General features: G+C 42.1%; 8 protein-coding genes and 1 non-coding gene across 20 annotated transcripts in view; 4 read left to right on the plus strand and 5 right to left on the minus strand.

The window, feature by feature from the left end:
• polr3e (polymerase (RNA) III (DNA directed) polypeptide E) overlaps window positions 1–2,808 on the minus strand; it is a gene marked incomplete at its 3' end in the record, with an annotated part of 13,960 nt that extends 11,152 nt beyond the window's left edge. The window contains exons 1-7 of the mRNA XM_042704756.1: window positions 2,618–2,808; window positions 1,505–1,592; window positions 1,252–1,302; window positions 1,081–1,158; window positions 854–969; window positions 576–658; window positions 218–325 (exon numbers count right to left, since the gene is read on the minus strand). Coding sequence (XP_042560690.1) covers window positions 218–325; window positions 576–658; window positions 854–969; window positions 1,081–1,158; window positions 1,252–1,302; window positions 1,505–1,543 — 475 coding nt within the window. The remainder of the gene's footprint in view (window positions 1–217; window positions 326–575; window positions 659–853; window positions 970–1,080; window positions 1,159–1,251; window positions 1,303–1,504; window positions 1,593–2,617) is intronic.
• Window positions 2,809–5,289: 2,481 nt separating this feature from the next.
• eef2k (eukaryotic elongation factor 2 kinase) lies at window positions 5,290–29,367 on the minus strand. 9 transcript variants are annotated; one of them, XM_042704758.1, is made up of 21 exons: window positions 29,193–29,367; window positions 18,170–18,450; window positions 17,322–17,387; window positions 14,199–14,273; window positions 14,006–14,106; window positions 13,230–13,290; window positions 13,081–13,118; window positions 12,348–12,519; window positions 11,802–11,951; window positions 11,431–11,563; window positions 11,102–11,229; window positions 9,961–10,159; window positions 9,558–9,598; window positions 9,374–9,451; window positions 8,866–8,922; window positions 8,582–8,641; window positions 7,190–7,324; window positions 6,794–6,982; window positions 6,494–6,618; window positions 6,122–6,300; window positions 5,290–5,831 (listed from the first exon to the last, which is right to left on the minus strand). In XM_042704758.1, the coding sequence occupies exons 2-21, from the start codon at window positions 18,410–18,412 to the stop codon at window positions 5,722–5,724; spliced, it is 2,340 nt and encodes a 779-aa protein (XP_042560692.1). In that variant the 5' UTR covers window positions 18,413–18,450; window positions 29,193–29,367; the 3' UTR covers window positions 5,290–5,721. The 9 variants fall into 9 exon arrangements, with proteins under 9 accessions (XP_042560692.1, XP_042560691.1, XP_042560695.1 ...); XM_042704757.1 differs by lacking the exon at window positions 29,193–29,367 and adding an exon at window positions 19,459–19,700; XM_042704761.1 differs by lacking the exons at window positions 17,322–17,387; window positions 29,193–29,367 and adding an exon at window positions 19,459–19,700.
• trnal-uag lies at window positions 29,207–29,288 on the plus strand. Its single transcript has one exon. It is a non-coding gene; the product is annotated as a tRNA-Leu (tRNA).
• Window positions 29,368–30,217: 850 nt separating the features above from the next.
• On the minus strand, window positions 30,218–36,568 carry mosmob (modulator of smoothened b). 2 transcript variants are annotated; one of them, XM_042704769.1, is made up of 3 exons: window positions 35,551–36,568; window positions 32,338–32,538; window positions 30,218–31,346 (listed from the first exon to the last, which is right to left on the minus strand). In XM_042704769.1, exons 1-3 carry the CDS (start codon window positions 35,654–35,656, stop codon window positions 31,162–31,164), a joined length of 492 nt encoding a protein of 163 aa, XP_042560703.1. In that variant the 5' UTR covers window positions 35,657–36,568; the 3' UTR covers window positions 30,218–31,161. The 2 variants fall into 2 exon arrangements, with proteins under 2 accessions (XP_042560703.1, XP_042560702.1); XM_042704768.1 differs by having other exon boundaries at window positions 32,338–32,550.
• A 137-nt stretch (window positions 36,569–36,705) lies between these two features.
• LOC122130085 (cytochrome b-c1 complex subunit 2, mitochondrial) lies at window positions 36,706–44,946 on the minus strand. 2 transcript variants are annotated; one of them, XM_042704766.1, is made up of 14 exons: window positions 44,814–44,946; window positions 42,913–43,011; window positions 42,325–42,474; window positions 42,161–42,225; window positions 41,817–41,873; window positions 41,581–41,705; window positions 41,385–41,482; window positions 41,238–41,295; window positions 40,757–40,852; window positions 40,151–40,350; window positions 39,720–39,800; window positions 39,217–39,293; window positions 37,217–37,370; window positions 36,706–37,066 (listed from the first exon to the last, which is right to left on the minus strand). In XM_042704766.1, exons 1-14 carry the CDS (start codon window positions 44,844–44,846, stop codon window positions 36,983–36,985), a joined length of 1,377 nt encoding a protein of 458 aa, XP_042560700.1. In that variant the 5' UTR covers window positions 44,847–44,946; the 3' UTR covers window positions 36,706–36,982. The 2 variants fall into 2 exon arrangements, with proteins under 2 accessions (XP_042560700.1, XP_042560701.1); XM_042704767.1 differs by lacking the exon at window positions 42,913–43,011 and adding an exon at window positions 43,046–43,132 and having other exon boundaries at window positions 44,814–44,936.
• A 255-nt stretch (window positions 44,947–45,201) lies between these two features.
• On the plus strand, window positions 45,202–46,500 carry LOC122130087 (NHP2-like protein 1). The gene is made up of 3 exons (XM_042704770.1): window positions 45,202–45,446; window positions 45,824–45,944; window positions 46,059–46,500. The coding sequence occupies exons 1-3, from the start codon at window positions 45,444–45,446 to the stop codon at window positions 46,319–46,321; spliced, it is 387 nt and encodes a 128-aa protein (XP_042560704.1). The 5' UTR covers window positions 45,202–45,443; the 3' UTR covers window positions 46,322–46,500.
• A 717-nt stretch (window positions 46,501–47,217) lies between these two features.
• On the plus strand, window positions 47,218–50,745 carry crym (crystallin, mu). 2 transcript variants are annotated; one of them, XM_042704772.1, is made up of 8 exons: window positions 47,218–47,446; window positions 47,573–47,678; window positions 48,066–48,128; window positions 48,234–48,335; window positions 48,968–49,151; window positions 49,313–49,434; window positions 49,809–49,893; window positions 50,363–50,745. In XM_042704772.1, exons 1-8 carry the CDS (start codon window positions 47,274–47,276, stop codon window positions 50,422–50,424), a joined length of 897 nt encoding a protein of 298 aa, XP_042560706.1. In that variant the 5' UTR covers window positions 47,218–47,273; the 3' UTR covers window positions 50,425–50,745. The 2 variants fall into 2 exon arrangements, with proteins under 2 accessions (XP_042560706.1, XP_042560705.1); XM_042704771.1 differs by having other exon boundaries at window positions 47,219–47,446; window positions 47,573–47,723.
• Window position 50,746: 1 nt separating this feature from the next.
• Window positions 50,747–57,089, minus strand: rac1a (Rac family small GTPase 1a). The gene is made up of 6 exons (XM_042704773.1): window positions 56,743–57,089; window positions 55,034–55,105; window positions 54,823–54,940; window positions 54,077–54,139; window positions 53,424–53,583; window positions 50,747–53,177 (listed from the first exon to the last, which is right to left on the minus strand). Exons 1-6 carry the CDS (start codon window positions 56,775–56,777, stop codon window positions 53,047–53,049), a joined length of 579 nt encoding a protein of 192 aa, XP_042560707.1. The 5' UTR covers window positions 56,778–57,089; the 3' UTR covers window positions 50,747–53,046.
• A 5,822-nt stretch (window positions 57,090–62,911) lies between these two features.
• Window positions 62,912–69,333, plus strand: part of LOC122130090 (cytohesin-3-like) — a gene marked incomplete at its 3' end in the record, with an annotated part of 10,546 nt that continues 4,124 nt past the window's right edge. The window contains exon 1 of the mRNA XM_042704774.1: window positions 62,912–63,253. Within this exon, the coding sequence (XP_042560708.1) occupies window positions 63,217–63,253 (37 nt within the window). The remainder of the gene's footprint in view (window positions 63,254–69,333) is intronic.

The raw sequence follows: 69,333 nt of genomic DNA on the forward strand, positions 1-69,333 counted from the left end.
TGACAACCACTTTTTTCTAGTTTTTCTTATTTTGTTTGTATGTTTTTCAGCAATCATTATTAGTTTCTTCAGGCAAATTATTTCATTTCAGCTTATGAAAATGTCTTCGTCTTAGTTTATGATAATAACCCTGGCGCTGACTATGCATACAAACTCAATCCCAAATCCAGCACACCCCTGACTATAATGAATGAACCAAGCCAGTGATCCGTCCTACCTTCATTCGCCGCCTCCCTCTCGCGATGTTTTGTGTCTGCTTTGTCCAGGTAGGAGAAGCTGGGCCTCATCTGGAGGATCCCCTGTAGTGGCGTGAGGTGGAACTCACCTGGTAGCAGTCAACAAAGGCAGGTTGTCAGGGTGTGGTTGCCTTAATGCTTAAGCATGTTTGTTTGGCAGACAAGAAACACCACACTAAGTGGCCACTGTCTTAACACATGATAGTATAGAAACGGACTGATGTTAAAGTCTCATAATAACTTCTGGTAGAGCCAACACACTGCAAGAGGTTGATTAAAAGCCCATTGCAAAATAATGCAGATAATCCCACTGACTTCAGTATGACAACATAAACTTACCTTTGCGAAAAATGGCAGCTGCATAGCGAGATGTGTCAGTGGTTGCCTGAATAGATTGTAAGGTTTGTTTGTCCATCATTTTTCTATTTGAAAAGCAGAAAAGTTGCATGTCACTTTTGGAAAATACTAAATAAAAACAAATTAACAGCTGATGATTTTGTTTGAAAAGCATAGACCAATGATGTATCAATGCTGTACAGTGATAAAGCATCCAAACATCATTGGTCTTGATAGCAGCAGCACTGCAAAGCACCTATGGTAACATCCATCTCACTCACACAGAATACAGGTTAGACTCTTCACAAGAAGTGCCATCAACATTGAGAGCAATCTGTTCCCCTTTACTGCGGCAGTAGTTTGCGCCCATAGTGTCCATGGCCACCTCAAGCTCTACCTGTGCACAGAAATGCAAGAAGTCACTACTGTGCTTAAATGGGTTGCCATATGATTTGCAGATGAAAGCATTTGTATTACGACACATGACAGCTTTTGATTGTCACCTCACCTTCTGTTGCTTAGGCTTAATTTTGGCAGATAAATGATGTGCATCATCATACGTCATAGTAGAGGGGCGCACAGGATACTAAAAGGGGTGGAAAAAAAAGGTCATATGCACAAGCTCGACATTAAATAGGTCCAATTGACAAGGGGCATTGACGACACATCCAGTGTTTACCTGAAACAGATACAGCTTCTCCGAAAGACTTTTGGCCAAGTAGACGTCAAACTAGAGCACAAAAACAAAGTCAAACAAACAAAACGATTATTTGACCTGATTAACATGTTTATGATACACTAAGACATACTTAACCTCAACAGCTCATACTGAGACCCAACATTCTGGATAGTTGCTGAGTTGTACTAATAGACAGTGTTTATCTATTCTGTTGTAAAGTTCGAAGGAAACCTTAACGGCAAAATCCGCATACCTCTTGTATGATGGGGTCATCGTCATCCCCGCTGGCCATGATGAGAGGACAGGGAGGAACCTTTGCAACAGAGCTCTGAAGTCCAAACCTAGGATTCACGAAATAACGTGGCACTCACTTTGTGATGGATACTGAATGAAACATTTCCACGTAATACACAAACACAAGCTGGCCTCATCTTCACGGTTTATTGCGAGTACACCATGATTTTCTGTTTTAAATGACTAGCGACAGCAGCCTATCGTTTTGCATCAACAAAACTGACACATCCAAATCCTTTGTATAGTCGGACCTTTCATTATGAACACATGGAAGAAAACTATATGGTCAGACTAGCTCACAAGGTTGGCTCTTTTAACGTACAAAATATCAAGTTCAACCAGCAAACGCATTAGCTACAGAGCAATACGTGAGAGTGCTGTCTGCTATAACGTTAAGTACTCGGCTGTTGGAAACTGAAAAATCAGTTAAATTGTTATACATTCGTGACTAATAGAATGGTATGTCTACACAGAAAGTTTACTAAAGAAATGATAAGTACGATCATTAAGAACAGACTGTAACGCTAAATATGTGGTTTCAAATGCTGAGCTAGCTGCTTATTGCTAACATACGCTAGTCAACCAGCGTTAGCATTAGTAATTGATCTTCAGTGAAATGATGTAAGAACGTGTCATTTCAGACTATATGTTATTCGGACATTCTGACAATATTATATTGCTTGTTTCGTTTACACCGTAACATTATTTGAATATGCTGGTGAGATATAAAAAACTAAAATTAGTTGATTTCAGCAGCATAGCAGCTGGTTTTACTTGCAAGATGACTAGAAAGCTAACGTTAGTAGAGTTGGTTGAAAATGCCATGCATCTGTACAGGTAACGTCAGCTTATGTTCACTTTAACTAACCTCTGCTGTCTAACTGATCCGACAACCTATAGCCATCCGTTAACGTATGTGGTTATGGTCATTCTTCCAGAAAGACACCTAACAGTGGATAACTTTTAAAACGATAAGTTAGCTAGTTAGCTTGCTAGCTGCCAAATAAGTATTTTCCCAAGGCCTGGTTAACTGTGGTACCTACATTTACACAAGCAATTAATCCAGTCTCACCTGTAACACAGAGACCAAGCTCTCCTCAGAGTCCTCTACTCTACGTGTTTTGACCGCTTCAGCAAAGCACAAGCCTGTCTGTGCTGAATATGTCAATGTGAGAAATCTGGGTCTAATGCTGCCATGATGCTGATACCAGTAATGTTACTGCACAGACACGTGGGGAGGAGCTGCTGTTTTACCTTTCCCATAATCCCGTGCTAAAATACACACTACGTTTAAACTCAGGGAGGCGCCAAAGAGCTGTGGTGATATGTACAAAATCGATGTTTGGCAAAGTTATTGTGCATGACTGGTCCTGAATCCTGTCTTGCCACCCATCAGTACAGGCGTTGTAATCAAGACAGGTATGGAATCCAGTCTACTTAAAAAACGGATCATCTGATTAATGATGTGACAACATGCAACATGACACATAACCTCACCATGACACATAGAACTCTGACAGGCTAAAACAGACTTTTGTTATTCATGTAAACAGATCTGGGTAGTAAAATAATAACCCAGACTAAACATATAACCATACATATAATTTAATTTCATTGTAATTGTCATTGTAATACACATCATTGTGTCAGTGGGAAAAATACTGTACACTGCTTTAAAAAAAAAAAAAAAACATCTCAATCAGACATAAGGTGCTTAAGAGGCCCCCATTCATTGGTTATTTATCAAATATGCCAGCCAAACAGAATCAGTAGATGAACACAGTAACTACTATTCAGATGTAACTTTTGTTTTGTCTTTTTTTTCTTTTGTAAATGAAACTAGGAACAGTATCCTGAACAACAAATCTTCCCTCAGCCAGGTGATAGGCTGACTACATACGTATACACACCAGACTTCTGTCACATTTATATTTGTAAAACAGATCAATCAATATCCTGACAAACAACAAGCAATATTTACATGCCTCAATAGACTTGCAGGTAAAAGTAGACCCAAACATTGTTAGAATTTGCAAGGCCACTTTCATAACTGTGGGGAGCTGATTCTTATTCACATGGCAAGACCAAAGGTCTTCCGAATCCGCAGACTGCAAGTGGTGTTTCAAAGCAAAGGAAGACTGCAAATTAATCACTTCCATCTGAAACATGCTCTCATCAACACAACATTCCTCTTTAGCTTTTGCACACAGCTCTGCATCAGGTGTAATAGAAAACGGGTCACGAGCAAACAGCAGTAGCTCATGGGGGATGCTGAAATACTGGAATCTCTTTGTAAAGTTCCCAGTCAGTTTTGTCATGAAGTCGGTCATGACGTGTGTGATATGTGGTCCAGGTGATGTGATCATGAATGCACGGAGTTGTGGAAAGTGCATCAATTTTCAAACACACTGCGCTCCTCTATCGTTCTGGGGTCAGATGGCTTTCACGTGGAGCTGTGCTGTCACGTGTGTTCGAGTTACGTGCGTCTCTCCGAGAGTTTTTAGTGTCCCACAACTCCGCAGAGCTGGCCAAACATTTTAGTGACAATGCCTGGCTTACCAAGCTTGCATATCTTACAGACCTTGAACTGAACAGACTGAACAGTTCTATGCAAGGTGGTAATACACACGTCATCCAGCTGTATGACAGGATGGAGGGCTTTCTGAAGAAAATTAGAAGATGGAGGGATCGAGGCAGAGAGGGCACTTTTTCCATGTTTCCATCTGTGGAAGAGTTAAGTGAATCTGCAGTGCTGACTCCTCACTTAACACACATAATTGTTGCACATTTGGAGGCACTTGATGATGAGTTTGTGAAATACTTCTCTGAGTTGTGGCGCAAAGACAAGACATGGATACAGTTCCCATTCAAAGATAGTGCAGCAGATGACTCGAACTTAACAGTGACAGAGGAAGATCAGCTCATTGAACTATCCACTGACAGCACATACAGGAATACATACGACACAAGACCACTCATCCAATTCTGGATTTTTTTGCCAGAGTCTTCCCTCAATTGACAGCAAAAGCAATGAGGAGCCTTTTACTACATATTTTTGTGAAAGTGGATTTTCCTCTCTTGCCTACCTGAAGAGCAAATACAGGTCAAGACTGCAGCCTAAGGCTGAAATGGCACTCTGCCTCACAATCTCCATCTGCCCCAGAATAGACTAGCTCTGTGCCACTCACCAGGGTCAGGCCTCTCACTAGATATTTCATCCATGCTGAAGCTTCTCAATTCTTTGTCCCTCCCTAATTGAATACAGAGTGATGGCTAACTGTAAGGGAGAAACAAAAATCAATAATAAACATGTGTAGGGGAGTGTGTGTGTGTGTGTGTGTGTGACTTACACTTCCAAATAAAATATATGAATATCAGGCCTAAATTTGGGGTGGTGGAGGTGGGGGTCCCTGCTCAGTGTCTCTCTCAGCCAAGTGGTCTTTGGGCTGAAAAAGGTTGAAGACCCCTGCTCTACACTCTTACAGAAACAGTCAAGGTACTGTTGATTGCAATCAACGCTGACGCTAACCTGCAGGAGGTATTGATGTAGGATACTTTCCCCAACATCTGTCCTATCTCGAAAATCGACGTTTGTCGGGTGATAGCAATGGCACATTGACCATGCTACCACAAACCCCACTGTAGCAGAGTTTTGTGATGTTATGAAGAGTTTTCCCTCTTCTAATTTTGGACTTTATAAACTGTTGTGGTGTTCAAATCCACGAAATCATATACACAACAGTCTAGGGTTACAAATATTTATTTTATTTCCATGTTGGCAGAGACAACAAATTCCTAGCATTCTCTTTCCTTTCACATCAAAGAAGCATTCATGCAGCCATAGCAAAATCTCCCATGTTCTCACACAACAACGCACTCTATACATACAAACTATACAAAATTAGGAAAAGTTAAAGTAAACATTTGACCCTGAAAAACTCCTCAGGTAAACCACCTTTCCCCAACAGAACTATTCATTTTTTGGGGAATAAAGGCTCCTGAAAAAAGTTGGATATGACAGACAGAGAGAGAGAGAGAGAGAGAGATAAAAAACACAAGACAAGGACATTATCCAGACATCAGATTTTTGTTCTGTAAAGCACCAGAAAGTCATCAAAGGCTGCTTGTAAACATTTCTTTTTTTTTTGGAGGCACATAATGGGAACAATGGCTTTCTCATTCTTCCATCAATGCCCACGCCTCTTCAGCCTTCATGTAGTACTGATTGGCCAGACGTCCCTTCATCGCCTCCATGGCTGCGTCCGCTGCTTCTGTGAAGAGGTCACCTGGACAACACGGCAGGAGTTTTTCAGGATGTTTTATTTATTCATAAAACAATATGCAGACCCCCAAAGGATCAGTAAAGCATAGTTTATTCAACAGATATGTTTTTCAGGATGTTTTATTTATTCATAAAACAATATGCAGACTTACAAGGGATCAGTAAAGCATAGATTATTCAACAGATATGTTTTTCAGGATATTTTATTTATTCATAAAATAATATGCAGACTTTCAAGGGATCAGTAAAGCATAGTTTATTCTATGGCGTCATGTTACCATGTTAGGCTCTCACCTGCTTTTTGGGGATCTGAGTCCAAGCTGAAGCCCCCTTCCTGAAACATCTCTGCCTCTCTGGCCAGCAGGAGGTGACGTGGTTCATCCTGCATGCCGTCAAACTCACCACCCTCGTCATGGTCGGTCATGTTAAGGACACGGTCATACCAATGAACCGCCTCCTGCCAGTCCTGTTTCCTGCACAGGCCCACAGGACAGTCAACCAAGTCATGTTAGTCAGCCTAAAATACACCACATGCAAACAGGGGAATGGGGTAAACTTCCCAAAAATAGTTTAAATACTATGATTCAGTTAGTTCAAGTAATCAACAGAAGCTCAAGCAGACAAACTTCTTTGATCATAACAATGTATTTCAATGCATCTTCCTACCTATCGGAAGAGAGGGTGAGACCCGTGTCATAAGCCCTGGCAACCACAATCATACTGGGTCGGTCACCAGCCTCAGCAGCCTGCAGGAGGTAGCGGAATCCCTTCTTCTTGTTCTCCTCACTATCCTGTGAGGAGCAAAAGACAAACACACATCAGAAAGACCAAAAACACAACCCTTAAATCATCCAAATTACAGACTACACCGTCAAAGTAAAATATTGCCCAAAGCAAACATTTTCAGTAGTGATAAACTACCACTGGTGTGAAAGACCTTGAAACCAAAGGGAAAAAAATACGTGCCTCCAGTATAGTCTCAGATAGAATATGGTGGGGCAACTGGAGGTAGCACTGGCCCAAGGCCACAATGGCCTGCAGCTCTCCACACATGGCCGCCCGCTCCAGGTGATACACAGCAGAGTCCTGGTCCCACGCCTCATTCTTCTCACAGAATCTTTCGCCCTCATGGTACTGCGCCACCGCAAGATGGACCTAACAGGGTGATGGCCAACAGTAAAAGAGTAAGTTGAACCGACACGTGGGTCAACAAACAATGCTAGCTCTGCTTTAGCATCTGTCTTTTCACTGAACCTCATACTAAAACACAGATGCCGCAAGAAAACTACCTTCAAAACACACCACAGGGTTTTGAGGTCTACATGTATCATGTTGTTCTCAAATAACGATTGGTGGGTTTACCTGGCCCAGTATGGATTTGCCAATCTTCCTTTCCAGTAAAAGAGCGTTGAGCCTCTCCACCTCCACAGAGACACAGGAGGGTCTGTGGATGTGTGAGCGAGATGCGTGGTAGAAACTCCACTTATCTTCTGTGAGCTGTGAAAGGCAGACATACTAACTCACAAGGGGAAACTAATGAACAGGACCACGTTGCCTGGAGGCTTCTTGGCGCTGCATCATTCGTAAGATATACCTTAAGATATTCCTTCATTTTTTTTAGGTGTTTCCCAGAGCATACTTTTTAAGGATGGCCTGAGCCACTCTAAATGTACTCTAATCTGAAGCCACTGCTCACCCCACTTATGAGCTGTATGGCTCCAAAATCATCAATTGATATTCAACAATTATTGCATTTAGTTTGCTTACACAGTTGAAAGTGCTTGTTGTATGCCACTCAGTTTAATCTAAAGATAGGCCTAAATGATAATTTAATCAGTCTTGCCGTCTTTACCAACTATCAATGATGACCAATAATCGATGATTATTCATTCACATGTGTGTAGCCTTGCGTTTTTTTCTGCCGGGTTTTACCATTTGGCATCCAAGCTCTCTAACCACAGCACAGTTTTCAGCTGAAACTATACTTTTTAATGCCTGGCAAAAGTTGTTTCAGTGTATAAAATATATAATGACTAGCCAAGGGACCTAGGAAGCTTTCCCTGAGAGAACCTCTGAAGAGTGTCTGTAGGAGTGTAGAGATTGGGAAACCCTCATAGAACAAGAAGCATCTTTGTTAAGGCATACCTTTCGAACCTTAATAGAATTAAAAATATTATATTCTTCTTTTAAAGAATATAGTTCAAAATACACTGAAATTGAGAAACGCAGCCCAGGTGTTTTAAAAACAATATGTCCACATGTTCTAGTCTTCATACAATTAGCATTACGGCCATGCACTTTTCATACATGCAAAGAGGACAGACATTATGTAGTTTCAACAGGCAGGCAGAATGCATGAGATAAGGTTTGTAGATAGGTGAGCAAGCAAGCCACTCCAAAGTGCAAGACAACCACGATGCCTTTCGGGAATTTCAACAGGCAGTAGGAAACAAAAAAGAAAACATTCAATGTTCATCAAAAATCCCATCTATATGGTCACAAATTTGGAACTTAATCAAAAATGCAAACGCCAATCAAGATCTAATGAACACGAAAAAATAAGTGGATTATGTATTTATACTAGCATTGGTGACTACAATGCTATCACTAAATAATTCCATTCTGTGTGAATGCTAGGGCTAACAAAGAGCTTAAAAACATTCCACAGCAGCAACAGTCGGAAATGAAATGGCACATTTAAGCCCAAGTGCCAAACTCTAGGGATCTTAAAAGAAACAGGCCGTCTGTAATCACCGATTGGATCTGAGGACTATCTGCAGCTTGGAAGTGCTTGCTGGCATTAACCACCATTTTCTGGTGAGAGAAGGGATGGGGATGATCAGTTAGAGTGTAGTGGGTTGGATTAGGGAAGGAGACAGATACAGAGTGAGAGAGGGTGGAAGAAACACAGGCTTGACCCCCACAACCCAATCAACAGACATGTAGTAAGTAAGTCCAAAATGTAGGTTGAAATGACAACTACATAGCTGGGTTACTGATTGGTGATTAATGAGGATTGGGGGCTAAGTAGTATTTACCCGTCGAACACTGTCCTCATCCGACTCTGAGTAATGCCTGGTGTAATTGGGGCGAATCTACATTGTGATGCATATGAAAGCCAACATTAAATACACATCCAGTGTTTGTGAAACAAGACTGTTGAATGAATCATATATGACAAAATGAAGAGCTACAGGTACTGCATCACCTCCATTTCCTTGATGCAGCTCCATATGTGCAGAAAGCAATAAAACTAAACTAAACTTACTAGTTCATCTGATTATATTATAAACCCATTTTCTTGTATGTTTGTACAGAACTGTAACATTGTACATTAAAATGTTTGGACTATCAATTTTTAACAAAATGTACAGGTCAGGCACATTCAGCTTACTTTAATCTTATGGGTTCCCTACGGGACATTCATGGTTATGAGGGGCTTGTTTGAGGAGATGTCAGAAATAAGCGTGAAGTAGGCCCTGTGGCTAGAGCTCAAAAGGTGCTTGATAGAGTGTGTGAAGTCTGGAACAGGGAACGGGTTCTTACCCTTTCAGCATGGTCTGCGGGGTCCCCTTCACTCCGCCTCTCACTGGGGTAACCACTGTCTCCTCCATTTTCTGAATCCTATCAAAACAAAACAAGCGCTGTAGACATTGACGGGTGTAGGTGCTACAATATACTGTCGCCTCCAGGTCAAGTCAACAGTGCAATGCATGATGGTCTTGTGTACCTTCTGCTCTGCTTCGTTGGCCTCGTTTGTAATTGACCAGCCTGGGGTGGGAGAAAGTGTTTTCAGTGTCAGTAATAATGATAAACATTTTATGACATTTTAGCCATTAACATAAGTGAGAGGTTTTGACGATCATGTGAAGCGTCATCAGACGTCATTTGGGGTTTTACAGTGTTTGCACTGAAACAAGTGAATATATCTTCTACTAAAAGAGATATTCACAAGATAACTCCTACAAAAGTGAAATATTGACTTTAGTATATGAACAAAGACCTTTCCGTATATATAAAGTTGTTTTTATGATAACATCCCTCAGGGAATCCACCATATGCCTTTCTATCACCCACCACAGGGTGGCATTGAGGAGACTGAGGAACATGGCTGGCATCCCATAGTTCCTTACCCAGAGGTGACCTGGTGTCGACAGTGCCAATACCCAAAGGGGAGCAGGGCATGGAGTCTGCGTCACTCATGTTGTCGTCTGCCGATGAGGTCTCCGAGAGCCGGGAGAGCAGAGGGGGCGCCCGGTTAAAAGAGCTGGTCCTGACGCGGGGGGAGCCACAAATCTCCTCACAGCCTCGCGGGACGGTCTGTGCTGACATCTGCTCAGGAGGGGTCGGAGAACAGACATTTGTAAATAGACTACCATTATCTGATGGGTTGTGCTGCAGAGGACACCTTTTCCTAGAACAACACTTCACCGTAGGCCAGTGGTTCTCAACTGGTCTGGCTTTGGGACCCACTATTTCCCATGGTCATTAATTTGCGACGCAAATTTTTATCAAATTCAAAACATAAAATTAACATAGAAATATAAACATAGGGCCTACTTTTATCACTGCATTCATAGCACATTCGCCTAAATCTGACATCAGATAGTTTGTAAATAGATTTATTTTTTTCATACTGTTGAATTGTCTAGGGACTATTTGCTTTACCTTTTGCCCTACTTAATGATACAAACTTCACGTTATATTCTTCATTAAATTAGCTCGTTATACAAACATACATGTTGATTTCTTTACCCACACACATACTCACTGGAAATGACAACAAATACGTTACCCAACAATATAACTACAGTAATTAGCTATATGTTTTACTTGAATTAATTAATTCTAACACAAAGATTCAACTAGCCCCCAGTGGCATCCCTGTAGACAGTCACGTCACGCTACGTCACTGCACTACTCCGACTCTTTGGACGCTCATACAGTAGTAGGCTATGCATGTGGACCGTGAAAGACTCAGCTTTTTTTTGTATTCAAAATAAAAGCTACTGTTCATATATTTTCTACAAAAGTCATTAAAGTTCTAAAGGAACACAAACACTGTGACTCATTCAGAATGATTCACTGGTACACTGACCTATGCTACACAAGCATTTATGTCTGTTGCTGTGATTTGTTGGATCTCATAAACCTTGTATCCACAGAGACAGAACTGCATGGCCAGAGATGGTCCTCTGTTCCTCTGTCATAACTGTGATTTAATGTTTTATTAGTCAGGGCCTGGTGGTTGGGCCCATGTCATTAAGGACTCACCAGCAGTTTGTGGTTGGAGTCCAGCTGTGTTTTCTCTGCGGGGGCCAGGTCAAAGGCTGAGAGATCCATACTTTTGCAAATGGAATTGCATAAATGAGAGTGGAAAAATAAGGCCATACCACGGACACCTATAACATACACAAACAAACACAAATGCATACACACACACACACACACACACACACACACACAGTATTTAGCAATATTTATTTAGCCAAGAATGTCATGCCTTTATCGTAAGAGCCGTTAATACAGTTGCAAAACAATGAACAAGAACGATGACTGGCTACATTCAACTGAAATGTTAAGGGAAGGAAGTTGTTCCTTACCCAAGTTCCCATCCCCAAAGTCTGTGCCTAGTAACGTGTGAATCTGGGGGTCAGTGTAGAGGTCACCCACGCCTTGGATGTCCACCACAATCAGCTGGTGAGCAGAGCGCTCAAACGTGAAATGGCTGAATGCCTTTAAAAAGAAGCAGAAGCCACAGAGAGGAACAACTGTGAGTTTAAAAAAAGATCTCTGACACAAGGTTTCTCTCTGCGGTGCAGTTCTCTGCGGACGATCACGTCTTTCAGTAAACTAAGGGCTTCTGGACTACTATGATTTTCATTCCTTTGATTCAATTGAACTCAGCTACACGTCTTTGGTCTCTGTCTTTGGTCTGTGTATGGGGCAGTCAGTGCCTGCTCGGAAAACACACCTGAGGAGTGAGGCGAATGTTGTCGTCTCGCACAAAGCCCGAGTTGGAGTTGTACTTGATGTACTTGCCCTCGATGTAGTGTTCCAGATGAAACAGTGGTTTACCAGGTCGCTCTGTCATCTCTAACGCACACATCTGCATGATGTCCACCTGTGGAAAACACACACACAAAGACACACACAAAGAAACATAAGTCAACCATGCAGTTGAGCCCGGTGATCATTGTAACTGAAAATGAGGAAATTACTAGGATGCATTCACATTTGACACAAGGACTATGAACAAGGCAATGAGGCTAAGGCTAAGACAGTAAAGCCAGATATAGATCATCTAAAATACAATTTATTTTTTAGCTCAAGTATATACAGGCTATAAAAACCTTTTAAATGATTCTTCTGAAAAGTATGATGCTACAGATTCCATTTACTGATAGTGGAACTATACCTGAACTACAAGTCATGTTAACCAAGAAAGACCAGTTCTTTAAATGGGCAACTCTGCTAGCCAAGGATAGATATGCTTCTTCAGCTTCTAGCGGAGCTGTACCTGTTTAGGCGGCCGGTGGCGGTTGTACTCCTCGCCCCACAACTTGGCCTCCATCTGTAACCGCACGTCCTCAAAGTAAACATCACGATCCACTGGCTCCATGTAACGCTTTGCCACGTAGTTGGACGCGGCTGTCCACTTGCTGCTATGGGAAAAGTTTGAGAGTTTCTTCCTGCCGAAAAAAAGAAAGAAACCACAGTCTGGTCAGACATGATAATTTGTATAAGCAGACATAAGAGTTAAGTTGGTGAAAGTGCAACTTTGGGAAAAAGAATGTGGAAGTATTTCATAATCATGACAGATCCCAAGCACATGCAAAACCATACTGAGTGTCTGGTATTGAAAACAAGATTTCTCTCAAAAATATTTCAGAAAAGGAGTTTGTGGGGATTTTTGACTAGTACTTGCTGCTATTCCTTTTATAAACCATGGATTATAACCTTTAAAAAAACCTTTCACGACTGTCATGCCATGGTGCACAAACTAAAAGGGTACATTGCAGTCTTAGGGATGTCTACATCCTATTCTTAGATTCCTTGGTTTGGACGTCAGCCATAGGACCCTGAGAGAGGGCTGAAAAATGTCAACACAAGTCCAGGCCTGTACAAGTCCACATCATTTTTCACAGACTGGTGAATGTCTGTTTAAGATAACATGGACAGACATGTGCACCCACAAATCTACACACGTGCAGTTCTTTACGTATCACTTACGTTCTTTACGTATTACTTACGTTCTGAAACACTCCCTCATGGCTCCTCTTCCGAAGGGCTGCACCAACAAACAAAATTCAACTTAATCGTCTTAAGCATCACTTAAGGTGTGAGTTTAATAATATGGTAGGTATGAATATGAATATATGCATGAGTAAGTTTAAATTACCTGTCCAGACATCTTGATGAACACTGGGTCCTGTGCCCACTCACCGGTAACAGCATTGTACCTAGAGAGCAGAAATGAACATGTGACTTGTAAGTGTCAATATTTGACCCAACTTGCTGCAAACATAACACTGTTACCATTAAAAAACACCGTCAACATGCTTCTGCAACTTTTTTTGTAACCTGTTTTTTTATACTGTTTTACGATCTTGGATGGACCATCAGTAGTTGTAATAGCATTGTGGGGGAAAAACACCAGACAAGTCCATAATAATCTCCTTACATTATGTCTGAATGAAAGAAATAAAAGTGGTGGAAGGTTTGTTTTCCTATTGCTATTCCTATCTCATTGCTTTCTATGAATAATAATCACACAAGAACCCTACAACCCCCTTCATGTTTGTTTTTATGTCTCTGCTCCTGTTTACAGTACAGTATGTTTACAAACACTTCAGTGCCATTCCCTAAAAGTCCACAATTTACGCACAAGCGGCAAGCATGCTCCCCACATGGTTATTTTAGAACGCTCTGTTCCATGAGTACCATTCCACAGAGCCCAGACCATGACAGCGGAATGTGGGGGAGTGAAGTTACGAGCCATTTAAAAATAGCCCCTGTTTACAGGCGAGAGAGGCCTGAGATTGCCCATCACCTCTCGATTATGTATATTATATCAGTAGGGAGATATATAAAACCCATTTGAAGTATGCTGGGCCAAACAGTAGGAGAGGCTGTAGAGGGGGGTGACTGGGGACAGGGTGCTGGTCAGACACTGACCTGTATCGGATGCAGGGTTCCGTCTGCACCTCTTCCAGGTGGAACTCAGCCCAGGGGTCTGGCATGGCCCGAGCTTTCTCGATCGCATTCTTCCACTTAGTCTGCGCCAGAGGGGTGGAGGAAGAACAATGAGACGTCCGGCCAAACACACACTAATACACACTCATTCAGACAAAAACCCACACACACTCACTCCTTTGTGCCTTGCTTGCTGATAGATGACTGGCTTCCCATTCCTGTGGGAGCGGCATGCAGATAAAGAGTATGGCTGAAAGAAGGAAAGACACACTAGAGCGACTGAGAGGACGGGAGACACACAGGATCAGTGGCTGAAAGAGCAGCTTGTAGGCAAGGAAAGCAAGCAGAATATTGGGCTCCAAACACAACAGCAAAATAATGAATGAATGAATGAATGAATGAATGAATGAATTAATTAATTAATTAATTAATTAATGAGGGGAAAAAATGAAGCACCACTAAAAGGAATAAATGAATAGACACAAAGGGGAACTGGGAATAACCCAGATGTGTTTTACCACACAGGGTTATTTGTATTACTCGTAAACTCGTTGCAAGTTCACCTGATTGGGTGGCATGCACCCTGCCCTTCTGCACAAGGAAATGAATCATTAACTGTGTCATAAGGAAGATGAGATATTAAGTTACCCTCGTATGAATCGTTCTGAGAATGAGCAATGATACACAGCATGTTTGCCAGATAGGTTTCCAGCATAGGCGTACATCATGAAATGGCAGATATGCCTGAGGTACGGTGCCAGTGTATATTTAACTCTGAGGTATTTACTTTCTCATTGGTGAGAAGGTCACTGATGGACAGTGACATGTTGACATGGACATCCCACCACTGTCCCCCAAAGAGGAGATGCCCCCTTCTCTCGTAGAATGGCCTTACTATATGAAATTCAACCCACTCATCACAAGATTAAAGCGGCAACTGATATACCCTGGACATACAGGGGAGCAGCCATGGTTCTATTCCAATAAAAATACTGAGTACAGTTTGACCCAGTTTCTGTGGTCTAGTTAATTATTGACATTGACTTTGTAAGACGGTGATTTCCTAGACTAATGAGGGAATAGGCGTCTGGAAGGTTTGGGTGGAAGGTTTGCTGAAAAAGTAACATTTATTAAAACACCTTTCTTAGTACGACCATACTTAATCTGACTCCATTTTCTGTGTCTGACTCCACTCTTTTGGGAACCCAGTCTAAGCTCCTCGCTTTTACTGTAGATTTCTACCAGGGTTGTAGGCTGATCTCCAACTCAATGCACCTATCGTCTGTATTTGAATTTCCTCCCTTACTCTTTAGTAACCTTGTTCTTCACAATGGAATAGTGTCATTGAAGGATCTTGCCACGGCCGGCCGATTCCATTTTGACAAATCCACAGACAGAACCTGCATCTAGTTCTGGACTAACCCAGAGGTCCTACAGTGCTGTTAAAGGGACGTTGCAGCTTGTTCGATCTAGGTGGCTCAGTGACAGAGCGCCAGACTGCTTGTCCGCTCTGTCACTTCCATGTCCATTCGATCCAGTGCAGAGGCTGGTCAGCAATCCTATCGCTATATTATACCATTAACAGTTCAACTGCAGCATCTAGCCCAGTTGATTTTAGCCAGGAACCTCGTCTTACGCTTTTGGCCGCTATATATGTCTGTAACCAAATCCTAGTCAGTATTACCGGAACACCGGAATTTCAGCAGAGGTCATAGTGAGTCAGAATTACCAATTTATTACGTCACGTACACGTATTCTCAAAATACCTAAATCACACCATCACTGTTCAGTCCTCCATAAGTACAGACTTTTAAGTTGGGACAACCTGATCACATTTAAGTTGTTAACTGTTCAAAATCCGGTTTAACCTGGCCCCCCCACCACTATGCAGCCTAGTCAAATTTAGAACAGCAGCAACCAGTGCTACTCAAGGGGCAGCAAGAGGAGACTGTGAAATTCCTTTAAAAGTGCATGAAAGTGTATTTGGGCAGTTGGTCTTCTCAGTTAGGTCAGCCCGGGAATGGAACCATCTCCCACAGAACATTAGAGAATCAACCTTTTTCAACTGCTTTAAAAGAATTCTCAAAACATGGTTGATAAATAACCAAAAATTTGATCATTAGTGGGTAAGCAGTGGAATTGTTTTTGTTTACCACTTTGTTCTTTCCCTTCTACCCATGGTTAAGTGGAGCTTGTATATTGGGATTTCATTTGATTTTATTTTTGATATATTGTCAATGTTATGTTTGATATATACAATAATGCCTTTTTTTTTGGTTGTAAAGTCTTTTTTCACTCTGGCAGGGGGACTGCCAGTGGAAACTAGCCTTTTGGCTATAATTGGGTGCATTTACATTTTGAATTACCCCATAGATAAGAGGTTTCTCAAGATGAGAATCACACATTAACAACCAAAATGGAGGGAGTTCTCACCCAAATTTGGGGTGGACCCCCTCCAAAGAGACATACCTTTGCACTCTCACAGAGACCAGAATGATCAGGTCTCTGATATCCATGTTTTAATTAATATATACAGCTGTAGAACTGAGACCATTTTCCCACTCAGATTGAGACCATTGAAATGAATTCAAACATTATACAGAAATCATCTTCCAATATAACATTTCAGTTCAACACACATTTCTCTGTCCCTAGTTTCACCTCAGCACGGAAAAATACGGAGAGAGAACCAGAGACAGAGGTCTGAAATAAGAGTCTCTGCAGGGGGGTGAGGATTTCAACAATTGCGACAGCCTCTGGGCAATGTTTGTTGGGGGCACAATAATTACTAGCACCTAACCCCCGACAACCCCCGACTAATGAGATAGTCCTCTGTGTTTTTTCCGTTCCAAAAGGTCCATTCCTGATATCTGTGTTTTTCCATCAGAAATCCATTCCTGCCTTACAACTTGGTCTGAATTATACCTTACCAGACAGAACAGAAGAATATGCAATGGAGGGCTTATTAAGGATTTTTTATAAGAAGACATGAGATTTCATATTTTTAAGATGGATTGCTTTGATTTACTGCGTTGTGTTTTTCTGTAATAACAGTCCAAACCAATCTGATGACACATTTAAAGAGTCTGATCGATTAACCCAAATAAAAAACTATGAGGAAGATTATGGTGGGCAACAGTTTTGCAGGAACTCCCACGCTAACCAAGCAAAGGGGAAATGAAGTCAGGAGAGACGAATGAATCATGAATTAATGGGAGGGAGACTAAAGAGGAAAGAGGTTTCACTGATGCAGAAGAGAAGGGTCGTAGAGAGAACAGCTGTGAACTTTTGAACCTACCCGACCTTTCTCGGTTAACGACCCAAACCTGACGGCCCTCTTCTCTGGCTCTAATTGCTTTGTAGTCTATAATGGGAGGTACAAAAAAGTTTTTTTTATCCTCAAGAAAACACACATAGGACAAATGGATCCCTCTGTGACCTAAGAAGGAGTCAGCTGGATAGGTTAGAGTTATTACATTACATCAACATGTTTACATTGAGCTTAGGAGCTCTGACATCACTTCCTGCTTTTCAGAAGTGACCAAGGTGGGAAAGCTGTTGGTCCCCCTTGTGCTATATGGCAGGCACAGAAGGTTCCAACTCCAAATATGGGAGAGAGTCCCTCCCCTGCCTTTTTGCTATCAGAATGCAACACTTTGCAGAGCCATCACTATGGACATACATATTTTTTAATATTTTATGCAAAACAGTGGCATTCAATGGAATTATCTCTCTGAGAGCCATCACTGGCACACAAACATCAAATCCTCTAGCACTGTCCTGGTTATCCGTGGTCAACAAAGAGACAACACAACTTGAGCAAACGGACAGCCAGTCATGCGAGGCATATGTTGAATTTAGATGAGTCAAACCTCCTCAGAACTGACAGCGTCAACGCTGAGGATGTAATTCTGTGGTCAGTGAAGCTATGGTGTTTCACCACAGATAATGCTAAGCATTTTCACATTTATGCAGGAAGTACAGTGAGCAACCAAACTGCTCTGAACTTTCTATTCCATTGTGATAGTTTAAGGATGTACACAAAAGTATGCTGTACTGTACTAATACTACTGTGTAACTGCATCAGTGTAAAACAGTCTGCAGAGAAGTGAGATATGAAAGAGATATGAATGGATGCTAGCTTACTCTGTAGGCAAAAGCATTTTTGGGCAGGGAGCTGGACAGCTGTTTGTTGTGTACGAGGTTCTTCATATAGTGGCAAATGTCTTTGGTGGGGCTGATAGGGTCGTCCGTGATGGAGCAGATGTAGTAATCATCATCTTCATCGTCACTGGCGTTGGCGTCACCGAAAGAAATGCTCCTCTGCCTGCCACCCTTTTGGACGCTGCCCACCTCCTCCATGGTAAACATAAGCTCTTCTTCAGCCATTCTGACTGAGGTGTGTTGCACAGGGGAGAGGAACGGAGCTGGGGTAAACACAGACACAGGCATGGGCGCAAGTCAACAACCATATGCAAACTTAAAGCAGCAGTAAAGAGTTATGTTCCAAAACTAGCACGCTAGCGTAGCTATGTCAGTTTTCGGACAGTGTCAAACATCGGCCATTCTGTTAAACAATCAAAATGCTAAATGTAATAATGGATTAACAATCGATATGATCAGTTTAATAATGGATTAACATGACAACGCGAACGTTTTCCGATAACACACGCTGTGCGATAATTAACACTGTTACGATAACTACCTAAAAGCCATGCAAAAACCTTGCAAACACCACCGACCACCCAGTTGACACTGATAGAAGCTTGCCAACACACTAAATGCTGTCTTTTGGCAGTATAGCTGGCAATGTCATGCTGTGAAAGCTTTTCTTCCATTTTTGCAAGATGGAAACACAGAACTACATAGTGCATATCCTGGTTGGCTAGTGGGAAAGACACAGGTGTTTTATCTGTCCTTCACATGACCATATGCTATCAAAATACATTTGAGGATGATACCAAAACTAGTTGCCTATAAAACCATACCTCACACCACAGCAGAGTACGCAGGCTGATGTTAAAACTACGAACCATAAAACCCACAACACTTATTGATTAAAATAAGGTAGAACAATGGGACGCTTGATTATGGTTGGTAGTTATTTATGTTTACACAGATTAAGAGCCTCGTTATACAATCCTAGCAACCTCCGACGATAGACGTACTGACGTTCAGCCACAAACAGCCTCGTGGAATTCAGTCAAAAAACATGCATTCCGTGAACATATTGGACGGTGTGTGTCCACAGTTCATCACTAAAAAGCTTTATTTTACTACGACTAAAACGATTATTTTAACGGCAAAACACCACAAACCTTTGTTGTTACACAATTGAGTAAAATTAAAAGAAAGTATTCATGCTGCGCATGAGGATTCGTTACAGTTCCGTTTCGATTTTGGAACCTGTTTTCGTGGATTAGACATATCGTTACCCCTTGGTTTGTTGGGTTGCAGCTGAGCTGTCACTCCAACGGTCGAACCTGGTGGTGCTGGAGACCAAGTGCTGTGCTGGAGACCAAGTGCAGTGCCAGTCCTGCGCGGGCTGCTTTAATATCCCTCCCCTAACTCCTCGAGTGTTCTGTTCTCGTCCTCCACGACAGCATGTGCAGACTGCACGTAATACGCATATCCACCCACCACAGCCAGAAACTGCTGTGCGGATGTACGTCCAATACTTCCAGATCTTAAGCAGGATTTATGGTTATGCGTTTTCAGAGACAAAGCATTGCTCAACAGTATTCTGCGTAGTGCTACCTCCAGTGCTGTGATATTCACAGTGGACACATAATGGCTTTATCTAGGCCTATCTCCTCCTTACGTATGTGTTTGAGCTATGTGAGTAGGGTCGACAAGCGCAGGGGGGTTGCAGGAGGAATTGGACTGCTGTGTGCCCGGCAACTCTGAGTCTCCCTGGAGGTTCAATCCTCCTGATTGTGCCTCTCTCTCTCCTGGGCTGCACCCCTGTCCCTTGTCCTCCCCTCCACTACACCTCCCCCACCAAACAGCACATCCTTCCTTCCCCTTCCCTTTCTCCTCAGGCCAAGTCACCCATCCCCCTCTGTGTGCACACACACACAAGTGTAAGCACACACGCATGCACCTAAACCAACACATTCATTAACACTTGTGCACTCACACACATAGACATATATGTCTATGCTCACACATGCATCTACCCACACACACACACACACACACAAACAAACATAGTCACACCCTTGCCAGCTTCTCCCCCCTCTTTTGGGAGTGTCTCTCTCCTGCACTCTGGCAACACAATCACCACATCAGCATAGCACGGGGGTGGGGAGCTACAGTTTGATTGACAGCTGGTCTCATCCCCACATAGGCAGCACTAAACAGTGATTGTGATTACAAATCTCTTCTTAGAAACACAGTTGGTGCTGGCTTTATAGCATTCCTGTTAGCGCTGTATGTCCTTGATGCAATGTCTTCCAAATGGAAGAGTAAGACAGGAAACCCACGTTGGTTCCACCACACATATAGAGACAGACATGCCCTTACTTAGAAAAATACACAGTGACCTATATACTGTGTCAACAGCGAAAAACAATATGTCCCTTATCAGCCTCCTCCCGGAAACAATACAGTTGAGACAACAAAGTAGCTACAAGTGTCCTTGGTGTAGGATAGGCATGCAAGCACACTCTTACATGATCAGACAGTGCTAGTTACAAGTTACAAGTCTTTTATTTGTCAGATGCACAAAATGACACAGGGTCAGACTGGGCACTGAAATTCTTACGACAAGACGCCGCCCCAACCTACCATAACATAACAACACATAATATACATAACATAACCATGACGTACACTCTGCACAAGTACTATGAACATAATTTACACATAATAAACATATAAATAACCTTACTAAATATACAAGATAAATATACAATACGGTGTACTAAACATATAACAACCTATACATATAATACTAAATATACATATAGCAGCCTATACATATAAAACTAACATATATACATATAACATATAATACACATATAATAAACTATGCTACCCTATTGACCTATACTAACCTACATACAACCCAGTGAGGGAGTTACAGGTAATGCAAATTTTCCTGATAAGGTATTACTGCTAGTGCAAGCAGTAGGTTGGAAGTGACAGTATATGTAAGTGTAGTGCAAACAGTAATATGAAAGTGACAGTGCATGTAAGTGACGAGTGCAGTGCAGCACCCAGTCAGGATGCTCTCTATTGTGCACCTGTAGAAGTTGGTAAGGATGACTGGGTTCATGCCAAACTTCTTCAGTCTCCTCAGGAAGCAGAGAGCTCTGTGATTGAGCTTTGTGCTCTGTCAGTGTGTTTACATGATGGTATAATTCGAATCTTGCTTTAGTCGGACTATGCTATCTTTTGGGGCAACTGCTATTATCCCAATATACATGGCAGTGAATAAATCGAATCATTGGCCGAAAGCATGTCATATGCGATACGATAGGTGGCGCTGTTTTCATTACAACTAGTGGTGATACAGCCGTTTCCGCTTGACCTCTTCACCACTACCAACCATAGACATTTATATGTCTATGCTACCAACAGCAACAACAGTTGATTGAGCATGAATCGCGTCTGTTCATCGGTCCAGAAATGAGTGTTGCCTCTTGGGTTGTCCATCACGTTGTTTGTTTGTTTCTGCCGGCCGATGTGTTTATAAGTTACATTATTTAAAGATGAAAGATAAAAGGCGAGAGAATCGCCAGGTGTTCCTTCTCTGACAGATCTATTTTCGCACTATGATTCCAGGTCACATTTTCATCCCGGTCCCCCATCTAATGTTAATATAATGGTCTTGCTCCTATAATGTATAAACACGTAGGTTACAGGGTGGGTGTGGCAGAGATAGAGCGAGAGCGAGAACGGTGATGCACACGGATATATCAGATTTAGCGACCGGAGCAAACGTTGAACTCTGTGCAATTAATACAAGACAATACAATACTTAATAGGCTAATTGATACAATATCTCCTCGTTTGAGTGTGGTTGTTTGAGTGCAATGGGAGTGTATGATCGTTATTGTCTATAAAGCACTGTTTCTCAAACGTTTTCAGACCAAGGACCACTTAGCCAATATAAAAAAATTTGCGGACCATTTAACTAAATATCCCCGGAACAACATGCCTCCTACCCAAGACCTGGCGCACACATGATTTTCGCCGGTGGGCTCTCCTTTTTTACGTACCAGTAGGCTAGTTATAGATATGACAATGCGCAAGGCAAAGCATCTGGAACCCTGCTCCATGTGTGACTTGGTTATGTTACAAACTATTGTTCGCTCACAGCCTCATACTCCCATCACACACTCAGACAGGCCAATGTATCACAAAACACAACGATGCGCATACCGACCGCAGTATTTCACTACCAACAGTAGGCTTGCCCACTGGCATTAATACAGCCATCCTAGTAGTCAACTTTTCATAATTAAGAGCTGTCATTATCCAACGTCACACAACACAGAATATAGTTATCATCTTGCTGTCTCAGCGGGAGAAAAACACGCTGTTTTGAATGCAACTCCGCCGCGAGATAATGCCCAATGAGGCTGAACCATCTCGCCGCTGCACTTTCTCCTTGTCAGTCAGAGGCTTTCTCATTTAATTTTCTTTTCATAGTTCCTGTCTTAAGCCACCAATCCATGACCTTGTTAATAGATTAGGCAACTCTTTATTAGATTAGGCTACTACTGGCTGTGTTCTCTTCGTTCTGAGTTGTATGTTAGAAATGTCGCAATAATTTACTTTTGGCCGTCGCGGACCATTACGGGCCACTGGCAGACCACACTTCATCATATTTGATAGAATGAAGAACAAATTAGTTGTGAATACTATCACAGAGTTTGAAAGGTATTGGTCAGGTAATAGCCGATTGACAGCTGATTTGCTTTCTGATTTGACAGTACTGCTGTGTGTTTTAAGCAAATAAAATGTGGACTGTTTACAAGCGGGCACCTGCTATCGTTGATTATACAGTAAATACGTTGTGAAATGAAATAAAAACACATCACAGTTAAAGTTGTATTAGTATTGATTGATTCACATAGTTATGAATGGATGACATGACTAACAAGTGGTGGGAAATTAATATGAAAGTATTTGTTCAGTGAATTAGCGCGTTCTGTCCAAAACAGTCGCAGTCAACGTTTTTGTCAACACAGTGGCAGCACATAAGTATCGTCATTTGAACGTCCTTATACGTTTTTAAGGAGGGGTTGTAAAGGTGCTCATATCTTCGGACCTCTTCTGTTATGTTTGTTCATAATCAACAAGAATAAGCTTGTGAGACAGTCTGCAGGATATTAATAAATAAACGTGTCATTAGTACGAACAGTCGAGACAACTTATCGTCTCTTTCGACTTTCGGGTCACGACATGGGAAGGAGGGAGGGAGGAGGGCGGCGGGATCTCAAGCATGCGCAAAGACGCAAAGTCCAGTTCCTAACCCAATTTACCGTTACATGCCGCGATAGTCGAATTATCAACCGGATCGGATGGAGTTATCCAGGGGTGTTAATCGGATCGTAGTCGGACCGCACATAGTCGAACAAAGGTGTTTACATGAAACGGATAATTCGATTTCAGTCCGACTAAGCCAGTTATTCGAATGCATGTAACCACGGTCACTGATTGAGCTTTTCATTGTGCTCTGAATGAAAGAATGATAGGATTTGCTGTTGGTTAATTAATCACTGAAGATGTCATTAAGTCATTAACATCCTGCTTTCTTCTGTATTTGAGACATGACACTCTATTTTGAATTAGAATAATCTTGTCCTTCAGCAATCAACACTGGTTGTCTGGAGAGTTATGTGGTTGCCCACAAAAGCACTACTTTGGGCTCAAGAGAGAGGGTGTTTTAGTGACAATCCTCTTCTCATTTACCCTTTTCACTTAATAGTTTACCAAGAGTTGCCACACTACTGTGTCGAGACACAGTTCAAGACACAACACACACACATGGCAACCATTACAAATGCTGACACAAATAGTGACTTGTTTGATGGGAGAAGGAGAAGTGAAGAGGTGACGTGTGCTTGGAAGCCAGGTGTTACTGACAAACACTGAGAAACTGTTGCTACAGAGAGATGGGTGACGTTCATCTTGCTTAGCAGAACATTTAGTGTCATCGCGCTCACTGTATATTTTGAATCAGACCAAGAATCTGTCCTTGGTCCCGAGAAATTAATTTTCAACACAGACCACTGTGTCAAGGCTTTCATGAAGTTCATCTTTTCAGAAAACAATCTTCATAAAAGTTTAATGACAAGATGAAACACTGAACAACTGCCTCACCACGTCATGCCCACGTTGGCTTGCCAGACAAAGATACTAAAAAGAACCAGCTCCTTTCTCCGCGCAAGTAAAGAAGACAAACAATACCACATATCGAATTTCATGTCAGATGTTGCTCTCAGAGAAACTTACTTCATAACATAATTTGGAGATTGTCTCCTGCATTTGAGTAGAGCACACAGATTTATGTTGTCTCTTTTGTTGGTGTTGTTTCTCTCCTGTTGTTTATTGTCATTACAATGAGAGTAGATGGAGCGAGTAGAAATTGTGTGTTTATGCCTCGATTCAATATTGGTATAGACTATCAAGTCAACTTACTCAGATTGTTCTGACAACAGCATTACTTTTAACCAAAAAAAATCAATGATTAAATAACACGATTACGTTCCACCCCCAGTCCTGCTATACTTGGACTGTGGCCGCTGCGTGAGTGAGGGGGCGAGTAAGCTGCAGACCAGGTACACCTGGCACTTCATGAGGAGGCGGGCTGTCGGCGGCACCACCACCGATGCTCTACCACACTTTCATGGGCTGCCTGTCTGCATGCACCTTTGAGTGGGATGCAGGGGACTCGCTCTGTTGCGGCAGATGACGAGGGAGCAGCTCAGGCAGGAAGGGGTGCTAGCCCTTACTGATCTTCTGGTGGACAGGAGAATAAGTAGGAGGGAGTTGAGCCAGTACTGCTGCAGGAGGACATGTGGCGTGGAGGCCGCCATCAGCCTTATTGAGCGGCTGCTGCAGGAACTGGTGGGTGGGGGAACCTGACTGCTGCTGCCTCCAAGCTCCTCCCTGACTGCTTCCACCATGCTGCAGCCAGGTGTCCCAGCCTCTCCTGATGAGTCTGGGTTATGTAAATTCATAATTGTGTGTAAAGAAGTAAAATCACTGTATCTGCATTTTGTCCCACATCTGTTTACAAAATGTGTCACTCATCAGTTTTCTTTCTCAGGCTGTGGATGACTCTGGGGTGCCAGGCATGGACCGAGTTGACAGCATGGTAGTGTAGGTACACTGGAATTCGTCCATTGTGGTTGACTTTAATCAGTAACTTGCGTGTGATTTCATCCGGAACCTCCGTAAAACTTTCCCTATCGTAAAACGGCAACCTGATGCGACTTTGACCACGCCCGTTTTGCTTAAACAAAAGGCACGTCTTCCCAGATGTGACCCTCTCTCTCTCTGCTGGCGCCCACCGGGCAAGGACCTCTTAACCTCTCCCCTCCGGACATCGACCGAGGAGCAAGCCTCTTTGACCTCCTCTCACCTCAGGCATCGCCTGCACACGGTGAAGAGCAACTCTCTTTGTTCTTTCGCAACAAAGAGAACTCACTTTTGTCTTACGGCCGACACACGCCTAAGATCTCTCATGAGTCAACGAACTGCTAAGTGAGACGAAGTAAGTTTAGCGAAAGCAGCTAACATTAGACCTGCTAGCTGAATTGCAAAGGAAAGCAGCTAACAATAGACCTGCTAGCTAACTCTACACAACGGGAACAGAAGGCAAACTGCAACGAACGAACGGTCAAATTCTCCGACCTAAACTGCAGTGAAACAGACATCACAGCAAGGACAACTTTCTCCGGACAGCATCATCTCTTCTCTGCCGTTTCAACATCGGACTCGCCAGCACGACCCTTTTCCCAAAGGACTGATAAACTTCGATTGGGCATTTAGCTATCCTAACTATTCACAACCTGGCTAAGCATAAGACTGTTTACATGCCATTGTTCATGTGTTTCATATGTTTTGTTTACTGAACGTAACTGTTTATATATGTTCATTGTTAGCTGGTAGTTGGCTTCGCCACACCATCTAAGGGTTATCGTTAGGATTGCTTCTCAGACACATCGGGTCTTGCATGCATCACTAACCATTTCCCTCTTCTAACATGGCATCTAAATCGCCCACGATTACATACACATTGGCCTTCACATAGCCACACACGCGAAGAGAATACTCGAACTTCGCGCTGCATATAGGCTCGTCCTTGTTCACATCACATGTATGTTCGCGTACGTGCACACAAATGCACGCGGAACTACGGTGATCAAACAAAGGAACACACACACATTCTTTCTGGCGTGCTCCTAACAGCGCAACCCCGAGCCCATAGGCTCACACACACACACACACACTCCCTCTCTATTACACATACACATATTCCTTCAATTAATTGGTTAGTTACATTTAGCTAGAATACATATTGTGTGTTATTTCTTATCATTGTGTAAATAAATACTTTGATTATATACGCTGGTTTATTTAATGTTGCACAAGAATGGACGTTGCCAACCTCTTCTATTCAGAATTCTAATGACCTTCAACCATACTATTAATAAGGTAACTTTGGTTGTAGTTATTAATTTAATTATTAATCAGAGTTCCAAATTGATAGTATAATATATTTTATGAGACTGATATATTTAACGAGACTGATTTGTGGATTATCATTATGTTGACCACGTGGAGGACACTACACTTTGTGTGGCGCCCCCTAGGTGTTCAATTTAATTGATCTGCCTTTGTGTTGAATGGTTGATGCCTGTCCAATCGGGTGAGATTACCAACATATTGTTGCTGTTGCAAGGACAGCACCAGTGTGTTTTGGTGGCCCTCGCAAAGACGGTATCACAATTTACACACAATTGCACCCACATTCACCCGGCTCCTGCTCACAGGGTAAGTTACCTACATAGTCTGGTACTCCCATGTGAGGCTGGTACCAATTTCACCTACAGTAGAGTACCTGGTGGAGCTGAGGCACCAGCTCTCTCTGGCCCTCAACAACCAGCAGGTCAGGAACATTTTTTGTCTTACTACTTTCCCTCTGTGCCCTGTCATACATATTCACACTCATGTTTTTGTCTTTTCTCACGGGCTGCTGTGTTCTCTCTCTCTGTCCAGATGGGATCTCATCCTGAATGACTACAGGAGGATCAGGCGGCGCATTCTAGACAATGGGGCTGTTATGCAGCAGACCACCCTGCAGCTGGTAGACGTGAGCCACACCACCCAACCTGGTACAGTGGCACAACAAGAGGGTGTAGAGGCAGGGCAACGTGGTGGTGCAAGGACTGGACCTGCCCAGCCACTTGTCTGTGGCGACTGACCCTCTCCTCCCTGCTAATGTGTGTCCACCATCTGCAACCCCTCCCAACCAGGCCCAGTTCACCAGTACCCCTGGGCTGGCAGCACCATGGGCCAGGCACAGGTGAAGAGGAAGGTATTGTCTGCCGTCGCACCGGCGGCTGTGATTCCGTGCCCCCAGCGAGAACTCTTCCCTGCTCCACCATCGGGCCCTCAGCTGTTCATGCTGGGTCCAGTGACCTCACAGGGGCCTGTGCTGGGTGCTGCTCCACAGGCTCTGGGTGCCAGCCTCTCCTCTGCCGCTCCTGCTCCAGTCCGAAAATGGACCTGCAGTGTTCTGCGCAACACGTGCAAGAAATGCGGGCAGTTCAGGACAGCGGAGACTGGACACAGCCAGTACAAGGGCATTATATACTGCCCCTCTGTAGAGGCTGTTCCCAAGGAGCAGTGGTTGGAGGATATAAAAATATGCATGAAAAATAAATGAATTAGTGCCCCTCAACCCCTTTCCCTCCCAGTTTCACACTTTCTGTATATAGTTCTGTATATGTTTTCTGATATATATTATTATATTGTATATATATATATTATGCTATAGTTGTTGTTGTTGAATTTGTTATTGCAAATAAAAGTTTGTTTACAACAAAGATTTATACATTGTTCTTTTGTGAATAGAAGGATGTATTAACTGGAACACAAATATTTTGTGAAACAATTAAAGTCCCTCACACATAACTGTACATGAACTTGCATTGAAATATTCAATGTAGATTTATAAATATCTCACTAATATAAGGTAAATTAAAAGTAATATGCAAACAAATTGTGATTTCCAGTAATACAATTGAACTTTGCAGTAAATAATGCACAGCCAAATTTCTGCTAACGGTGGGACTCGAACCGGGAACTTTGGGGTCAACTCTTCTCTCATAAATGCTAATATGTATTGAAATATTCAATGTAGAATTATCCATATCTCACTAATATAAGGTTAATAAAAGGTAATATGCAAACAAATTGTGATTTCCAATAATAAAAATGAGCTTTGCATGAAATAATGCAAACCTTAATTTCTGCCAACGGTGGGACTCGAACCTGAAACCTCTGCTCTCATAGTAATGCATATAAAAACAGAAGTTTAATGTTTTTAAAATAATGTATGATGTACATGAACATTAAAAAACTTTAGTCATGGAGGATTAGGCCATACAAAATCCCTTCCTTCTTTTCCCTTTTTTCTCTCTTTTCTTCTTCCCCCCTCTTCTATGAACTGGCTTAGGCGCTTTACAAAAATGAGACACGTGAAAAATCGGCAAGAAATCAATTAAGGTTAGCTACCGTTAGCTACATTTGTGTGATCTTTTTTAGTGATAGAAACCCATTTAATCGACTTTAGACGTGCATTAGCCAAAGCAGGTAACTGATGATTGAAGTCAGAGTCTGTCTTGTAAATTATCAGAACTTTGCCAGATGGTTCCATCTGCATTAACTGCAAGCTTGAAGTTAGCATTATGCACACAACCGGTAATGTTAGATATCGCAAACTAGCTAGTTGGTAGTGACAACACTAATACTAATACTGAAGTTAGCGGACGTTATATTTGTAGCTAAGAAACGTGTGATTGAAACATTGCTCTTATCGTTCTAGTTTTGTATGCAGTTGTGGCCGTAAAACATGAAAACGAATTCAGAGAAAAATACATGTTAATTGAGTAGTCAAAACAATGTGAAATTCTCGGATCCTTACCGTCGACTAAGGATGGTAGCGTGGCCGAGTGGTCTAAGGCGCTGGATTTAGGCTCCAGTCATTTCGATGGCGTGGGTTCGAATCCCACCGCTGCCAATAACTTTTCCTTTTGAAGGATGTCAGGTTTACCTGCTGCTTACCAAAAAACAGTTACCAGCGTGATAACTGTGGTTCGTTCAGTCTTCAAAATAGATTACATTTCTTATAACAACATAAAAACAAACGCCATCTAGTGGCCTGGAAAATCAAGTAAAAAGTCGGTCATAAGTTTCCAGGTTTGTCCACTTTATAATGCATCCATTATCATCAAATCCATTCTGAACTGTTAAATGTGAAGGAAACTGTTTGCTGTTGTCCACCGTCGTTTTAATGAACAGTCCACATTTGCGTCTTATTGTATTAGACTGTGGCATGGAAACACACACATTCTGTACTTTTCATAGGCACAGCATGCACCTAGGTTGCTCAAGTAACCCTGTCACTACACCTCTTACCTCCTTCGGAATTATTGTGTGTTTTGGTTTCATCCAATATTCCTTTCAACGTTGTTGGAGCCTGGCACTGATTGAATAGATTGAGTGAAATATAAAGTAAAAGCTATTCATTCCTATCCTCCAGTACTGGTGGTTGCCATGGAAACAGCAGGACACATTCAGCTAAAAAGAGCACCTCTCAAAGAGAAGGAATATTGAGCATCGAAATTACTTTAAATAGCCACCGAGGTAAAGCCTACTGTGGAAGGTCAGAGATGGGTACCTTGTAAATGCTTGAGATTAAGAAAGGTGTTGAGATTAAGAAAGGTGTTGAGAAGCAGCCTGTGTCTGAGTGGCATTATCCTTAGCATTACCAGACAAAAACAAATCCAGATGGAATCCACAAAACACTGTATCACCCAAAACACTAGACTATGCTCTATAATCTCAAACATATTTCATACAAGTTCTCAATCTTACCTTCATACCAGTTTTAAAATTCAAGCAAATTTACATTTAATGTTTCAAAGCAAGACATAAAACACCAGTCAGTTTTGGTCTGTAACAGTTTATAATGGCTCTTAGTATTTGCCCAAGTAGTTCAACTCCATCACAGTGCTTCCTCAAATTGTTCATTACAGATTTCTGGGCAAAAAAATAACCAAACAGAACATTTAATAGAACAAAAAAAACAAATAGATTTGTGAAATACCCTGATGCAGTGCATTTACAGAAAAAAGCTCATTTATAAGTTCAACTGAATCGTTAACATAAAAAAAAAGAAATGTCCTTGAATTCCCATTCTTTCTTTACAGTTCGATTCCAATGATTGGTCAGATCGTGAGGGCTGCCCACTGAAGAGAGATACTTCGCCACTATTTCTTGAATCTGTGGCCAGCCCCACGTACATGTAACCAGCAGTCCTGACTGGCTTTTTGCCAAATATTTAATTTATATATGTTCCCTTTGGGGAAAAAAATAATAATAATACTTTTGACCATGTCTCCCCTCACTCTTTACAAGTCTTTTCCTGGGAGGGATCAAATATGGATGTTCATGAACCTCTTTGACCACCCAACTTACACTTCCAGGAAGCTCCCTCCCTTTGCAGAGATCTCTGGAAAGCTGAGGGCTACAGTTCAACTGTAGCATTTGCTGAGTAAAACAGCATTGAAACAAGATCAGAGAACCAAACTATTAAACAATAGTGACCATAGTAATTTAATGCGCTTAAGGATATAGGGGATTCAAGCGGGAGCTTATTGATGGTTTGTGCTGTTGTGAACAGCAAGCCTGATGTTTATGGCATGATGGTATTCTTCTTCTTTGTGTTCCTTGCAAAGTGGACCATCATCTTCCATAGTGCATTACAGGAGGGAAAATTGTGGAAACACAAGTGTCTCATATCCCCATTCTAGTGTATGCATTTTGAGGAAATGCTTTCAAACCCTTACAGGGTTTTTTTTTTTCCAACTTAGCAACAACAGTGGAGTCTGTCAGCCAGGTAAGCACACCTTTCCTGCAAAGAGCAGTCCTACTATTGTAAAGAAAATAGACAGAACAAAAAGTACGTAAGAAGAACCAACAACGGTGTTGTTGGGCAACTTGTACGGCTGTCCTCCGACTTCATTGATGTAAAATCCAATGGGAAATATGAGAGCAGCCATGCAAAACAGGACCACTGGAAGAGAGAAAAAAAAGAACAGAACACCATCATTCTTCTACCCTTTTGAAATTGCTTGGTTTCTGTATCTTGAGTGATAAATGCAAACAAATTGCTACACTTATGTGCCAGAAATGAAGGCCTGAGATGGTGGTTCTGGTATCAACCGAGGCAACCTTTAGCCTGATTACAGGATCAACGACAGCTCTTTTGTGACTCCTTTTCAATGCCATCTCAGATCTACAAAGGACTAATGAATAAACTTCATGAGATGAGAGGCCAAAGAGGCTGCAATCTTCAACATGCTGAAGTGATTTCCTGGCCCCTACTTCAAGTGTTGCATAAGCTAAATTGGGCCAGTGAGCTGTAAGTGAATCTATAACTTAACAGCCTTATTAGTCGCAGATGCAAGTGCACATCTGAGTTAGAGCACTACTGTAAACTTCCAAAATAGAAAGGGCATCAGCATCATGTACGCAGCTCTTTCAGTCTAACTTAATGAAACCTTTTGGGCCTAAGCTATGTGAGCACCTATTTTCTAGGCTTCTTATTTGGTTACCAAAGTAATTGGCTACTAGTCGTTAATTAGAATCTCTTCCTTGAACTAGGCCTATGTGTGCTACAGTGGATGGGCCTTTATGCTATAGGCTATAACTACACAGGCTACTGTGTGACATTTTGCAAAAACTCGACTAGAACGGCATCAATGTAATACACTTAGGAAACTACCTTAACATCAGCCAAATGTAGCTTCACTGTATTATTAACAGATCCGGTAATTTACCAGCACATGGTGATCATGCTGAAACTGGTTTGTCACAAACTGGTTTGTCACTTTTTTTAATCAGATTCAACATCAACATTTCAGTGTATCTTTGCAAACTAGAAAAAATGTGACAGTATGAATTGACAAAATGACTGTAAATTTGATCTCAATCTTACACCTGTGAGGAGTAGCATGGTTATGACTATGCGGCAGCACATTTGCCATTTCATGTATGTCACTCACTTCCTGTGAAGGCGATCCAGCGGGCATATTTGGTGGCCTCCCGTCGCCAGTGTGAGAGCACTAGCAGGCCACAGGTTATGGTGAGGGAGACTATGCCCATGATGATGAAGAAGAGGGTGGTGACCCACTCCGGTGGGAGGCTGGGTGGGATACAGGTCCTGTCTCGCCCATGGATGGTCTGGCATTGCTGGACAAGGCCCACTGTAAGAGCACCTGTAAGTTAATTACAGAGGCCTAATTATCACAAGACAGGCTAAACCTAAGAGGAGAGGATCTTGCAAGACATTAGTATACTAGCACCAGCTATCAATATTTTCGCTAAAACTACAGCCCATCCATTGGGATTCCTCAAAAACAAAAAAATTGGATGTGTTACCTAGGACTTGGCCAGCACAACTTAAGATGCACTTAAACGTAGGGAGTTATTAATCAATATAATAAATATTCTATTGCAAAAACATGATACATTACAGCTGAATGTACCAAATGTCCGATACCATGATAACATCATTACAAGGCGTAATTGATTACAAGTGTCCTGTCGCACATTAGTCCACAATTTCACACTTCCTGTGAAATGAACACTTCTAAACAATGAGGACAATAAAAACACAGAGCGCACTCGTCTGTAATCATCATGCAGCACCTGTGTTGATGGCTGCGATGTGGCAACTGAGTCATGCTCAGTGATTGCAAAAACAACCCACCAGGAGACATAAACACTAGACACTACAAACACACGACATAATGAAGATGTTACGCAATTCCCATTGCGTTGCATAATTCCAAGAGCATTTCGCATTCCCTGCCTTTACAGAAATATATTGCGTGTGATGAGAAGTAGGCTCCAACTCCCATCATGTCCTCACTAATTAAGCAAAATTCCCTACATCAAGAGTCATCATTACCTAATACGTCCCAAGCGTATGGCAGTGTTATGTTTTCCGACAACAGCACTACGAAGACCTAATAACCTCCCCAATGAGCTCACTCTTCCTGTTCCCGTAGTCATGTGCGCTTCAGAGTGGTACTCTTGGTGACTCTGTATGGAAGCGGCTCCAGCTATGGCAAGCCCAGTGGGATTTCACAAATGAGGGACGTGTGAGACGTCTCCAGCTCAGGACCCCTGAAAGGGGATTACTGGGAAAGGCCTCTCACTCACAGACCCAAGAGAGGCTTCCTCTTTGGGGCCAGAGCCTGGTGTGTCCAAATGATGAACTGCTGATTTGTTAGCTGAAATTGAAAACAACACCCCAACTGCAAAACAGATCTGAAAAAAAGAAAAGATCTGAGATCTGTGTCTTGTGACAAACTGATCTTCATTAATGTGGTTTAATAATGTTTTGTGCATAGACTCATTAAAACTGGGATGAAGTTGCACGTGAGCTTGGATGTCTGAGCCAACACTTTGCATGGCTGGAGGACTAATGTGATGAAAGGCCACTTTGAAATCATATTTAGTCAATCTAATTAGATCAACCCAACTGCAACAAGTAAATCAAAGTGCAAATGCGTTTACACTGTTGAGGCAGGCAGAACAGTGTCTTCTGACAACACAGTGCAAAGGATTTAACAGTTCAACCTAAACCGTCTTAACATTGCTGAGTACAACCTCAACTGATTTAAGTCATACTACACAATGTGGATGTCTACAACACATGATATGATCTCCTAAAAAATTATCTCCTTCTATATACAGGAAATCCTGGTCCACCCCTGTATATTTTTTAAAGTAACACAGCCTCACATTCCTAGATGTTGCATCTTGTCTTCCGTGCAGTCCTTACCGGACCACATCTTTTAGTTTGATAAAGATTACAAATCCCTCCACTAAGCATTTCTGTTTTAGTGTTCAGTACAATACAGTAATATTCAAGAGGCTCTGTCAAAAGTCTCTTAATGCAGAACTGCAGGCAGAATCCACATACCTACCCAAGCAACAGAGCGAGCTGTACGCCTGGTTCTCTGATACTTTTGGTGGATCATATGAAAGCGACTCTGAAGCTGTTCTTTCTGACGAGTTTGTTTCAAGCAGAAGGACTCTTGGATCTTCAGTGGAGAGGAGAGGAACACTCAGCTTAATCAGAGCCTGCAGAGTATTTACACCTATCCAGCTCAGGTCCGTCTCCTGCTGCTTTAAACCTCACTTCAGAATACCTGCATAATAACTGCCAGGCACACAATCACCCGCTAGGAGCCCACCACAGACCACTAAACAAAATCCTTCCACCTGGTAAACATGCCAGGGTCTGCACCACCAGGGTGCACAGTTATTAGGTATGTGTAGAAAACAGCCGCTTCAAGACATTGAAAAGGTTATAACCAATTCATACAGGCCTACTGACCTTTCATAAGCCCTCTAATCAATAAATACTCTTTCCATTATAGTGTTTAGATTACAGAACTCTGGTCAAATGCTACGCCATTAAAGTGCAAAGGAGGCTGTTTCTCTTTCCTAAACAAGTCTCCCTGAGGCTCCCTCATGGGACAGGGAAAAGTGCATCGTGACCATGTAAATCTCCCAGACAAATCCAGCACAGCGTGTTTAGATTTTCTTTTCCTGTGGAAAGAATATTCATCCCTAGGGTCTTCATTAGAACAACCACAAATGTCCTCTGAGCAACAATGGTCAATTATCATTAAGCAAATTAAACGACAGTGACCATTAGGCTAGTTTCGGGTGGAAAAGGGTCATGTCACAAACACTCTAAAGTTACGTATCAGGGTAAATACAGTCGGCCTGAAGTAAATAAAGACCAACTTACATGTAGGCCTGGTGGTAGGCTACCAAGCGTTTCAAAATTAAACTGTCTACAACAAGCTAATCACTGCAAGTTGCCATGTAATAAAAGTGAACACGATGTAGTGGTCTTTTCACATTGGAATAACTGGTATCTATTTAAATGAGTCTGTTAGCTCCATGTGGCTATAGTCACAGGCTTACTGATTTCGGCAATTACGGTCACCAATTAATCAATTTGTTTCATGAAACCAGAAAATACTTGAAAATGACCCACTCCCAAAGGACACTCACACAAGAAATAGCTTGTGGCTCATCTCATCCAGATATTTAACCAACTTGTCGGACAAATTTAACAAAAAAACAACTTTTTCTGTAGCCTATGTAAATTAAAGTATCGAAGTAATGTGTACAGAGTTTAGTCATAACGGCATAAACCGAGGACAATTCATAATGATGGGCAATGTTCTTACCCTCTGCTTCCCCAGTGTTGATCCAGTCGGGATTTGCAATACTAGCGATGGCAAAAATATCGGCTGCGAGAAAGAGACATCCTGAGATAATGGTTAGTTTATCCATTTCTCATTGCGTCCACACCTCTGTGAATGAAAACCTTGAACGGCGAGAGGCTACAACGAGCAAGTGAGCGTTTGAAATAGTCTGTTTTATCAGGTTTTGCCACAGTTGGGGATTATATCCGTCTGTAGCTCTCCATCACTGGCCCCATGGTGCGAAGCAAAACAATAGCATAATCTTTTGACGAGGTAAAGAGCTCATCGGGCTGCCGTTTGCCTCGAACTGATACACAAAACTTGGCCCTAAACGGGACACATAACATTTGCTCCTCTTGGGCAATTCAGACCGACACGTTCGCTGAGGTTAGCGGCCCACTGGAAGCTAAAAGTCCACCGAATATCGAATCTCTCACAGGGGCTCTTGTGCAGCTGGTTATCCATTTCCTGTGCCCCTTGTTCCCCCATCACAACTCGCGCATATAAGGTCCTCCTCGTTTAAAGGACGCATGTGAGCCTATTCGCCACAAGGTCTTCGCTGAAGGTGTGCTGTGTTCATTGTAGACGAAAAGAGTGACAGGAAGCGGAGGTATTTGTTTGTATACTTCAGTATCGTGGCCCCATCTTCTTTCACCGATGTGCAATACCCACTCCTAGTATGCTCAATGCAAGACATCAGCTGGAACGCTAAACGTTTGTCAGACCTCCCCACAAATACACATCAGTATGACCTCTGTTCTCGCGAGAGATCGGGGTCTTGTTGGTTGATGTGCGTTGGTTTGCGTGGGGGGCGATGTTTTGATGACGCACCGACTATAATGGACAGCTGTTCAGTTCACGAATTCCTAGAGATGTTTACCTTAGCAATATTCAGAACCATCCAAAAGATTCAAATTAGTTTAAAAACTAGACTGAATAGCATCAGTAAAGCTAAGGGAACAAACCCATGAATCATTGTCTAGTGCCTAGGTTTCCGTTTCATCCAGAATCTGAATCAGTGGTTTAGAGCATAAATGCCCTTGCAAAGTTTCAAAACTGTAACAAATGCCTCCAAAATGAATCCTGTTTTTATTTGGATCCTGTAACTCAACATTTTGCTAACAAAAAAGACCAATATCACTTCGGTAGAGTCTTTATTCATTTACATCAGCTATACATTTTATATGAACATAGATCCCTCTCTGCTCCCCCCTTCTTCGTCCACATTAAAAAAATAATACAACCATGAGGACTGATTGTTGACAGGAATACAGTTACTTTGTTTAGACAAGACAGATGTTCTGGTTGAACAATGTGGCTGTAAGATTTAAAACCATTGTTGTTGCTTTTTACATGGGCTGAAAGACAGTGTTTGCCATTCAGTTTATAAATATTAGGGAATAGAGGTTGAAGATTAAATTTCATCCACAAAGGGGGTCTTCCCCAAATGTCCGCTGGAGGCCATTGACTTCTTGCCAGCAGCAAACTTTTTCGCAGCCTAGACAGAAACAAAGAAAAGAAGAATATGATGTGAATAACACAGTTTAGTACACCACTTGTTATGATGCCATATCAACACCAGGTTGCAGCACCAAAACATCTTCGTAATTGGCCACAATCCAGAGACGCGATGTAAGCTCACACTTACACTGACAACATCGTTAGAGGACACGGCATCAATTTTTTGGGACATTGCTTCAGGGGTGTGGTAGGTTGCCTCGGCCAAAGCGTGAGTGCCAATGGCCTCCAACAAGCCCTCGGAGGTCTCCAGGGACATCAGATACTGTGCCTTAAGCTGAGTCCTGCGCACAGATATGCAAACAAAATTAAATTATTACTTATTATTATTTCATTTATCTTATATAGCGCTTTTCTAAGTACTCAAAGTCGCTTTTACAGAGTCCAGTAATCATTCAGACACAGTCATACCGGTGGTGGTAAGCTACATCTGTAGCCACAGCTGCCCTGGGGCATAGTCAAAGGCATTGTACTATTTCAACATGAACACCTGACATTAAGCTGGTCATCATTCACAATCACTATAGGTGTTATAAAGAGTGCAAATAAGCATAGAGAATTTAAATCGAGAATGGAGCATAATGAAGTCTGTCAGTGGCCTTTAAGTAATGCTGTGCAATGTCAGAAGGTGCTGCGGAGAGGCTCTGCCTGTACATGTATTTAAATCTTGTGTTTAGATCTATGGGATTTCTGGCCCACACCTACAGTACATGTGATGTTTAGGCCTAAAGTTCATGGGGCCTACCCTCAATTGTGTTGGACCAATATCACAACAATCCCCTTGAATCAAGTCATGAAACAATACAGAGAGGGGAGTTGTTTAAGATTTGACTTATGGCAAGAGTCCATTTAAAATGCTATTCTCTTGAGTGGGAAATCCAGTTTTTTTAACCCTTTGTAAGAAAAGTGGGGCAATACGGTCCTCGGACAGATGGCGCAATAGTTACTGAGTGACAATGGTTACTTGATCTTCTGTGCATGCTGATACTTTTGTTTGAAGTGTAAGGTTGTTATGCATTTGTTGACAATTTAGAGGGGCAGGATATGTATACAAATATAGCAAATAAAGTATATAAAGTAAATGAAGCGCACGGTAATATCAAGGGACTGTTTATTATAGGGAGGGAAAGTGAAAACCTACAGCCCTTGTGGTTGCGATCCTATCGGAGAGCAGTTTACATGTAAAATCCCATAGGGCGGATTTTTAAATCAGTGAAGTTATTAAAAAATATTTTTTATTGTGCGTACAGTAATCTTCTGCCTTCTTTCAAACATTTGATATGGCTCCTTTCGTTTCATAAACGGACTATAATAGGTCACGTGCCCTGCTCACCAAAGCATATGCCTTATCCATCATGCTAGTCCCGACACCACCTGTCAGTGCACACTGCACCACACACACGTGCAATGGTTTCCATCATGCGGTATGCATTTCTTGTTATTACAAAAATATTCACCCAGCCAAGCAATACAAATAGGCATTTTGATCAGTGAGGCGTTCAAACCGGTGACGTCCTCTATAAGACATATTTCACTGTATTTCCTGATCACCTCGTTATAAAAATAATTGAAACAATTCGAATTGTGGCTGAAAATAAACTATGATCACCAGAGTCAATAAAGTTTCTCAAAGTACATGTCATGGAAGTAATTCCACTAACTTTTCGATGTGGACCGAGATATATTTTTTCTAAAAACGTCTCTATGGCGAATCCCATTCATTTCACCCAACAGTAGGAGGGCTACCACCAAAGGGGGCGACTCGATTACTCGTCCTCCTAATTATTATGCATTCAGTACATGAGAACTGTAAGTCTTGAAGCATTTTGATTTTTCTCAACCACACAAAGTACTTACTGCACCTTTCTAGACAAAATAATGAACGTGCAAACTAAAAATACATGAGCACCCGTGAAACACCTTTTCTTGAATCTCTTTCTGGTGGAGCGAACACAAGGCAGAACACTGTAGGCACTTAAAATATGATTTATGGCTCTGTGTGCACCCGGGTAAGCCGGGTTTTCAGCACAAAACGAAACCCACCTCAACCATGTCTTTTGTAATCTACCGTCACTCTTCAAGTGTTGCTTGTCTGTAAGTGTATAATTTAGCAGTGCATGAGCGACTCACTTGGCACGGCTGAGGTCTTCTGCAGTCACGCCTCCCTCTGCCACAGCCTTAACCTGATCTAATGCTGCTTTAATCACCTGCGAAGAGAGAAGAACCAGACCACTCATTCATATATGTCAAACAATCATACACAGCTAACACTAAAGGCCACAAGCTGCCAGTTTTAGGGTGGAAACTGTAAACAGTTTTTACAAGGAAACTAAAAGGATATGAGCTGTTTAACAGAATTGTAGCAAGTCAGCAAGATAATGCGGTTTCTATGACCTACTCTGACTTATGCAGGGTAAGGCAACTACAACTCACAACATCCTCAAACATTACCTCATAAACTGTAAAAAAAAAATTTAAAAAAATAAAAAGTTATATAAATACGACTTTTCGATGTCCAGTCAATGAAGCATAATGAACTTTGCACTACTCTAAATCGATAATACTGAGATTGTGCTTCTAAAATGAAGGGTTGATTTAAGGAGGAAACTGAGGGGTGTTTGTTAAATACTCACATCACCAGCATCTGCTGCCTGGGAGATGGTGTAGACTCCAAAGAGGCCAGAGTCAGAGTAGCCAGCATTAAAAGCAGAAACCTGCAAGGAAGCAACAGAGAAGAAGACTGATTTCAGAATTTTTGTTATTTCCCACCTCCATCTAAGTCAAACTTTCCCACATTTGTATCCTAACATATGTATAAACATACATACATATACACACATATACATACATAAAACAATAATACAAAGACTAAAGGATGAAATGGCATAAAAGCACTAACAGCGATGATTTCAAAGCTGAGAAGAATATATATACTGCCTGTACTGTGCATGGGCAAATAACTGGAAATATGGTTAAGCACATGACAACCTTTCTCCACAGCATTTCACTTGCAGCCACTTTCTCTGGCAGGAAAATACCGTAGAAAACAGAGGGGGGTACTCACATCAAAAGGATGGGCGGTGGCCTTGGAGACACCCTGGCTGAGCTTGCTGGAGATGTTGGCACCCCTCTTGACATGGGGCCCGGCGCCCAGCATGTGCTGCAGGACACTGAATGCCATGGCCTCGGCGGAGCCAGCTGTGGCTCCCTCGCTGACCACCGCTGCGTGTACCAGGCCACTGGATCCCTGCTCCCTCACCTCACCTGCAATACAGGGAATGACGGTATTACCGTCACTCAATCGCAGTGCATGTGAAACATTTAGTAGAACATAGAGATAGGACACGATGTAGTGGGTTGCTTTTGGTAAGATTTCACCTGCAGAGGTATTTTGTGACAACAAATCATTTCAAGTCATTTTAGGCACAAAAGCAAGACAGCTTTTGTTGATTTAAAACACCTTTCTCATATTTGTCATTCCATTAAAAGAAGCCTTTACTAATGGCAGCTACAGTAACATTTATTGCCATATCCACTGATATGCCATAATGAAGCAATATGCCCCTTGCCTTTGCCACTTTTTGAACTGGGACAATCACCTTCTCATTGCTAATGTCCTACATCAATATATTTAAACATCTTTTCTGCGTGTGCGTTTCAAGGGTCTGACCTCCACGATACTGGGCCTTTGAGCCAGCAGTGCCCATTCCACTGCGGATGTTCAAGAACTGCTCCCCAACCTGCTTCAGAATAGTATGGTCCACTCCTGCAACATACAGAAACAATGCACACATGTGTCAGACAATACAGCAGAAGTTACTGCCAAAGTCAAAGTGTTTATTGTCGCATGCACCAAATTGCTTCAGCGCAGCAAAATTCTTAAGGTACTGAGCTAAACCTTAACCATGACTAGATGCTCATTCAATTTGTCAACAGTTGTGTACATACAGATGGTTTTCAGACACAATAAATACAAAGCACAATAAAATCTGAATATGTGTATCTGTATTTTTCTGTATCATTTGACCTACCCAAGAACACCATGAATTACGTGAATGTACTGTCAGTAACCTAGCACATGCTAATTCTACTAAGGCCAACTTCTAGGTTATAAAGGTGTAATCGCACCGACGGACAACACGGACACGTACCCAGTCCAACCAGAGCCATCCTGGAACTTGTGAAGTTGCTCTCAACATATGCATGCATCTAAATAACAAAACATGGAAATAATCAATTGACAGTTAAGGATTATGACTATACAGAAAACATCCTGGGATAAGGAGCTTAGATCTCACCTGTTCTGAGGTAACGTTGCCCACTCGGTGATCAGGACAGTACAGGGAGTTGGACAGAGCATGTTTGTATGCAGCTGCATGAAGACTTTCAATCACACCTATTGAAAAAGAAAAAAAGAAAAACCTAGTCATCTGTGCCACTGGAAAACCATGAGGAGTCAGAATCAATCTTAAATCAATCTTAGAGAAAACAAACCTATCTGTGAGGTCTGGGCGGCAAGGGCCTTGTCTAGTTTGACCCTTGATGTGAGGTCGGACACCTCCCATGGCCGAAACTCAGGAGCAGTGGTCACGTTGATCAGGTACTCCATGACCGTGTCACTGCAGGTAAACAAGTCAGAGAAATTATACACAATATTAACAATACTGATTGGCTAATAAAGACAGCTAACAGCGAGATGGCTGATAAGTCACACAAAAAAAAGAGCTCACATGTGGTCCCTCAAGCAATCCACAGAGTACATCATGTTCTCCCTGGATGATGACACACTAGAAGAAAGAGCCACACAGAGGAATTGACACGCCAAGGAGAAGTATGAAAGGTTGTTAACACCACAGACACACACAAACTCATACAGCCTCCTACATTGATTCACACATGATGGCAATTCATTTTTTCCCCCATTTCATGGTCCTCAAGGGCCAAGTTCTAATACCCTCTTCTAGCCATTATGGGGGTCCTGTGGTGGACCTTCTATTGTGCAAAGGGCAATGCAGGTCATAGTTCTGTGACAGAAGTAAAGAATGTGCCTCTGTCGCCTTAAAGACAGACTAACCCCAGACTGCCACCCACGGCCTCAATCCCACGGGTGATCTTGAATGCAGAAGCACCCTTGGTGGTCTGAAAAAAAAAACAAGAAAAAGACAAACACACAGTCAGGGCATGGCTAGATTGGTTACAAGGGAACACTAATGACATTTGAAGTTGCACAAATAATACCATGTTAGCCGACAGGCGGAGCAAGTGGGTGACACCAAGGTTGTCGGGAGTTTCATATCGACTACCAGCCTTGATCAGCACACCAATCTTGGAAGTAGGGGAATAATTCTCCAAGGAGGCAATCACCAGACCACTGGGCAGTTTTGTGACCTTAGAAGAAAAAACAGAAGCCAATTTAAAAAACTGCTCAAGGAGATTATGAAAGGAGAAGTTTCAGGATAGTTCAGCCTTTCAATCCCTCCTGAAAACCATGAACCTTTAAGGACATTTACATTACATTTACATTTAGTCATTTAGCACTAACACCTTAACTATATACTATAACTACTATAGTTACTTAATAAAGAAGCCTCCTACAGACTTTAGCATCTTGAGCAATGTGCTATGGCTATGCTCACATCACAAACACCTAAACCAAAGGAAACATCTCTAGAAAAGCCATGTGTACTCACGGCACTCAATCACATGTATTGAATACTTTGATAAGAAAAACTATAATAGATAAACATTCACAGTGTGGTCAGTTTTATGTGCTCCCACAAAGCAAGGCCCGTCCATCCAAACTCCCAATGCCCCACCCTCACATACATGGACATCCTGGTTAGAGTGTCCGGCACCTGGAGAACGCTTGAGGCCAGCCAAAGGCTCACTCAAAGACTGCCTGCCTCCAGCTGCATAGAAGCGCCTCTGTGAAGAGAGAGAGAAGTCAACACCCACTGACCTGCACCTCCTGCGGCTGAAACCTTATGTGCTCCGCGGCCACCGCAAACTCGACCTTACGGGCAGCTTGGGCTGCGTAAAGCCTCGTCTGCAAATCAGAAAATGGAGAGGTGACAGCGGGTTCGAGGTCGTACCTCCAGAGGGGGAAAGGGGGTGTGTGAAGGAGCAGATTATGGGAGGAAAAGACAAGCCCAGCCCAGCCCCAATGCTCCATAATCGTAACTCCATATAGGTTCAGTTACTAGAGTGGAGTGGTGGTGGCCGGATTGCCTTCTTTGACCCAGTGACACAAGTGGAGGGAAAATGAAATGACAAGATGCTTTTTATGGAAGACCAACATCACTGATGAAAATTCAGTAATGAGCATAAAATGACAGGGATAAATTTCTGATTTCCGGGGACAGCATGTTAAACAATCAAGTCAACACATACACTGGTAATTCATCAGCAAGACAAACATTTTAGCCCAAATTCTCCACATGTATCAAGCTACCATTGTTGAACCTTACTAGATCGTTTTTGAATTACCAAAGAATTAATGATGGGGGAAAACTTCATCTATCTTCATAGCATCAGATAAAACAGTATATTTATACTGAAAGACTCAATATTTTCAAAAATATCCTATATCATTTCATAGAACTTTACGACAACTGACTGCTTGAGTGAAAGGGTGAATAGTCCCTCCAACATGTCATTAATTTATATTTGTCTTGCTACTGTTACTAAGGTAGTGAGCTCAAATCGACAATCTGTCTAACAATGAATTATGGTTGCACTGCATCACAGGTTTTGGCAAACACACTCTACTCTGACAAGATAAATGAAGTGAAATCAGATGTTCTGCAGGTTGATCAGATTCACAAACTGCAACTTGACTGACTGTTCTGGGGTAACCCTCCCAACCCCTAGCCTGTATACATTACTGACATGATAAATATACTCCTGCAGACTTCCCGTTTAAAATATTAGTTGGTGAACTGGAAAAACTTCACTTAAAACTCTGGAAAACAACTGGCTATAGAGTGCTGATAAACCAGCAGTAATCTGGTTTCCACAACCAGCCATTTACCTGAAATGACCTAATCCTGCCATACATTTTTATTGTCAGTCACATGAAAGGAGCTCAAATACGTCTTAAGCATCAAGTCTCATTTTCAAATGTACACATTTTCAAATTCATCCTGATGACGATCAAACGGTGTAGTTAGCGTTACTCTTAAATGTTAAGGCAACCCCCCAGTGACCTGAGATGACGTTTCAGTCACTCCACATATAACACGGTCTAACTAGTCTGGCTGTTACTACAGATAAGATTATCACACAATCAAACGCCCGAGTAATTTCCCGAGAAAATCTTGTGTTGAGTTCGAATAGTTTAAGTGTCAGCTGATGAGAATGACGTTAGCTTTAGCTCATGTTACATAATCTGTCGCTTAGCTCCAACTTTAAATGCCTCTGATAACAGAATATTTATTGTTCAGTATTAACTACAGTGAAACGGATTACACCCACGTCCCTCAGTTAGCTGAAATATCATCAGTGGTTTTCATCAACATCATAGGAGGTACGATACAGGGATGCTGTGAACGACTTAGTTACTTTGGCTAAATTAGTTCAACCAGCCAAGGCCAAGCTGTCACGTATCTTCCGACATCATATGGAGGCCAAGGCCAGTGGATGTCAACCAAACTTTGACTATATACAGCCCAACAGCAACAAAATGCTACAATCACTTTGTAATTAATAAAAATACCAAAATGTCTCACCGATAAGTGACTAATTCCCCGCAACCCCTTCATTCTCGCTCTCCTTCAGACCGGACGGGTACACAATATGGCTGACCTACTGATGTCCTACCCAGACTTCCTAGCGCGCTTTTTCTTCCTCTGTAGAAATGTTGGCAGTAAGTAAGCAAGCTATATACTGCCTCGTGTGTACTGGAATGCCATACAGAGAACATTCAAAATAAGTGTAAACCCACTGAAAATTATGAATCACCTGAACATATTTATAAATTAACTTGGATAATTAAGGCTGTTTTAATGATCAATTAACTCATAGCTGCTCATTGTAAGTAGATCATTTCTTCTTCCAGAACATAGTGGTTGTCATGAGGAGGAGCATCATTTGTAGACCTACTTCCGGTCCGCAAGCCCATATTTGAGCCTGCGCACCACGCTCGAAGCAGGACACACGTGTTGGATCCAGCAACAGCACTGCCATACCGTCTACCAAATTTGGAATTAGAAGTTTGCGAGAAAGTGACATTAAAGTGCAGTATTTTGTTTGTCCTCTCCGTCAGACGTCCTCCGTGAAGCATTCGCCGAGGGGACCCTGCATATCCGACGATAAAGCAAACCTACATTTAACTACTAGCTAATAAAATAGCTAAAATCATGGTGAGTGAATGAATAAACACACGTGAGCGTGAATCATGGGCTAGCCAGATGAGGTAGAGTTTTCAAGCAGGAATACTGGGTCATAGCCTCATTTTTAAGCACACTATCCATGTTTGTTTTCAGCTTTCGATTATTATACCGCAAAATGTGAAGGAACAGCTAGCTAAGGCACAGCGGTACCTTGTTAGTATAACGTAGCTAGCTAGGTGGCTAGCCAAGCACGCGTATTTTCTCCACGTTGTTCACCTCATAGTAGTTAACCCATGCACAGTGCCCGGAGTTTTATTGAAGTATGTGAAGAATATTTATTTTAAACTGTTACTGTTTTGATCATGGGTGACCTGATAATGGTGGTAATCGCTCTTTTTTTTTCACAGACTGAGCCAGAAGTGAATCCTAAAGCCTACCCGTTGGCAGACGCCACTCTGAGCAAAACCATTCTGGACCTTGTTCAACAAGCATCCAACTACAAACAACTGAGAAAAGGAGCCAATGAAGGTGAGAGTGGTTCCGAGTTTTAATGTCGATACTAATGAGATGAGTGACTTAATGGTGCATTGATACGGTTGGTTGTGATTTTGTACTAAAAGTGTTTGCCCTGTTCCCCTATAGCTACTAAAACATTGAACCGTGGAATCTCAGAATTCATTGTGATGGCGGCTGATGCAGAGCCCCTGGAAATCATCCTTCACTTGCCGCTGCTCTGCGAGGACAAAAATGTCCCCTACGTTTTTGTGAGATCCAAGCAAGCTCTAGGACGGGCATGTGGAGTCTCCAGACCAGTCATAGCCACATCGGTGACCATCAAGGAGGGCTCTCAGCTGAAGCCTCAGATCCAGTCAGTCCAAATGTCCATTGAGAGACTTTTGGTGTGATCCTTTTTTTGCTTTTAAAAGCTTGGCAAATGTTGCCACTGCTGAGACCATATGCCAACATTATTATTTTTTACATCCAGTAAATGACCTCTTTGTATATAGTTTTTTTGTAATTGTATATTCTGTAGGTTCAGTATAATGATAACACATTAAGCCAAAATAAAGTTTGGTGAATCAGATTTTCTTGTTGAAATGTCATCTTGTCACCTGAGTATCTGTAGAACACTGTTTAACTGTTAATACATTTGAATAGGACAATGTTATGATGTAAACCATTTCTCAGGTTGCTTTAATCTTAGAAGCCTTCTGCCAGCACAGCTGGAGTGGAACATTAATTTATGTCCAATTTATAAAATTAAAATAAAACACTCAGACTGACACATGCACTTCTAGCCAACCAATCATGCTGCTTTAGGAGCATGGAGGTAGGAGTGTATTTGATAGGCTATTGAGCTCAAATGTCAACAACTTTCCTCACTAGGATCTTGAATATGACTGCAATTATCCATGTTGGTACATCAGTTGTTACAACTTGGATTTTTTTCAGGTGTTAGGTACAATGGCAATGAGTGAAAATGCTGGCCTTTGCCAACTCAATTTACATTTAGTCATTTAGCAGACACTTTTGTCCAAAGCGACGTACAAGGGAGAGAACAATCATGTATGTAGGTTTTTTGAGGGACCACCATTGCTGGATTATGCATGTTTGCATCATTTCGTCTGTAACAATACGTACTGCCTTGTTGCTGCGAGTGGGACCTCTGAAACGGCAACTCAAGTGAAACCGCAGAAGCATCCACGGTATGCTACTTGAATCTACCATGAATGTCTCAAGGGGAACAGTGTGTTATTGGGTGACGCACAGTGTCCACTAGGCGGCGCTTTATGCACGGTGTTAAAAAGCGCAAGTTGAACTTCGACCGATAGATAACGAAAATATTTTAGTACGTTCATGACCATGGCGGGCCTGCCTGTGTTGATCGGTAAAGAAGATATTGCACGACTTCTACATTTCAAAGATTTGCTTCCTAGACTGGAGGCTGCTCTAGCGCAGTTTTCCAAACACGACATCTCTGAGGTGATCCAGCCCGTCCGGACTGTGGTCCCTTTAACGAAACACAATGGGTATGATCCCTCCGACAGTCTTAAATCCACTATGAAAGTTAGAAATTTAATTTTACTTGGACATAGCTTATTTCTACTTTTTAGGTAAATTGTACTAATGCATGATTTTGCACCACTATATAACAGATTCCTGGGGTTAATGCCGGCATATATGGTTCATGACGATATTTTATGCACAAAAATGGTGGCCTTCTACCGCAGAGAACAAGGCTCAACTTTACCCTCTACCCAGGCAACGGTGTTGTTGTTTGATCCCGAAAGTGGATGTGTATTAGCGGTGAGTGGTTTTTCGTAACTTAATGGCCTTAGCTAAATTAAAAACTGTTTACAATAAGTATAACTTTTTAGAGAAATCAGCACGATTGACTTTACAAACGCTAATTCACTGTCACATGTCTGTTTCATCTATTTAGCCTATACAAATAATAATTGATTGTTATGTAGGCTGTGCCACAGAAATATCACTATTACAAATGAGAAATATACCACTCTATGCGAAATTCTTTATTAACAGGCTCACGCCTGTGATTATCACTTTGTATTAGGAATTAATAATATAGTAGGTAAGTCAGACATTTTAAGTGTTCATTGGAAGTCTCAGTTTTGATTTTCTTTGCAGGTCATGGACGGGGAAGTCATCACAGCTAAGAGGACAGCCGCAGTGTCAGCAATATCTGCTAAAGTATGGTTTTGTTTTCCTGAAGTCACAACACGTAGGCCTAATAGTAAGAATAGAGACACGCGACGGCTATGAACTCAGAACTCAGTTGTAGTTTCTTATTCACAGTTTTTCATGCCAGCCCAATCAGAGGTACTCTGTATCCTGGGCTCTGGTCACCAAGCCGTCAGCCACTACGAAGTCTTCACACAAACATTTGCTTTTAAACAGGTACGATTTTCACAGTACATTTGTTTACGTTAGCAATGTATGTAGCAGTTACAGAAAATATACTGATTGTGAAGGAGAAATGGAAAACAAAAAGATCAGAATCCATTTGCCCTTTTCACCTAGCACTATCTATTGCTTTTAGGGTTTCTATATCGACAGAGTCATTATAGTGGGACTATTAGGACTTTGTTCACACACAGGATAGTGCTTTTTATCAATATATATCTGTCAAGAATAATTACATTATACAACATTACGTAAACATATCCTGAGCAGTGGAAAGAAGCTGGACATTATTGGTAGAACATTATCTGTTCCATGCTTCTCCACACTTAAAGTTCTTTTTCACGTGATAATCGTGCAAATTAAAAACGTATTGGTCTTATGGCAAAGAGGAGATATATGATGAGCCTAAAATCTGAAAATATCTCTTTTGGTCAACCAACTGTTGGGTTACATTTCTAATCAGCTCTTCGTCAATGTGCCCAAAGCCCTGACACATAACACAGGAGTACCTAATGTTTTCACATGACCACAGTACATCGTCAATCTCTTCAGTGGAAATCAGAGTGAGAGATGTTGGAAGTCTGTCCTTTCAGAAAGTCCTTTAGTGCTCATGCTCCTCCATACAGGTCCGTGTGTGGAGTCGAAGGAAGGAGAGTGCAGAGCACTTTGCCAGTGCCCTCCAGGGTCCGGTGACAGTCTGCACCTCTGTTAAAGAGGCAGTGGAAGGGGCCGACGTCATAATCACAGTCACCGGTGCCAGCCAGCCAGTCCTGTTTGGGGACTGGGTCAAGCCGGGTGCCCATGTTGCTGGTAAGGCCCCGCGGGAAAGTTGTAAGCTTTTTAGTAATCCCCGAATGATTGTTCTCCAAAAGCATCTTCATTGAAAGCATGAGTAGGTCCTCCATGCCATTTCATTATACAGATGGGAGACCTAAATGTTTTGTGTTTCTGTGTGTTTGAAATGGTCCCAGCGGTAGGAGCATGCAGACCAGACTGGAGGGAGCTGGACGACGTGTTGATGAGGCAGGCAGTGGTGTATGTGGACAGCAGAGAGGGTGCACTGAAGGAATCCGGAGACGTCATCCTCTCTGGGGTAAAACATTTCACATTGTTAAGACAGCCATGACGGCCACAACTTATACTGACTGTGAGGACATTACATCGATTCTTGGACCTAGAAGTATGTCTTTGAGATTGTTTGTCTGATGGACATTTGACATGAGAAGTTTTGGACCTGTGACACAATTTTTGGAAATAATAATCCATGTCCTCAAACATCCTTATTGCTGCCCATGTATAAACAGTGTTTTGGCATCAGGGATTCAATTCTTGTCAACTGTCTTCTGGAAACAGGAAACCAGGCAATATTTGAGATGAATTTGTTTTCTTTTGTGTTGTGTATATCATCATCATCATCACCATATTTATCTGCTGAAGTCCTTTTGTAAACATAGTGTTTCTATGCAGGCCCAAGTATTTGCTGAGATTGGGGAGGTCATAACTGGAACGGCGCCAGCCCACCGTGAGAAAACCACAGTGTTCAAGTCTCTGGGTACTGTCCTTTTCTCACACACTACAAAAATGGCCAAAACATCTTTCCATTTTGCATAGAGAGGAGACGAGGGACAGCCAGCTGACTCAAACAGTTTGATAGTAATAATAACCCTAACAGTGCATTTAGGTTGAGTCCCAAGTCTTGATACTTGCCATTTGGGGTAAAAATAAGTCCCCTACAGGGATTTCTTCTATTTTTAGCCTTCTCATCCCAACTGCTGAGACCCTATCCCACATTGCGTACTCACACTGAAAAAGGCTATTTGGATTTTTATTTAACTGGTGTCATTTGCAATTATTCACTGCTTCATATGAACAAGTGTGTCGGTCTTCTTAAACATTACAATTATGTATAACAAAGGTCCCAGCACTTATCGAACACCGTGTGCCACACTTGGCTAACTGAGCTGAAACCTTGGCACCACTGATTAAACCACACAGGTCTAATCTAATTACCCGTGTTACAGGTATGGGGATTCAGGACGCGGTGTCTGCCAAGCTGGTGTATGACCAGTGGAAGAGTCAGTGAAGGAGTTCAGTGGATTGAGATCGAGTGCCTTTATCACCAAGAGAATCAAGTCCAGACCAATCCAGTTTCAGTTTGTGAGAAGTTATCATGGTGTCCCATCTCTGTTGTGTATTTAAACCCCAGGTATTTCTAGCACAACTAAAGGACCAAACAATGTATTTAAAACCAGATTCAGAATTATTTGTCAAATGTTTTTCACAGCTGCATAGTGATAACATAATTGTAAAAGAAAACTGCAGAGCCGGTTAATAATCTCAAAAATAGAAAACTTTGTACTTTGTACACCCAGTATGAAATGTAAATAAAATACAAAAGTCAAAAGGACTTTAGATGCATTTATTTGTATTTGAAAAATAAAACAAGACAAATGTGTAATGATGTACTCAAGATGAAACCCAAATATATGACCGAAAACATGTGGTGGCCTTCACTATTTCAAGAGTGGCTGGTCCATCTGAAACTGCAACAGCAACAACTTACTTCACGCCACTGGCCGCATGGCAAAAAAAAGGAAAGGAAAGAAAAAAAGCCATCACAATCCAACCACAAAGGCCCACCAAATTTGATCTTTTTTTTTTTTTAGACTTCAGAAACGATACAGTAGTGGTTAGAGTATTTATTGACTCTGCTTCTAATGTATATGGGACCATTTAAAGCTATACTTTTAAAGGGAACAAAGACAACATGGTCAGTTACAATTTCTATGTCAGAGGTATTGGTTAATACATTGTTCATAGCTTCAATAGAAACACAGTAATAGCTTTGTTAAAGGAAAAAAAAGACCAAATTTACATCATGATATCTGCAGTACACAGCATTATAAAACATACTTGGAGCTGCATAATTAAGAATTTCCATTTTACTGGTGGTGGGGACTGGGCTGGAACTATGAAGGACACATTTTGATACCTTCCCACAGAGAATACAAGTCATCTCCACTGATCAGTACTAAAACATACACCGTCATACGCAGAATCCTCCATCTTGACTAATCAACCAAAAGGGCCCATAGAATTAAAAATGGATCCTTGCTTGCTCATTGCATAACCCAGTACATCTGTAGATTCAGAATCAAGACAACCGCTGTTACCTGTTCTGCATGAAATACTGTATACCCTCTCCATATGCGCATTAGAGGTAAGCTACACTAGAGGTCTACAGGCAGGGTAGCTAAAGCACAGGGATGGCTGAGCAATATTTTCAATGATAATTCTGCTTACATGACTGATATAGCAGTGACAACTACACAGTATATAATCTATGGCTACATTCACACTGCAAGCCTTAGTGCTCAATTCGGATTTATTGCTCAGATCCGATTTTTTGTTTGGCTGTTCACATTATTCTCTTTTTTTTTTTTTTAAATGTGGCCGATATCAGATTCCAGTGTGAACTGGTCACGGTCCTGAACTGGCCAGCATACGCAAAAAAAAACTATAACGAAAACGTCACGTGTAGCACACTGTCATATGGATGTAAACTTGGCGGCCACTTAAGTCAGTGTTTCATTTTTAAGATGAATTTGTGATAACGAGGACATGGATGAAGAGAAAGATTTTTAAATATCCTCCATCACAGCAGACTGCCATGTTTGTATTCACAGAGTGACTCCCGCCAGCGCAGACTTATGCTGAATGCCGATCTAGAGCGACGTTAAAGTCACACGAATTCCAACATTACTGTTCAGACTGAGGTGTCATTGCAAAAAAAGCAGACCGGTTTCTGAGTTAGGACCACATAGGGAGGTGGTCCAAATCGGAATTGAAAAGATCAGATTCCATGTGATTTGTGCCGTTTACACTGTTATGAAAATAAAAAAACAGATCTGAGTCACATGTGCACTTTAAAAATAAAAAATCAGATTTGGGCCACTTTTGCCTGCAATCTGAACGTAGCCTAAGAGATCATTTGATTCACAATATATAGCGTTTCAAAAGTGAACTGTCTAAAATGATCGTCAGTCTAGTACATTTTTCAGCTACAACTTTTAAAAGTAATGAATTACTACACTTAATTCTCTTTGCTCATGTGTGAAACCGTTCTTTTCAAGATTGTGAATGATTCATATTCTATAGGTGTAAACCCTTAAAAAAAAAGAAAAAAGAAAATCAATAAAAAGGACTTAGTGTAGATTTCAAGCAAAATCCATGATCTGCAGTTTGAATTTTGGCAAAACCTCCATTTCTACTCAGTTGCAGACTGTAAACAAAATATATGGGCTCTCAGGGGGAGAGAAGAAAAAAAGGAGTATTTATGTTACCTTTTGCATCAAAGTTAAAAACAAAAGAAAGAACATTATTAGAAGGCAGCAGGAATTTCTTAGTGTACGGGAAAATGTGGCCGGAGGCATCCTTCCCCGCCCTTCTCCAGAGCTGACAATTAATTCTAGGGTCTTAGGAATAAAAGTCGATTGAATATAAGTAGTACTAATTACAATACGAGAGAGAATGACATATCAGTATGCATATGGTGCGTCTTCTCTCGTCTTCCCGAGACGTTCTGCACAACTCCTCTCTTCCCCTCCTCTACTCTCATCTCCCCTGCCTCCCTCCCTTCCCCCTTCCCTCACGCTTTCCAAGGTGAGCTCAGATTGCAGCCGGTTCGTTTCTGGGCAATCAGGATTTAGAGTAGTGAGCACTTCCTCTTCCTCTTCTTGACGGGCGGCGGGCACAGTACTGCTCGGATGGCTTCGTCGAAAACTGTCTTAAGGCCGCGCTGTGTCAAGGCGGAGCACTCAAGGTACTTCACTGCGCCTGTGGGGATGAGTCACGAGTGAGACCAAGCATGACAGAATGTTACAATCTTTGACCCCTGTGTCTACTTGTCCAGCTTCATATACATAGACACACCTGTCATAAACATTTCTGTATGTAAATGATTTACAATCAGGATATAGCAGAGTTTGCTATAACAAACATAACACGTCTACTAAATGTAAAGCTATTTCCACCGAAGTAAAAACCAATGTGCGGTGACCAAATATAATTTTAGATACTAACCGATTTCTTTGGCCATAGCAAGGCCTTGTGGGTAGGTGATGGGAGTGAGCTTCTTCTCCTTCAGCTTCTCGATGGTGTCCTTGTCGTCCCTCAGATCAAGCTTGGTCCCCACCAGGATGATTGGAGTGTTCGGGCAATGATGTCTAACCTCAGGGTACCACTGCAGAGGAAAAACAACAATCATACTTACAGCACTGTTTCAAAATGAGTTAGCAGTGATTACTCAAGTCTTGAAATCACTTTTTCCATTCCCTTCCCACTACATCCTAAGGCAGAAATCCCCGCGCAGCAATTCTGAGCACAAACCACCTGCACGAGATGTTTATCTGCGGGGGAAACTGGAGAACACAGACTTCCTCCTGGACCGCAGCCAAATGAACTCTGTCTGTGCAGCTTTGTAATCACTTGGCACACGTAAACCAGGGACCCAGACAACCCCACTCCCTTACATTTAGGTACAACTGCATGCTATGACATCTTTACTAATTCTAATTCTCAAAGATCTAACCGTGAAACATTCAGTAGTGGTAAATGAGATGAGATCAAACTGATCAGTTGTAAATGTGGCAACACCGTATATCAGAACCCTCGTCATCAGTTTCTAACTTTCTAGACCTCTAGTGGCCAGACACCCGCCGTGACGTATCACTTACCTTAGCACGGACGTTTTCAAAGGAGGCAGGACTCACGAGCGAGAAGCAAATCAAGAACACATCCTGTATAAGGAAGAAAAACAAATTGGCCAAATGTTTAAAAAGGCTCACTGGTTGGGGGGAATGTTGGATAAGCCCCATGGAACATCCTCTAATGGGTGCTAGTTAACTACAGCCCAAACACTTCCACACAAATTGTAGATGGACAGTCCCTAATTGTATTACATAACCCATTGTATTTGCAGTCAATGATTAATGAGTGATGAATGGTGCAGGCAACTATTTGGGAACAATGTTGGTGTGGACACTGAACCACTCTCACTTCTACACTGATGGACAGAAACACAGAGGACAGTCTGTGGCAGTGACTCAAAGGACAAACAAGGCAGTCTTTCACTTCCTCAACTCTAAATAAGCATGGTCGACATTATCATGGTCAATGGACACCGCGCTGCACTCTCTGGACCAGAAAAGATACATGCCAATCTATGGACACCAATGGCCACTAATTTGGGGGAAGTAGACAATACGTATGTCTAAACCTGAACGCCAACAATAAACATCTAATGGATGAACAATTGATTGGATGCATTTCCCCATTATCCTTTCATTCTGTCCATTATTTCCCTAATTTTACATTATTGCCTTGTTTCTCTTGCTTGTAAATAACACAATCAATCAATGACTCACGAGAAAACAGCCCAAGCACTACAAATACAAAATGAGCATCACAGTCGTTGCCTCACCGTTTGAGGATAGGAGAGAGGACGGAGCCTGTCATAGTCCTCCTGCCCAGCTGTATCCCAAAGGCCCAGGTTCACTGGCTTCCCATCTACCATCACATTGGCTGAGTAGTTGTCGAATCTAAGGAAGCGAATTTGATTATTATAATTGTTCCGACTGTGCTTGAAGTGGCATGGCATGTTTTCAGCTAGGTCCTACAAGTAGTATACTCACACAGTGGGGATGTACTCCCCTGGGAAGGCATTGGTGGTGTAGCTGATCAGAAGACATGTTTTACCCACCGCACTGACATGGGAAAAAAAAAGATAGCTATTAGCATAGACCATTTACCTAGTGACAAAACTTTGCAGTGAAAAGTGATAAGCCAATTCAATCAAGATTTCAGGCTAACCCTCTTCGTGCAAACAAACAAACAAATGTTTGTGCAATAATTTCAGACTACTTCCTGATAGACAAAGTGGCAGGCAAACTACTGAAATAATCAAGGAACTTGTAACAGAAATAGCAGCTGTGGTCACATGTATCAGGAAACAGTCTTAAAACCCCTTACAGGGCCAATACATAAAAGCCTGAAATTGAAAAAAAAAATGCTTTAAAATGCACACATAAGAAACAACAGAACAAACATCTGGATAACAAAAATGGCAGTCTTTGTAGATATGTGTGGGAAATAACACCTTTAACCACTTTGACCTACTTAAGCCAATTCATGACTATAATCAGCGGCTGACTCAAGGCTGCCTTGCCCATGCCTTCTCTTAAGACTTGAGTCTGTGTGGAGCTTTGTTTTGCAATGTAAGGCACCCTAGTCATTAGTCAATAAGGAAACATGGTACCAGTTTTGCGGGATAATGGAATCCTTTTGTTGATAAAATAAAGAAGTACGTTCAAAATATATCGGTAATGTTATTGCATAGAGTGGCGCTTATAATAAAACCGTTTTTACATCAAGACATCCTTCGCTACAAAAATACACAATGCATGAAAAAAAGAACACGTTGAGATGGAAAAAAATGTCACACATAAAACTCCATACCGCGGTCACTTTAGGGAAATATTCACCAGTCATTGGTCGTGAAGAGCGTCATACATACAGTTTTACATTATAACGTTAGACGAACAACGTAGACCTATAAATTGATAGTTTCATGTTGGACGAAACTGGCACCACAAGCAACATGACACTATTTAAGTTTCTCTTCTCAGGTCCCACCCTGGATCAGGCCACGGTATTGCTCAAAAGCCCATTTAGCAGAGGCTGCGCCTTCCAACATGTTAGCTGTCCGGGTAGATACCGTTACTACATTACCAACGAGATCTTTTGGTTTGTCAATAACGTTAACTAGGCGAAGATTAACTCATGGTTGTTAAATTATTGTAGGACTGGCTAGCTAACTGGAACAAGTAACGTTAACGTAATCGGGACTGATAACGTTACTCAAGGGAAAAATATATAGTTGGCTAAACTCAAAAGAAAACCAACAGATTTAAAGGCATTTTGCTCGCTAACGTGTAGTTTCAACCCCCAGCCAACATGCATTTGGCATCAACAACTATCATTTATTTCGGCAACGCTTATATTAAGCACGAAGGGTTGTGACAAACTGGTTCCCTACATTATTTTCGAATAAGAGGTTGCTGACGGCAACAAACAGAAGTGGCATAAGCAGGAATGCGGAACATAATGATACCGACATTAGATAGTCACAATCGGCTTCAACGAGTGAAGTTAGTCTGGCTAGCAATCGTTAGCGAAGACTCAACAAAGTCAGTCGGTGCTGCAACACAGTTGGCTAGCACGCAAGCTCTGCTAAGTGAGCTTGAAAGACTGCGGCAACAATGTGTGAACAAAAATATTAACGCTATACCTCCACAATTACTAGAAGACACATGCAGGTATTTTAAACAAAAAGAAAACTTACCCGTCTCCCACGACTACACACTTTATGGCCTGCATCTGTGCGCTGCGTTCTTTTGACGCTTCTGTAAGTTAGCTAACTAGCTAGCAAGCCAGCTAATGTAGCCTCTTTGAGCTAGCTAGTAAAACCACCCTTTGTTAATTTAACTTGTTTTCCCAAAGAGAAAAACAAGGATCGCAGCTATTAGATGGGGATTCAGTCACAAGAAAAGTATCAGCGGGAAATTTCCCAAACCTATTGCCTTTAGAGTAACTTGATCAGAGGAATTCTGAAGTTGTTAAACAAACAGCCACCACCCAAAAAATCTCTGGTCCTGAGCTAGGAAAAACGCCCTCGAACTCAGACAACGGAAACTGTAGTTCCCAATTCCAGGCGAGTCATTTCCGGTCTCTCCCTCTGCAGGATTGGAAAGGAAATGTCTAAATGTTGTGAATCACTGCCCTCTGTTGGGTAACTATGGTCAACACCCGCACAAAACCAAGTGACTTTCTAAATGGCCAAAAGGAAGCATTTTGTAGTACGATTGTAGTGAGATCTCGAACAAATTTGGTGTCACTACATTGGCGCCTGGCTAATCATGTGGTCAGTTATGGACTTCATGGATGCGCACCACAAAATAAACTACCACAATTTTTTACAAGATTTTTATTGGAAAATGAATCCCTATAAAATGTCAACATTTAAGTAAACTTAGTTGGGGGGGATTTTGACCACTAGAGGACAACGTTCTCTTGGAAATGTGGGTGGCCTGGCTCCATATGGTCACCCATATGAACTATTAGTAGGCCAATAAAACTGAAAAGTATTTTATTTGATCATCTGTTTCACCTTGAAATTACTTTCATACAAACAAGCTGATGTAGCATATATGAATAGTTCAGTGGGGCCGTTTGTGATCTCATCTCTCCACAGTAAAATAATTAGGCTATGAATCTCTCAACTGCTGACACCATAAATCCATGTCCCATCCAGTTAAACTGAAGTTGTATAAAACTGAATCCAATCCCCCTATCCCTGACCCACACTTAACACCCCCTCCTCAATCTCCGTCTTTCTGTGACTAAAGATAATGAATCATTGTTGCTATGGTAACTGCCATTCGCAAAGACCACCCCGCCCCCTGCCATGCCCTGAACTGTAAATAGAGGATTAAATGAAGGGGTGTTTTTGGTAGGGAAACACTTTAATGGGATAAACAGTATTAAGTTAGGGGACACAAACAGAGAGAATAAAGAAAGGATAAGCACATTTACTAATCTTCACAAACATGAAGGGGTACAACCCAGAGAACCAGGAGTCTGGGTTTGATTCGAAAGTTGTGTGAGACCACAATCATATAGTGTTACATTCTGCATGTTCATATTACATATCACTACATGAGCAGAAAATACAGTATTGTCATTTCATTTATGGAGTAGCACCACTGAAATCTCTTATACTGTTCTGCAAACACTGCATTATATGGAAGTTTCTTTGGATGTTAGGATAAACACCTCTTCAATATTTTCCCCAAAGGCAAGTTCAGTTAAATCAGTTCAAATTAGCAGATCTGTTGATTGGTTCTTTTTTTTCTAAAGGGCAAAAGGCATCAGGAAGAGCAGCATGCAAATCAGAAATATCAGTGAAGGAAAGCACTTCGCCTCCTGGTTCTGAATGTACACTGGTTCCTTATCACTTAACCACTCTTTCGCTCTTTATGGCACCACGTCCATTTGTTTAACAGAAACAGTTGGAGGAGTACAAATGTGTGTGTGTGTACATGCCTGCACGTGTGTGTGTGTGTGTGTGTGTGTGTGTGTGTGTGTGTGTGTGTGTTGTGTGTGTGTGTGGTGTGTGTGTGTGTGTGTGTGTGTGTGTGTGTGTGTGTGTGTGTGTGTGTGTGTGTGTGTGTGTGTGTGTGTGTGTGTGTGTGTGTGTGTGTGTGTGTGTGTGTGTGTGTGTGTGTGAGTGTGTGTGTATGTGAACATGCCTGCACGTGTGTGTGTGTTTGTGTGTGTGTGTGTCTAAAAAGCGAGTGGGAGGGATGTCCTGTCCTGTATGTGTGCAAATGTCCACCCAAGGAAATGGCTGCCTATAGTGGGTCCCTGTAGCAGGATGTAGTCTGTCAGAGCAGCGTAAGCACTGAGGTCAAAGCTTTCCTCTCTTCCCCTCGTCATCCCTCCTACGTGGTGGCGAGATGGAGAAGTGTGTAGCATGGGACACATGTGGAAGAATAGGAAGCCATTGTCAAAGCCATTTATGTTTCTCCAGTCATCTCCTGTGCCGTAAGGTGATGGCACCCCTCCCTCTTACATCATCTGGGATCAATACATGTGCTTCTGGGGGAAATAAGAGACATCCATCTCTGAAATGACACCAGGGATAACCTAGGTCATCTGGGATGCTTGTGATGGGTTTCTGGAGATAATGTAACAGGATCTGCCCACTTATCATCCATATCCAGAGTACTCCATTTTAGCACAATTATTACATTAAGGAGCAAGGTCAAGAATATCACAGTGAAATTTCTGTTTATTCCAGTTACACATCAGTTTTTTAAGATGGAAATGTGTCCATCAAATGTTTGCATATTTGTTGAACAGAATGAACAGACAAGCTAAATGTAATCTTTAGTACCCTGGGCAGGTGAATAGAGTCAAAAATCTTTTTTACAAAAATCAATACAAATATAGCTGTGACAGTTATTTTCATTTGAAGTGTTAAAATCAGATGTCTCAGACAACCAGAGTAATTTAAAAGCCTATTGTGGTTTAATACATTGACTATACATATCTTACCAGTGACCCAATAGCTGTACTTCAGTTACCAACTCTCTAGCCATGTTACAACAGTGTGAGGAATTACGAGTGGATTCCTTTGAGGCAATATTAAGTAGGATTGGCAGCCTCCTATAGTCAGAATATGAGGAGGTTCACTTGTTTATTCAGCTCATTTGTTTCAGGGTCAAATCCCACTGAAAGGAAGGAGGATGTTCCACACATTCTCGTTTCCTCCAGTTCTCCCCCTCTGCCTTCTGTGACCATTTCACCAGCCACTCTTATTGTCAAACAGGAAGGCTGTGGGACTCTGGGGACATGTAAGTGTGAAGGACCATAGTCCTAGTTTACAGAGAAGGAACAAAGGTGTGGGTTTTGTTCAGTGTTCTTCATCACCTCATTACAAAAAAGAGATGAATACATGTGGACTTACATGACACACAGATTTCCAAAGATTCGCTCTCATGAACCTATGGATTATTCCTCTGTTTCATCATGTTACAGCCTGCCTGGAAGTAATGTCAAATTCTAACTAAGGATAGTGTGATTCATAATTTTGTAAATCTCCGCTATATATCCAAAGAGATTATTCTGACTCTCAGAATCCTATCTCCACCATAGAACCATAAAAGGAATAAGTTCCCCTTTTACCTCCTGACAACATGTACCTACTGAGAGAGCTGGTCTTGGCTGTTTATATTGAGAAAACATTAGACCTTCTCTACATTAGAGGATCATCTCCATCACAGTACTATTTAGGTGCTCCTATGGCTTTGACATACATTGACACACAATAGCTGAAGATGTTTTGTTTAAAAGGAGGGCAAGGTCTTCGGTAACAGAGGCAGACAGGGCATCTTGCCACATGGCCATACAGTCTGGCTCAAAGAGCTCCAGGTCTGCAGACAGTGGAGCGAGGCTGGATGAAAGGGCTTGCTTGTGGGGGAGGGGGTGGGGAGCCTAGCCTCCAGTGCCCAGGAAGACAGGCAGATGACTATTTGCATACACAGCCTGGCCACTGTGTGTTAACTCGGTCAAACCCCCACGCCCAATGCCTCACTGTGACAGACATATGCTGCCTCAGGGAAGGGGGGTGCGGCGGCTGGCCTGTGATGCCTCCAGTGGATGTGTAAGTGCACCCAAGCAAACAGACATTTGCCTGGCCGTCCCTCCCCATCGCTCATCACTGTATCCCCCCTTTGACTTACAGTAACTAAAGGCATGTGTCTTATTGGCACTGGAGGTGAGCATTCAACCATTTGTTTTCAGTATTCAGCCAAAAGAGTACAAATGTTTTTTTTTCTTACCTGGTTGTTGCTTTTAAGAATAAACCAAGAGTATGTATGAGAACCAACAATACATGCAATTTTTTTTTCAATTTAGCTAGCTGTTTGGGAAAAAATCCCAAAAGCAGCAGAGCTTTTCTGAGCCAGACCGGATATCTGCTCTGCTCCCCCCAACAGGAAATCAATCCCGCCCTGGAGCCCCCTATTTCCCCCCATTTCCCACTCAGTCCGCCACGCGCTCCCCCGTTCACGCACTCTTACTGGCAGGTCGTGGCAAGCGCACTCTTCCTCTGAACATCATTTGGCCTTTCTCCCTTTCCTGTATGTGCACACAGAGTCCTGGCTACCAACCATGAGGAGACTCATAAGCCTCTCTTGAGTCTTCATATCATATAAATTGCCTGACTTGTTTCATATTATTGGATTTGCTAAATGAATATTTAGGAAGGCTTTCCATAACGATTCGTATTCACTCAGTGTATTAGAAATGTGTTGACCTCTTTTAGCCTCTTCAGAGAAGACATTATAACATAATGTGCTTGTTCTTATGGAGTGAAACATAATATTGGCAGAATATACAAGAGTCTTGTGTTTGTCACTGGGAGTGAATCTTACAGCAGTTTTACACTGTGTTTGCTTAATCACCCCCCTAAGCACGAGAGGTCCACACACAACACTTTTTTGTTACTCATTCCTCAGCACTTTTGCCCCATAGCATCTGTAAATGTATGCAAACACAGTCAAATATACCATCTGACCTTGACTCTCCACACAACCATGTTAGCAGGCTCATTGTTTCGGTGCCAGGTAATAGTTTGGCAGTAATGTTGTTAGATACAGTAAACATGACTTTGAGCCTTAGTCAGAATAGCGGCAGTGCATCTTGGGATACTCTTCTCTGCCTTGGGAGTTCTATGGGTGGAAATGATGGGAGGGTGTGGTGAAGGAGAGTTAGCTTCCTAGCATTGTTGCGCAATTCTTTGGCCACCCTTGTGATCTTTAGAAGTCCGATTTAAACCATCAACTTTTTGGACTATGAATCATTAATGTGAATACTTTTTTGAAATGAAAAGAATGGGAGGATTGTCACCTGAGAGGGAAAAAGACCTTCTTTGATTCTGGATTAGATATGTGGAATAGTTACCTCATGAAACATGTGAGTCACATGGACTGCAGGGAATGAGATCACTGGCTGCTAGGGTGTGTCCTGGATGAGGCTGTGCGGGAAGTCCTTGCTGTCCTGCACGGCCCAGTAGAGGTCATGTGCTGTGTTCACTGATCGCTTCATTTTCAGGCCCTTCTAAAAGGAACGTCATCATGGAGTCTCATAAAAAGTGATGGCTCATGGTCTACATAGCTAGCTTAAGTTCTTCCTTACAATTCACTGCCAGCGCTAACATGGTAGACTGGGAGACAATATGTCTAAAGACCTCTACTCTCCCCCTACCCCATGCATTTCTACACTTCTTCCCCACGTCTCCTGAATATGAAATACTCTAATTGTGTTATCTAACAAAGCTCTGACTAGACACTAAGACAGTGGAGTTAACCGCAATGGGGCGATTCTGCATTCACCAAATCTCACTTGTTAAACTCTTTCAGATCCCAGACTGGACCAATGCATGTCACGTCTTTTGTATTGCAATATGCATGATGTGTCTGAGTGAACTAGATGTGTTACAAATATAGAAACGATATGTGACTCAGTTTGTAGTGGACTTTGTGGCTTGTTTGAAGAGAGTTAATAATTCACTAGTTGACTCTCAAAGAATCTTCGAAAAAAAGCCTTAGTATTGACATCATCAGTAGGTTATATTTCTTAGGCATCAATCAGTAAGTATTGCTTTTAAGATTTCACCATCCAGTCCAATACCAAATTAATTTTGTTTTATTTACACCATCAGCTATCCTGTGGGTTTAAACGACCAGTAATCCTATGTGAAAACTTCAAAATGGTATTTCCAACATGCAAAGTGAAAAAAAGATCAAGGTAAGCATCCCCCAGTGGCCCCCCCATATTTTCAGGGGCGCCGTGGTTAGATCAGATCAAGAAAATTAAACGAGAGGTTTTCAAGTTCCAATAGGGCGGAGCATAGTGACGACGTGTGGTAAACGTTGAGTAGATGGAGCTGTCTGCAACAAACCATTGAAACTGTGGACTGCGATGAGAGACGGAGGACCCACATTTTTTTCTCATGGATAAAACACGTCTGACACCTTAGATTCCGGCGTTGCTATATCGATTTGAAGGTTATAACATCGTTATATGTAGCATATGTAAATCACTTCATAACATTAAAAAATCGTAGAATTAAATGAATAAATTAAACACTGTCAACGCTACAGACACACAGCAGTCTGACTGTTGAACAGAGGATCGTTTTTTTTTATTTGTTTTCCCCCTCGCTATCAGCTGCTTGGATTGTTTGATCACTATGTCTGGAGGTGTAAACATGGATGAAGACAGCAGAGGTAGGACAATTCATTGACCATTTTTATTAAGCCATGTTCTTGTGTATGAAATGAGCTGATTGACTGAAGCCTGTGTTTGATCCGAATAAGTGATTAGAAAAAATGTATCTTTGGGTTGCCTGTATTAATCAGTGAAATTATTCAAGGTTAGTGTTACTATAACGATACCTGGGGATTTATCTGCTCCAGGCAAGTAAACAAGCAGCAAAAAAAACAAATCCCGTTTGAAGTTTGACAGTCTATCGGCAAAATGTGTGATGTCCATGGATGTAATGTTACATTTACTGTTACACCGCCTAACCCTTATCGGTGCTTGTGCTTTATAAAGTTGTCCGCAGGGTGACGAGATCTAATTATTTAGACCGTTTTAAATTTGTTATTGGCTGTGACTTATGAAATGGAAACGCTGTCAAACAAACTTCATCATAGTATAGCTTTTCTTTGAAGGGACCAGCTGTAAATAGACTATAGCCTAGAAGTGAAGCAGTGCGATGCATATTTTGCCAGTTCAGTGTTTGATCTTAGTTGGCGATGCTTTGAAGTGAAGAACGAAGACACTGCTGTGCTTGACGGTCGAGAGCGTGTAATTGCTTTTTTGTGTGGCGGTCGCCAGTGGCAAGAAAACCATAGGCAACGATCAGATGAGCGTTGACGAATGATAGGATAACGTAGGCTACAGTTTCCACTCCCGTCCATTTGTTATTTAGGTATACATTCTGGCTTAACGTGCGGATAAACCTAAGAAGTCAGTCACTCGTAGCCTACAATAAACGCACACAAACACACCTCAACTCATCGTCGCTGGAAGAGGTTAATCTTTCGCTTGACGGGGGCAAAGAGATATTTAGACTAGTGTATCGTCAATGTATGCCTTAGGCACCAACAAATGGTATCACTGGCTGGACATGGTTGCATTACCAAGTAAACATAACAATTTCAAATAGAAGAATTTGTCATTCTAATTCATTATTCATTACACATGCCTTTGATTGACTTCAGACAGTGCTGTCCCATCATGCCATCCATGTCAGCAGTTAGAGGAGAGAGGAAGCATTGTCTCTTAAATCAATTTCAATCCCTGGTTTGTGTGAGTTGATACGAGTCAGCAGCTGGGAGGTGAAGTATACTTTGCACTTATGGCACTGGAATGTCATGAAATCTCCCAGATTAAATCCTGTGTGCTAACAGAGTGGGGGTAGTAATGTGTGAGCATGTTGCCTTTCAATATTGCATGTGTTGCAGCAGACTGAGATTGTATCTCAGTCTGACCAGTGGGCTAGAGTCCCCTTCTTGTCTAGGCTGGAGTGGAGAGTTATCATAGAGCTGGCTTTGTGCACGGGCACTCAGCTATGTCCTCTGGTTCACGTGGCAGGCTATCTGTGCAGACAGTCATATTGCCTTGTGATCAAACTGGAAAGATTTGATGCTAATCAAATGGAAATGATTTTGCACAGGGCTGCATCGTGACCACTGGGTGGGCATTGTGGTATCTGATCATGTCATGGACAAAAACAATTAGAGGACAGGACGTTTACTGGCTTTGTTTGTTGTCTGTTGTGTGTTTCCTTTTTATTGTAAATGGAAGACAACAAGTAGCCGTTACATTAGCGAAAGAAAAAAAAGCTTTTTTAAAATGAACAGCCCTGCACAGAAAAGTTGACTTTACCTCTCCTCCTCTCCAGAACAAGATCCCCATTCTTTTAGTCCTATGTGGAAACATATGGGGTACTCTGTAGAACTGTAGAACTGTTTGAATATAAGAAGGGTCACTATTGTACCAGGTCCTCGCCAAACACGGAACCATTTATTCATGAGAGACAGTGGTCGCTTCAGGATGCCATCCACTTACTCTGGTCCTGCCAGCATTGGGTCTCAAGCAGTGTGGTTCGCATGTCACAGCTTTTGAAATCTGCATGAGGCAGACTGGCTCATCTGACACACCGTCTCTGATTTGGTAAGTGTTGCCTCCACGCCACAGCACTGTGTGATCAATCACACAGAAGGCAGTTAAAAAGCCCATTAGTCTCCACACAGCCACCCACTTACAATGGAGGTCATAATGGGATCTGGTGTAATTAGAGCACGTGCGAGATAAAGTGTTTGGATTGCCGAGTGATTTGTACGTTCTGTGTCCAACCCAAGCAAGGAGACAAATCAATCCAGAGTGTTATTCATACGGGGTGACGGAGACGGTGAGCACTTGTTCTCTCTCGGATAACGGAGTTATCTTGCACAGGAAATAAGCCGTTCAGCAAGGTGTCATGCCGTCATATATCACAGTCTCCTAGGCAGGGAGCGTGCTGTTTCAGATGCATATCACACGGCGTGCTCCGTCCACCATCGGGCACATGAGACACGAACACTGAGCTAAAGACACTCCTGAGGAATACACTGTGCCCACCCTACAACTGTCTCAGCTCACAGCTTTGATTTGTGCACCACATGCCTCATAGAAAAATAAAGAGCTGCTGTATTCGCCGCTGTGGAAGATGGCCTGTAACTCATTACTGTTTATTGCAATCAGGGTCTATTTATAGATTCAGTGTGGAGTCGGGGTGGAAAATTGAAAACAGACGTGAGAGCTATTCGGTCTGGGAATGGTGAGAGCTTGCATGAGGATGTTTTCCGCCCTGGGATTCGGTCTCTTTGGTTACAGTCCATGTGTGCAAGGGTTTTGCTAAGGCGTGTCTGACGTCACCGGTTCAGGGGAAAAATTTTGCTTTTTGGCGTGTTTCACATTCAGTGGGCAACTGCCAGGGAACTGTGTATCATGATCCCAGACAACCTTAGTAATTCATTGACTCAGTGATTCTTCTACTTCTTCTTCTTCTTCTTCTTCTTTTTAAACCGTGGGAATGGACATTTGTGTAGGCTTCTTCCTCCTATTCTCTTCAGGCTGAAAGTTGGACTGGGAAGAGGGGGTGGGGACACCACGCCAGCCAGAGGGGACAAAATGTGTGTAAAATCCCCCCTTTCAGCGAAACAATCTTATCAGAACGGACACTTTGCAAACAGTGCATTCGTCTGTTGTCCCACCCATAAATAAATGTTCTGTGCTTGTTTTTTTTTCCCCTGCCTTTTCCACTTGGTCTTAAATGTATTAACTGGTGCATGGAAAATAGTGAGCAGTCTGTCATTTATGCACGCCACATGCATCTCTCTGCATGGAGGACCTCTTGCCTCCATTCTTTGACAACATTAAATAACACGCCCTGGCCTGGTTCTAACCGTTTTCATGGGACGGGTAGGTAATCAGGGGAGATTGCACAGACGGCCCTCTGGAATAGAGTTATTGATACTGTGGGCGCGTTGGCTCATGGTCTCTCACGCTCTCCCTGGGGTGCTGTCTGGCAGTAGGCACGGCACTGTGGGCAGCGGGCATCACCTCATCAGCAGTGTCATCATCTCTCTCAGCACGCCGGCGAAGCCTTCCAGCTGGCGTGTCGATGCCAAGCGAGGTCAGGACTTTAAGCTGGAGGAGATGCTTGCCTGGGCTGAAGCTTTACGCACCTAGCCCTGTTGCTGATAGACATAAGCTCACTCTCTCTCCATTCTTCTCTCTTTCTCTCTCTCTCTCTTTCTCTCTCTCTCTCTCTCTCTCTTTCTCTCACTCTCTCTTTCAAAACCCTGTTTGTCAGCTGCTAAAAGAGATGCAGTTCGTTTTAAAAGGATAAAAGGATAAAAACATTACACGTGCAAAGAGCGCCGAGAGCCGCTGTAGGCATCCGCCCATGATGTGTCATCTGTGGACTTAGCGAGAGATTTAGAGAAGCATCCTGCTCTGTTTGTGTAGGCTCTCAAGCTCGGATTTACTCTGCGCATTTTGCCCCGGCATTCATTTAGACGCGGGGTTGTTTTTCAGCGGAGATATTAGGTAGACGTGGCCTCGGAGGAGGAGAGGCGTGCTCATAAATGGCAGCAGTCTTACTGGCCCTGCACAAACATGTGGGATTGATTTGAGGCAGTGCTTAAGGAGGGGTGCGGGGGCTTCCAAGATGTTTTCTTTTGCCGTGAAAACGGCCGGGGGTGGTACACAGCAAAGTGCTCTCTGTTTGGGACGTGGAGTGGCGTATGTATGTTTTCCCTCTCTTTGAGGGGGCGAGAGAAGTGAGAAAAACACAAAACGGCGAGCAAACCGCTGGATGACTTGAGTTTCGCCGTGATGGAAACTCTTGCGGCACAGGCATCGCGGGGGAAAACAGCCCCCCTTGTTAATGGCAGCGTTTCAGGAGAGGGCATCAGGGAGACTGATAGTGAGGGGGGAAAAGAGGGAAGTGTGTCCAGCCACAGGGAAGCCCAAGCCTGTGGACCCCTAACCCCTCTGGAATGCCAGAGCGGGCGACCCTCAGCATGCCAACATTCTTTTCGGGTTGATCAGTCAAGAGTAGAGGCCTGACCTGAGGAAAGGGCAGAGCTGCCATTACATAAGAGAGCCCATGTGTTCTAACCTGATGAATATGTGGTGATACGCACTGATGTGAGACACCAGCTCACACTATGGTATTAAAGACACGCTTTGGGATGTTGGGGAGCTGTTAGCTTTGACACCAGCCACAATAACTGAGTCGAGAGGGCTGTTTATAATTTTCAAAAGACGGTTAATTTCCTGTTGTACAGCTGTGGCTTTTAATGTGGTGTGGAACTGAGAGGTCTCATTGGTTTTGTAGTTTTCCTTATGCCCCAAATGTCACAGATGGACTCACCGCAGTATCTGGTTCCTTTCCAGGCACTGCCATGTTCACACCAGTTCAACCCAGACTGAAGGTTTTGGAACAGCAGTTTGAAATTAGAGAGGAGACAATAGCCTCCTCCCACCCAATATGTATTCAATTTACAGCCATTTCCTCCCTCACTATTTCCCCTCAAAGATGTGAGGACAAAAGCACTGTTCATATCTGGTGATGAAGCTATAATTCAGTGATACCACCATCTTCTGCAAGAATGAGTTTATTTTGAGTTGTTGTTTTTTTCAGTTCAGTCAGTTTAATTTTAGATTGCCATCTCATTTGTTTAATTGATGCCGGTTTCCCCTCTCTACACTAAGCTTGAGCAGATGTGGCATTATTTTCTCTCTGCCTCCTTGCTAATTGTTTTGTTTTATAAATAAACAGATTTAGTGGAAGTAAGAAGATCAAGATAGCCATGAGGGGTTCCGAAATTAGGGGACTTTTTCTCTCTCATTTGGCAATCTGGTCTCGTTTGATTATGCAGAGTCAAGTTCAGTTTGTTTGCCTCTGCCTGTGTCTCATTGGTTAATTAAAATAAAGGCAAGGCAAGTTTATTTATGTAGCACATTTAATACAGAGGCCATTCAATGGGCTCTACATAAATAAAAGCAGAAAGAAAAATAAAGATGAGTGTTTAAGAGTGAAAAACACTGAAAAAATATAATTACCTGTGAGTAAAAGACAGTAATATAATGAAATGATAAATAATATAATTAAAAGGTATAAAGTGCATAAAGTAGAATAAAAGCCCCAACTGTGTGTTTGCCACTTTTGGAACAATGAATAAGCCCAAGATGAATGGAGCAGTACAAATAGAGCTCAATCATAGGCATATGAAAACAGAAATTCTTTCAACCCGGATGTAAAAATGGCTAGATTTGGGCAGTTGCAACATCTTCTTGCAGCTTAGTACAGTTGTATGTAGCATAACAGCTAAATGCTACTTCATCATGTTTAGTTTGGACTCTGGTTCTACTAGCTGACCTAGAGTCCATGGATCTAAGTTTATCTTAGAGATATGTTCGGGGCTAAAACCATTCAGTGATTTATAGACTATTAGCAGCTTTATTAAAATCTATTCTGTAACAGACTGGAAGCCAGTGTAAAGACTTTAGATCTGGAGTAATGTGCTCTGTTCTCTTGGTCCTGGATAATAGTCCAATGGTACATTTTTGGCTCATCCAATTATTTATTTGCTCTAAACATTGACACAGTAAGTCTATTGGGCTGTAGTCATCTGGCCAGGGCGCCAGATCTATCTGTCTATCATCTGCGCAACCATGGTAATCAGTTTTGTTGTTCTGTCGAATTTGGCCCAAAGGCAGCATTTAGAGACTGAACAGAAGAGGTCTG

This window comes from Clupea harengus, unplaced genomic scaffold (genome assembly GCF_900700415.2).
Source record: "Clupea harengus unplaced genomic scaffold, Ch_v2.0.2, whole genome shotgun sequence".
Lineage (NCBI taxonomy): Eukaryota > Metazoa > Chordata > Actinopteri > Clupeiformes > Clupeidae > Clupea > Clupea harengus.

What these genes read in the sequence shown, in the direction of transcription:
- rac1a (XM_042704773.1), bottom strand. Translation starts at nt 56,777, where the DNA reads ATGCAGGCCATAAAGTGTGTAGTCGTGGGAGACGG. An exon ending in TGTGTAGTCGTGGGAGACGG is followed by an intron (nt 55,106 to 56,742) that starts GTAAGTTTTCTT and finishes TTCCCATGTCAG; the next exon opens with TGCGGTGGGTAAAACATGTC. An exon ending in CTCTCTCCTATCCTCAAACG is followed by an intron (nt 54,140 to 54,822) that starts GTGAGGCAACGA and finishes TTCCTTATACAG; the next exon opens with GATGTGTTCTTGATTTGCTT.
- LOC122130087 (XM_042704770.1), top strand. An exon ending in GAGAAAAGGAGCCAATGAAG is followed by an intron (nt 45,945 to 46,058) that starts GTGAGAGTGGTT and finishes GTTCCCCTATAG; the next exon opens with CTACTAAAACATTGAACCGT.
- LOC122130085 (XM_042704766.1), bottom strand. Translation starts at nt 44,846, where the DNA reads ATGAAGGGGTTGCGGGGAATTAGTCACTTATCG. An exon ending in GGGGAATTAGTCACTTATCG is followed by an intron (nt 43,012 to 44,813) that starts GTGAGACATTTT and finishes CTCTCTTCACAG; the next exon opens with AGGCGCTTCTATGCAGCTGG. An exon ending in GCCGTGGGTGGCAGTCTGGG is followed by an intron (nt 41,874 to 42,160) that starts GTTAGTCTGTCT and finishes TCTTTCTTCTAG; the next exon opens with TGTGTCATCATCCAGGGAGA.
- mosmob (XM_042704768.1), bottom strand. Translation starts at nt 35,656, where the DNA reads ATGGATAAACTAACCATTATCTCAGGATGTCTCTTTCTCGCAGCCGAT. An exon ending in CAACACTGGGGAAGCAGAGG is followed by an intron (nt 32,551 to 35,550) that starts GTAAGAACATTG and finishes ATTAACTTACAG; the next exon opens with GTGCTCTTACAGTGGGCCTT. An exon ending in CTGGATCGCCTTCACAGGAA is followed by an intron (nt 31,347 to 32,337) that starts GTGAGTGACATA and finishes TCTCTCTTCCAG; the next exon opens with TGGTCCTGTTTTGCATGGCT.
- crym (XM_042704771.1), top strand. Translation starts at nt 47,274, where the DNA reads ATGACCATGGCGGGCCTGCCTGTGTTGATCGGTAAAGAAGATATTGCA. An exon ending in AAAGTGGATGTGTATTAGCG is followed by an intron (nt 47,724 to 48,065) that starts GTGAGTGGTTTT and finishes TTTTCTTTGCAG; the next exon opens with GTCATGGACGGGGAAGTCAT. An exon ending in CACAGTGTTCAAGTCTCTGG is followed by an intron (nt 49,894 to 50,362) that starts GTACTGTCCTTT and finishes CCCGTGTTACAG; the next exon opens with GTATGGGGATTCAGGACGCG.
- eef2k (XM_042704758.1), bottom strand. Translation starts at nt 18,412, where the DNA reads ATGGCTGAAGAAGAGCTTATGTTTACCATGGAGGAGGTGGGCAGCGTC. An exon ending in TATCTGAGACTATACTGGAG is followed by an intron (nt 6,619 to 6,793) that starts GCACGTATTTTT and finishes TGCTCCTCACAG; the next exon opens with GATAGTGAGGAGAACAAGAA. An exon ending in CTCAGATCCCCAAAAAGCAG is followed by an intron (nt 5,832 to 6,121) that starts GTGAGAGCCTAA and finishes CGTGTTGTCCAG; the next exon opens with GTGACCTCTTCACAGAAGCA.